Raw genomic sequence first — 71,347 nt, 5'->3', positions numbered from 1 at the left:
TCTATTATACATCTATCAACCCTTTAAAGTAGTATAGGACTTGTGAATACCTTCCGTACTTAGTCTTTTCGCTTTCAAATTGCTGAGATCGAGATGAACCTCAACCTAGTTGAAGTCAAAGAGAAGAAGTCTAAGGTCGTGTTCGCACTTGAGTTGCTTGTGGCATTAGGTTGCATCGTTCGTTTTGCTCTGCTGTGCTGTAGGCTCTTCTGCTTGGCTGGTCTATTGTGAATCCTTGTCTACCAAACCATCTTTTGCGCCGTTTAGGTAATTATTTTATTTTATTTGAAGTATGTCTTTGATTCATTCTGTTAAATTCTGTGCGTATTAGCTACTTGATCCAGGGACTAATACAGGAGGCACAGGGGAACCCGAGGTCAGGTCCTGACAATGCTGCCTCCCTGGAGCACCTGCTTGACTTCCTCGGCGCGCCCTAGCTCACGGCCCTCACCTCCTTTGGGCCTCGGGTGCCTCGGGGTGAATTGTGTTCTCATTGGCCGGTGCGGGCCATCTAACCCCGGTGAGCCGCACGGAGGCGGATTTTCTTTTCTTTCGTGCATGCCGAATCGTTCTTTGTAGGGGGGGGGGCTGGGTTCTTGCGATCGGACGACAACAATAGTGGACTTAACTCGCCTCCGCGATCTTTTAATACATGAATATTATCTTTATAATTTATATATTATTTATTTATTATGTTTCAATTCAATGAGCCATTTTTTTGTTTCGCTTCGCGCCACCAAAATCTCAAGACTAGCCATGCCTCAATTCCTCCGTGAACCTAGTCTCATTCTATCACCGACCACATCCACCCTCTAGATGACACATGCACATGAACAAACAAATAACTTCAAGCACAAGTTTCACAAACTTAACTTGCGACAATCCACACAATATTACTCACACGAGTAATGGAGCTCAGTTTGTGGGATTTTGGCTTGGCAATGGAGCTCCTCTCGACGATGGGTGACAGCTCTCTGTGTGCTGTGCCGCTGTGCTTCTTTGGTGGGGAGGATGAGGGGGAGACTGAGATAGAGGGGAGGGAGAGGGGATAAGGCCTCGGTTGTCCATAGAAGAGAAGAAGCTGCCAAATTGGTGGGCAAGGGAGGTGTGCAGAAGCTCGTTGTCACCAAATTTCGGTGAAAAACAAAAACCAAATTGTGATTGCCGAAACTGAATTGGGCGGTTTTCCATTATTTTTCAGCATTTTCAGTTTGCATATTTAAAAACCGAATTATTCAAACAACAAAAAAACCGAACTGATATAAAAAAACGAATGCTCAAGCCTAGCATTGATCCATTGAAGTCCTATATTCCATAGCACACACGTATGCATGCCCATGGAACAATTCTTCCACTCCATCATATGACATAATCGTTTGCACCACATACCACGTCTCCTGGTGCATTCCATCTCCACCGCACTATAGCCCATACATCTCTCGTATACGTTTCATAGTGTGATCATCTTTACATGCACCGCTCCTTAACCCAAACATTTTGTGTGACCTCTTGACCACCTTGACCTCAATTCAAGGCCGGCTCTTGAGGGGGGCAAGCATGGCGGCTGCCCCTGGCCCCCAAAACCAAGGGTCCCTCTTATATAGGCATATATATATATATATATATACTACTTATGACCCAACAAAACATATCAATCCAAATTTCAATCGACCGGCGGTCACAATTACATGATCGTACATGAGCTTTGGCCTTTGGCTTTCCCAAAAGAAGCAACTTTGCTACTTTGGTTTCTTCACAGCAAATTAGCAGTAGCCCAAATTAGCAATCCTCTCGTGCGTAGAGAAGTCGATGAGATCGCTTCCTCTCGTGCATTTCTGATCTGCCTTCTACGCCGCCTCCCTGGAGTAGCTGCTCGACTTCCTCAGCGCACCCTCGCTCGCGGCCCTCACCTCCTTTGGGCCTCGAGTGCCTCGTGGCGAACCGCGTCCTCGTTAGTTGGTGCCGGCCCTCTGACCTCGTGAGCCGTGAGGAGGCGGATTTTCTTTTCTTCCGTGCGGTGCCAAATCGTTCTTTTGGGGGGCTAGGTTCTTATCGGACGACAGAGGTAGTGGACTCAGCTCGCCTCAGTGACCTTTTAACACATTGAATATTATCTTTATAATTTATATATTGGTTAATTTTTTGATGTTTCAATTCAATGAGCCATTTTTTTTTCGCCTCGGACCACCAAAATCTCAGGACCAGCTCTGCCTCAATTCCTCCGTGAACCTAGTCTCGTTCTATCACCGACCACATCCACCCTCTAGAAGACACATGCATATGAACAAACAAACAACTCCGAACACAAGTGTCACAAACTTGACTTGCGACCATCCGTATAGTATCATTCACACGAGTATGTTGTACATATAAAAATACAAATATCACTATACTATCACGAGCATCACGACCACATGCACATCATCTATAACTATGCTACAACGAATATATCAAGCAACATCATCGCATGCATACAATCACATTAAATGATAAATCACTTTGCACTTTTCCCAATTTCATCATTACGCCAATCCATGGTATTAATAAATTTAATAAATGATGAGTTGATAGGAAAACTGAAAATTGAAAGGGACTCATGATTATGCATCAAATAAGTTTATATATTCTCAATTGTCGATGGCATTACCTCTTATCGGCGTGCGAAAGCCCTCGTGACTTCGAAGCTTTACACCTCATCAAAACCAAACATGACCAAAAAATGCTCATCTTCTTTAATTGCTGCAAGAAAACCACCAAAAAGGTGGAAAAGAGATGGAAAGCTTGGGCAATCAATCTAAAATGGTCACACACACACTCCTGTCCCGGACTATGCATCGAATGGATTGACATGTTATCAGGCGCGACCAACTACAAAATGCCAAGTAAAACAGACAAAGGGATAAAAAGGGAAGAGATTGCCCCAACTTGAGAAGCATTATTGAAAGAGAAAAAAAGAAAACGAAAGGAAAATAAAAAGGCGAAAGGGGAAAAAAGAGAGAAGAAAGCTTAGAGAGCCAAACAGACACTCTTCCCCCCTCCACTCTTCTTCTTCTTCTTCGATCTTCCTCTTCCGCTGCCTATATAAAGCTGCGTTAAATCAAGGGGCCCTCCGAATCCAACCGCGAGCGCGAACGCCGATGCAAATGCTGCTCCACGTCAGCTCCCCCTTCGCCCTCCTCGCGACGCCCCCACGCCTCGCCGCCTCCTCATCAGCTTCGCCGGGGAGATCGGGGAGAGTGCCGTCCCAGGCGCCGGCGGCGCATTCCGCCCGAGCCGCTGGTATTGGGACACGGATGGTTGAAGCTGCGTCGCGTAGGCCGCCTATGGCGACGGGGGAGGAGGGCTCTGCCGCCCGCGCTGCTGACGCCGACGTCGCCTCCGAGGTGCGGCCGCTGCGCCTCTCGCCATCCCGTCCCGGAGTTATTGCAATTGTCATATGGGCCCCTCGATTGCTAGTAAATTACGCGAATGCCCCGCTCCGGCATAGGTGTCAGCCCGTGGGTCCCGCATGGCAGTCATACGGTGCGCGCAGCGGAATGACCGTTGGTGTGCTAGTTGTGGTGATCCTTAGTTCCTGACGTCACTGCATTACTTTTCACATTAACCCCTGATGTCGTTGAGTTGCTAGGAACAGCCCCAGGAAATTTTGGGGCCCACCTGGCAGTGAGCTAACCAATATAGTACTTTCCAAGCTAGTTAAAATTAGTGACACTCTAGGATGTGAACTTTTAAAAAAAATTGTGAAATATTTAGATTGGGCATATGAGAATGGTATGTGTATATTTGTCTCAAGGAGTACTTTCGTTAATTTATAATTTTAATAGGTTCTAGAAGTACTGCAATAGAGATTATGTTGTATTTTGGAGACCATGCCAATGTTCAGTACGCCTGTGTAGAACACAAACTGTACCATGGTGGTTTGCTACTGGATCAGTTCACTCACCACCATCTTGTGAATGTTTCAAAATCTTTATTTTGTTTTGTGCTATGTTTATGAACCATCTTTAGTCATCCAATGCAAATGTCACATCAGCAGGGATTCTTATCAGATGCGAGAGCTTACTGGGTGATGAGGTCCCTGATTGCCTGGGATGTCAGCGATCAAGAAACCTCCCTCTGCTTATACGCAAGCAGTAGTGCTACAATGTGCATGTCTAATGGGGTTATTGAAGGTAGGTGCAAATAAGGGGAAAATTTTGAACTTTTTCTTTGATTGGTTATTATAGTAGCAGGTTAATAGCCTAATGCATAATTCTTGCTGATTTGGCAGGTTATGATTTCAAAATTGAGCTGCAACCAGAACATGCCGGACTTCCATCCAGTGTAAGAATACCATTGAATTCTTGTAATTATCTGGTGTGCTGCAGTGCTTGTTCTGTTTGCTCATCGTTGTAATTTTGAAAAGAAAAATAGCATTCTAATGTTGGAGCACTATTTCACATGCTTCAGGTGACCCAGAAGTTCCCTTTCATCAGCTGTTATAAAGCCTTCAGAGTTCCCAGCTCTGTTGATGTTGCCAGCCTTGTGAAATGCCAACTTGCTGTTGCTTCTTTTGGCGGTAATCTTTACACTAGGCTGCCTTTTCTTGAAGACCTTTTGCTAAAAGGTTACGGGGACAATATCTACTGTTACATGCAGCTCATGGGAAAAGCCGAGATGTTACGGGATTGCAACTGCCTGGTGTATTGGATGACATGTTTACTTACACTGGACCACTTGGTGCAGTTTTCAGTGAGGAAGCTGTGAGCCTGTACCTTTGGGCTCCTACAGCACAGGTCTGGATTCTGAAAACCAACTAGCCTCTTAAGTATTATCACCAGTCCCATATTTTTTCCACTTGTGTCAAAAATGTCTTCAATATTGCTTCAGGATGTGAGTGTATGCTTATATGATGGTCCAGTGGGGCCTTTACTGGAGACAGTCCAACTTAATGAGTCAAATGGTGTTTGGAGTGTTACTGGACCAAGGGATTGGGAGAACCGGTACTATCTGTATGAAGTCACGGTGTATCATCCAGCTACGTCACAAGTTGAGAAAAGTTTGGCTGATGATCCATATGCTAGGGGGTATGTGCATTTTGTTTAGTTCATAATCAATCATAGAGAAAGTGAAAGACAATAATGTTTTGTCATTTTGATCAGGCTTTCTGCAAATGGCACACGGACTTGGTTGGTTGACATTAATAGTGAAACATTGAAGCCACCTTCCTGGGATAAATTGGCGGATGAAAAACCAAAGCTTGATTCCTTCTCTGACATAAGCATATATGAATTGCATATTCGTGATTTCAGGTGAACTGTGCTATGTAAGTGTATCTGATGAGATTTTAGTCATGTTCATTTATAGAAAGTTAAGCACTCCGTTTCCTGTCAATTTTTAATTACAGTGCCCATGATAGCACAGTGGACTGTCACTCTAGAGGAGGCTTCTGTGCATTTACAAGTCAGGTCATTGACAGTTGATTTACTTGAGGATTGATATTTTCGTCAACTTAGTTTATCAACAAGTATCCTGATTGCATTCTGGAACTTGTGATACAGGATTCGGCGGGAGTACATCACTTAAGGAAGTTGTCTGATGCTGGTTTGTCTCATGTGCATTTGTTGCCAAGCTTTCATTTTGGTGGTGTTGATGACATTAAGAACAATTGGAAATGTGTTGGTAAAGACTGATTCTTTTTTTATATTACCAGACAAAAATGTGAAGTATCTAGTTTAAGATGCTAATATCACCACTGTTTTAACTTGTGTGCTTTTATTTCATTCAAGTCTTATCCATACACATAAAATCAGAATCCAAAATTTTCAATCTGGTTTCGAATATATTAAAAAATGTAAACATTAAGTACACAGAATTTTGAATCATACAAATTGTACAAATTGTACACATTTTGCTTTTATTTTAGTTCCAGATATCTTTCATTTTTCATGTTTGGTAGACAGCTTCCAGTGGTTACTACTAGTAAGTGCTTATTGCTTAATGGATTGAACTGAACTTCATCATTTTCGTCTTAAATAATTTTAGTTGATTTATTCTGTTATTCCAGTTGAGTAACCGGGCCACTTCATTTACTCTGGCAGACGAGGCTGAACTGTCAAAACTCCCTCCCGGATCAGATACGCAACAAGCTGCCATAGTAGCTATTCAGGAAGAGGACCCGTATAATTGGGGGTATCCATTTCTCACATCTTCTTTCCTTTTTCCTGTCAAGGATTCATATACTAATGTATCATGGTGGCATTATGAAAGTGAAGTTTATTATGTTACTCCCAGTAAGTTATTCTCACACATGGTCATATGCAACTGAAGGTATAACCCTGTGCTTTGGGGGGTTCCGAAAGGAAGCTATGCAACAAACCCAGATGGTCCAAGCCGTATAGTTGAATATCGACAGATGGTCCAGGTGTGTTTTTCTTTTTAACCCTGGCATCTCTTACATGAACACGGGGTAACTTGCATAGCTCGCCTATTGATGTAATGCAAGGAGTAGCCATGCTAAATGCAGCCAGTTATTTGCAGGGTAACAGTTGCTTTTCTGATAAAATTTTGCACTGCAGGCCCTGAATCGCTTAGGTCTTCGTGTGGTCATGGATGTTGTATATAATCATCTATACTCGAGTGGTCCTTTTGGCATCACTTCAGTGCTTGACAAGGTTACCAAGCTTTAATAGTCGTGTTTCTTCACATTTATTCCAACCAAAAAAATATCCATTCATTTTTATTCAATATATTTACATCATGTCTTTTGTTGTATGTGGAGTCAAAGACTTAATGATACTGTTTCGTTACAATTGGTCCACACAAGGGCATTTTTCACATATTTAAGAACTGTCAATGTCCAACCATAATAGCAAATCTGAAGTTACTTCTTATAACTAGTTATTTATGTACTGATTTCTTCATAATGTAGATTAGAGCAAAAGCTCTTAGATAACAGAAGGAGATTCTAGGTTAATGAACGTGCATAAATAGAGTTACAGTTGCCCCAAAATGATTTTGCTTCCTCACATTTTACTCAGGGTTTAGTTTATTTAGGCATTTAGCCTACCTTTCACCTTTGTTGATTTCATGTTGTTCTCTTTTGTTGACAGAAACATCTTCTCTGCCTAAAGTTTTTGACCTTTCTTGATGTGTCCTTTTCCATATTATTGTTTGTATGCGATTTTTACAGGTTGTTCCTGGGTACTACCTTAGAAGGGACACTAATGGTCAGATCGAGAATAGTGCAGCTGTGAACAATACTGCAAGTGAACATTTCATGGTTGATAGGTTAATCGTGGATGACCTTCTCAATTGGGCAGTTAATTACAAAGTGAGTTATCATGGTAACAACATTACAATTATTGGCTTGTATCATTATGATATTATTCTTTTAAGACTTAATGTTTCTGAAAGATATCATTCTTGGTGTCATTTCAGCCACTTTAAGCAGTGTAAAGTGCATACATTCATAACAGTGTCTTGCTTCTTTTGAATTCTTTCTGATTGAACAATTTCTTGCTGTTGGTTACATGTTCTCAGCATCTTTATGATTGTATAGTTGTTGTCTTAGGTTGACGGGTTCAGATTTGATCTTATGGGACATATCATGAAAAACACCATGGTAAGTAAGCTCACCTTCAAGCTGAATTAAGTGACATGGTGATTAGGTGGTTAGATGGGATCATTCTTTTTGTTTGACCCTCATGTCCTAGTACAAGTATTGCATCAATCATATGCCATATTTCACTGGTTATATTAGTTCATTTAACATTTCTGTTGGTAATAGCCATGTGTCAAAAGTGTTCTTATGGGGCACTGAAGTTATACAACTTAAATGATTTCCTTCCGACCTCTGATCTCAGCATATTCACACCCCTGTGGGGACCAGGTTTAATTGAGTGTCATCAGTATTCTATTCTCTCTTGATCATTAAGTTCACCTCAATTTCTGTCAGCATGGTATAGTTGAAACAAAATAGAGAGCAAGGCTCAATCTACAAGCTCTGGATTTTGATGCTGACTTTAAAACCTCGTCATGGTTTAGGTAGTTGTTACACCATATTAGTCGATTTGGAGAATGCATTCTTTTTAGTATTCTTTTTAGAGCTGGAAAACAGGAACTTTGTGGTGTTCAGTAAACCAAACATTATTCCTTTTTTTGACATGTGGCCATATGGTTGCACAAAATTATTGTGGGGGACTGGTTCCTTTTTTTCTGTAATTAAGTGTGTTGCACTGTGCGCTTGAGAACCCTTTTGGCTAATGAATACAGATGAGAGCAAAATCTTCTCTTCAAAGCCTTACAACGGATGAACATGGAGTCAATGGTTCAAAGATATACTTGTAAGGGCTGAGATTGCTCAATTTAAGAGAAACCAATTTTCAGGTATCAACATGCATTCTCGATGATGAAACTGGTGAGAACATTCACATTGTGACAGGTATGGTGAAGGATGGGACTTTGGGGAAGTTGCACAAAATAAACGTGGAATAAATGCATCCCAGCTTAATATGAGTGGCACAGGGATTGGCAGGTAAGTATGAATTTGAACCAACTCGCTAGGTGCAGTGAGCACCTTTCAGCTACTACCTGTAAGGCTGCAACATTTCTTATATATAGATTTAAATTAACTAGTTGTTCTTGCTGGAAGCAGAGCAAGTATTCAATCTATAATTATTTTTACAATTAAGAGTAATGTTGAAATGGAATTTGAAGCCTTAATGGTCAAACAAACAAAAAACATTCTAGTAAATTAACCACCATTGGAAATTTTCTTTTGGTATTTGTAGGGAATCAACTTTCCACTTTTCTATACAATGTAATAACCACTATGTTCACAGTTTCAATGACAGAATCCGTGATGCTATTAATGGGGGTAATCCGTTTGGTAATCCACTACAGCAAGGCTTTTCTACTGGTCTGTTCTTAGAGGTAATCTTGATACCCTGTCCAGTCCTATCCTTCCTGGAAATCACAGTTAGTGTGTGACATTTTAATTACAAGCTTCTTGCTTCTACATTGTCAAAGGCCATTGCAGTTACTGGTCAGGTTTTCTTAAATACAGTGTTTGGAGCTAAATTTGTTCTAACTTACATTAGTTGACCTGAGGAACAATGAACAACCTGATAACAAGATCCACCTGACACACCTTCTAATTGGCATCCCTAAGTTAGTAGTCAATCTTGAGTCCAGCAGCTGTGCAAGTCTCGTAGTTAAGATCATTTTTTGAAACTCCTAAAGATCTTCATTTTCCACTAATCAACTATTTGACTGTAGCTACCTTAAGGTGCCTATGAATTGATGTTCTGTCATTAGGCCTTTGTACCATGGTTTATGCAGCTTTTTGCCAGTTATAAGCTTTTTGGGACTTGTCTAGGTCTCCCTCCCCGGTTTAGATTAGTTAGAGGTCGCCTCTTCCTGTTTGTGGCACGTTTGTTTCTTTTGGTCCAGTGTGTGTGGGTGTGGTGTGCGTGCGTGGTGTTTTGGGTGTTTTCCTTTTTTTAATGAAATGACACACAACTCTCGTGCGTGTTAGAGAAAAAAAAAATTATAGTGTTTGCCAATTCTGTCACATGGCTTGGTGATGCACCCCTCAGGTACAGAGTACTCTTAGAAATCGACTAAACTAGTTAACTACTATCTTATGTATCCTCGATGGGAACTAAAAGTCTTCTAGACTTTGAGCTCTCAATTGGAGCTGTGATACATTTTCCTAAATTGCATTTAAAGTCTTTCTACATTAGCTCCCAAATTTCAATGTGCTTATTATTTGGTTTTGGTCGTTTTGTGTAGCCAAATGGATGTTATCAGGGTAATGAAACGGATACCAGGCTTACACTTGCTACATATGCTGACCACATACAGGTTGTTTATTAATATTCATTTCCTTTATTAATATTCATTTCCTTGTAAAATTTTTTTGCACTCTGGATGAGTTTCAACTTGTTATTGATGACCTACTACCAATTTATTGGGAAATGTATTCTGTTGACTAGTTTTGGCTTGTTGCAAAGAATATATGAATAGCTATTTTTCGTGGATGCCCATGAGGAAATTAGAGAATCAATGTTTTCCACATTTGCAACATATTTTTTTGTTCTTCACTATTTTTGCATGGTGAGCGAGAACCGAGCAATAGCTCGGTTGGTAGAGCCTTCAGTTGAGAGTCCACCCACCTGGGCTCGAATTCATGTGCTCACAAGTCGTATGAGTACCTTCTTAAAGGGTTTGGTACTCCCCTCTTTTAAGACAAAACCAGAGGGACGTCTTCTCCCCGTCATTCATGTGGGCACGAACATTTCCTTCCATCATAGAATCCATGTTAAATATGTCCTACGTGTCTCTGTCAAAAAATCCTAGCAATTTAGAGCTTAGCAACCACTTGGATAACATTGTCTTGGCCACAAGTGGAGTTCCTTGTTGTGATAGACATTGAAATGTTAACACTATGGATGGAAAAGAAGAGAAAGATGAATAGAATTAATTAGTTACTATTTTAGACGTATGCATGCAACTAGGTCAGCTGTAATTAGGAATAAGCAATCATCTGCTGATGCCAAATTTCAAGGTAAAACAGAAATGAAAAGGCACTGTTTATCTCAAGTTCTCAACACAAAAGTTATGCTACTGAGGGCCTGTTTGTTTCCACTACGGATTGTGGAAAGCATGTTTTATAAGCTGAAGTGGAAACAAACAAGCAGTTTTTGGGGTCTGGATTCCAGAATCCGCTTCCTGGATTGTCACAATCCAACAATCCGGTAGAGAGCAGCTTTTGAGAGATTGTGAAATCTGGGCAAACCAACGTGGGCATGGATTTTTGATATATTTATCCACCAATGCCATTACAATCTCAACATTGAACCGTTTTTTCCGTCTCTCTCTCCACGTGGGGGACGCATCCACGCCAATGTGCCTCCATGCCCGCCGTCCCTCCCCTTCGCCTGAAGAGGAAGGGAGTCGCCTCGCCGCCGTCTCCCCCTCGCCGTCTCACGCCTCGCCGCTGCGGCCGCGCCCCTTCCTTCCTCCACGCCGTGTCCACCGTTGCACCACTGTCCCCCGACCTCTCCATCCAACTCTTGCCCCGCACGTCTCCTCCTGCGTCCGCTAACACCGTGGCCCTTCCTCCATGTACTGAGGTGTGTAGATGCTCGTGCGCACGAGCGTTTGGCTCCAGCCCGTCGCCGACGCGGGTTTCACAGCGAGGTCCGAGCACCACCGTGTGGCCTCACCGCCGCTGGCTATGCTCCGATCGGGCCCCGTTGTCGAGAACCCCCTGGTTGGACTCGCCGTTGAGCACTGGTGCTATGGGTGCCGCCGGTTGGTCGAGCCGCCGCCGACGAGGTCATTTCGCAACGGCCGGGCTCTCCGCCGCTAGAATCGTAGCCAAGCTCTTGGGCATCAGTGGACTTCCCGAAGCTCTGGGTGGCTGGACAGCTCAGAGTGGAGCTGTGGTGGAGCTCACGTTGTTGCTCAGTGGTGTGCGTTTGGAGCAATGGAAGAGAAGAGAGAGGGGGGGAACAGACATGAGAGAGAGATAGAGAATGACTGAGGAAGAAGAAAACTAGTTAATGTTTGGTATTGTGTATACTAGTGTGTTCATTTTTCTTATTTGTATTCTCGAATTTTTCTGGTGGTTCAAGAGTAGTCTAAAAATTCTATAAAACGGGAACTGAAAAAATTTGTATGAGGGCATTTCAGACTTTTGACATGCACAAACAACAATCTAACCCACTCAAAATCCAGGTTGCCAAAACAGCACTCAGCTTTTCACAATCCAATCTAGCTTTCCACAATCCAAAATCCAAAAGCTGCTTTTCAGAATCCACAACTAAAACAAACAGGCCCTGAGTAGCAGCAGGTATTGCTGCAAGTTGTAATGGACATTCTCCATTGCATTTCTTGAAGATGCTCTTGCTGCACAAGAGGCAGTTCAAATTGTGAGTATATAAGTTGTCGTGGTGTACCTATTGTGGAACTTTGTTCCTGTGTCCCTGGGGTGTAAAAAGTTTGAGCCTACCAAGTTTGCCATGCAGGAACTGTACTGGATAAATGGGTATATCCTCTCATTGATTTCTGTTACTTTTTGCAGATCGGACTAGCTGGTAATCTGAGGGACTATGTACTAATATCTCATACTGGAGAAGCTAAGAAGGGATCAGAAATTTGCACTTTTGATGGATCACCAGTTGGCTATACCTCATCCCCAATAGAAACCGTATAGTTTTGAATTTTCCAAAATAAGCTGTCCTTGTTGAAGTACCAATGCTCGCAGGAATAGCTTAATGTGTTTCTGATTTGCATGCTTTCTGTGCATCATAGGATAAGCTCTTTTTCTTTCACTTCTTTAAATTCTTCTACAAACTATTTACTGAAATATGCCAGTGTTTCTGTACATTTCAGATCAACTATGCTTCTGCTCATGACAATGAGACTCTATTTGATATTATCAGTTTAAAGGTATCCTGTCACAAAATAGCTCACCTTTTCTTTCGTCAATTATTATAGACCGGTGATCAAACTATTTCTTCTTTTAGAAAAACAATGTATCTGACAAAACAGATTACTATGAATTTTTATTCTTTTTCTTCTGCTAGCAGTATTCGAAATTATGCTTTATATTCATTAACTAAGTACCTCATTCATGTAACATTATAATTTTCGGAAACAACCTTGCTCACTAGTTCAAGCTATCTGTTTCTCTGAAACCTGTAACAATCTTGAGTTCTCTGAAGTGTTTCATTATTTTGCTTGTGCAGACCCCTATGAGCCTCTCAATTGACGAGAGATGCAGGACAAATAGTTTGACCTCAAGCATGATTGCATTGTCCCAGGTCCTTATCATATCAATTTATTGATATTATGTAGTACTGTCATATTATAGGAGTTGATAACCAAAACAATCAGTTTCAACTAACATTAGTCGCTGAGTGAATCTAAAATTTGTAACATGGACTGCCTGATCTAGTAGGTCAAGTGGTGAAACTGATCGAACCAGTTCAATCTTAAACTCTTCTCATGATATGGAGTCACTAAATGGTCATGTTGGCTAACGATAATCACATATTGTTTCGGAAGTAAACATGAGAAATTGAGAAGTCTTTTGCTAGGATGTTTAGTATCACTAATATTGAAAATTAAAACTATTACGAACAGAATCTTATGTAATAGTCCAACAGAATCACATGGCACTACGGTTGACCTGATGTTTCATTGCCAGGTTTCTCCACCTTTCTTATTCTACTGACCGTGTATTTTTTTCGTGGAGCAAGTAAAACTTTCTTTTTTTATGTGATAAAGTATTATGATAATGTCTATTCCTAAGTGAATAACTGGTATTACTATTGCGAGGTTTCATGCATCAGGTAAAACTTGAGCATTTGGAATAGGGTACTCAGTTCCCTACCTTTATGTCTCCTTTCAGGGTATACCATTTTTCCATGCTGGTGATGAGATACTGAGATCTAAGTCACTTGATCGAGATTCATATAACTCCGGTGATTGGTTTAACAAGTAATATGATGCACTTTTGACCTTGATGAAAACATCAGTTGTTCCAATTAACTAAAATGTTTGGATTATTTTCAAGAAAGGAAAACAAATCCAAAATTCTTTGAACAGTTGTTAGTTATGATAACTAGTTCTTCAGAATTTCAGAATACAAGTTCCCCACTCCCCAGTATCTTTAAATGCAGTGTAAATACCCTTTTTTTCTTCCTTTTGTGAAGGCTTGATTTTACCTATGAAACAAACAATTGGGGGGTGGGTCTTCCTCCAAGAGAAAAGAATGAAGAGAATTGGCCTTTGTAAGTTTTCGAATCCTTCTTGAGTCTCATAGATAATTTAATGTGTCACAAATTCAGATAACCCTGACTCTTTTATTACCATTTTGATATTTTGTTGGGGCCTTTTTTATATAAGAAAGAAGTTCATTTATCATTTTCAATGGTGTTTCCTTCATCTTTGTCATGTGCATTTGATCGCACAAATTGGAAATTCTTTGTGCAGGATGAAACCAAGATTGGAGAACCCATCTTTCCGACCTGCAAAAGGTCACATTCTTGCTGCCTTAGACAATTATGTTGACATCTTGAAGATCAGATATTCTTCGCCGCTCTTTCGTCTAAGAACTGCAAGTGACATTGAGGTACGTGTTATCTTTGCACTAACAATTTAATTTGAATTCTATTTTCTTGATGCAAAAGTGATATCATGTAGATGAGCAGCATTTTGTTGGCAAGGCACAAGCACTAACTGCCTTTCTGGATTTGTTTATTTATGTACCAAGTAAAACTTATCAATGTCATGCACCAGGGGAGCTACATAATTGGCAGCGGGACAAAAACCTATGTTAACTTACAGCTTGTAGCTGGTAATGAATGATTGTCTGAAACTTAGAGTAAAAAAAAAAACGCCTCGTGCAACATTTGAGTGCAGCACCACGCGATGTGTACCGGAAAGGACTAGCAGCAAGCAACTGGGACAAGAAAACTCATACGTTTCGTTTAGTAATATTTGATCTCTTGTGGTTTTTTTCTCGAATGATCTCTTGCGATTTCTTCATAACTGATTGTGTTCTTTTTCAGCAAAGGGTTCGCTTTCACAACACAGGGCCCTCCTTAGTCCCAGGAGTTATTGTCATGAGCATCAAAGATGGACGGAATAATGGACCTGAGATGGCTCAGTTAGATAAAAAGTAAGTGGCATTGATGTAATCGGATTGAAGTATTGTGGAACATACAATTTTGTATCAGCTGAAAATTTGAAAATCAGCTGCAGTCTTTGTTCTCTGCACTTCCATGTCTGGTACGAAATCTTTTGATGTTGTCTACAGTAGCTAACTACTTAATCACTTTCTGCAGCTTCTCTTATGTCGTTACAATCTTCAATGTATGTCCGTATGAAGTATCTATAGAAATCCCTGACCTTGCATCAATGGGGCTTGAATTGCATCCTGTGCAGGTAACTGGTCTCAGTTGTTTTAGGTGCAACAATGTCCTCTCCTCAACAGTATGCAGTTGTTACAGCACTGTAGTGTTAGCATTGTACTTTCAGTCCAATCCTGCACCTAATAGTGCTCTTGGGAAATGAATTTTTAGAAAGTTTGGTACAGACAAATTTTCTTTGTCGTATGGTTTCTACTGTCTGCATGCTTGGATTAAACTTTGCAGATCTGTTATTCTGTTTTTTCTCAATCACACTCCAAACATCTGAACATTGTTCAATCTGCAAATTCTGTGGAAGAAACACTGATTTATGATGAGAGATGTAGTTTCGAAGTTTAGAGTGTCAGTTTCGTAGAAACCATTGAGTCATCAATCCAAAGTTGTAGAACTTGGAGATAGTGTGAATATCTGACAGCTATTGTGAACTGTTTCAGGTGAAGTCGTCGGATGCTTTAGTCAGGCAGTCTGCATACGAGACTGCCACAGGCCGATTCACCGTGCCCAGAAGGACAACAGCAGTGTTCGTTGAACCCAGGTGCTGATGCCTTTTGAGAACAATCGCATTCGGCATCGAAGAAAATTCAGTGAAGAATAAGAGAGAAGACCCTTCTAGTGTATAACTAAGAAATAGATAGAAGAATAAGAGGCTGTCTTGGCTACTTTATATGCATAAAAAAATAAAATGCAAACTCGCCAAGGCTCGCTGATTGTCAAAACCAAAAACGTATTGTATGTTGTATCGTATTGTATGGTTTGCAAAGTAAATAAATGATGTTTAACTGCTGCATCATGGAAGATGCTAAACCACATGATGTCCTTCTTAATTCCAAGAGGGTTCTAAAAAGGCTTACTACTTTTTTTAGGTTTTATTGACGAAGTGACAATCTAGAAAAAAAAATAATGTTTGGCTAAATAGAAAGTCATATGTCAACCTAAAGATTCTTAGAGATTCTGGACCTGGACATTAAAAGAGGGCTTAGGGATTTTGGATCTAGACATCTAAAATATTATTCTTCTTTGTTAATGGTTGTACAAACTTCTCACTGAAGAGGAGGTGTGGCAAGATCTCCTTCGAAATAATATCTGGGATCTAAACCAATATATTCAAGTGGAAAGGAAATCAGGTGATTTACACTTTTGGTCCCGCTTAATGAAAATAAAGCATACTCTATTCTAGTATGGCTCTTTTCATATAAAAGATAGGTCAAAAATCAGATTTTGATAAGATAGTTGGTTGGATAATTCATCATTAAGAGACCGATACCCAGAGCTATATAACATAGTTCGAGACAAACAAGATACGGTGGCTACCATTTTACTAGCTTTCCCACCAAGAATCACCTTCAAAAGGGATCTACTTGACCCAAAACAAATTATGTGGCATGATCTAGCTTCTCATCTTATAAATATTAACTTGACCGAAGAACGAGATGAGTTTTGATAGAACTTAAATCAATTCTATCACTCACTCTACAGAACTCTCGTTTATAGTGATCAACATATCCAGTAAAATAGATGTGGAAACTAAATTCCATTAAAAATTAAGATCTTCTTTTGATACTTACGCAAATGTATGCTACAAACAAAGGATAACCTCACTAAAAGAAAATGGTATAGCAATCAGAAGTGTTGCTTTTGTCACAAACTGGAAACGATTAAGCGTCTCTTCTTTGAATGTTGATTCGCTTGTTGCGCATGGTTTATAGTCTAAGTGGCCACAAATCTTTATCAATCACAAAGTACCAAACATATTTGGAATTTGGCTATACGGTCTTGGTAAAAATTTGAAAGCTAATGTTCTGGTGGCAGCAGTCTGTTTTTACTGATCGCTATGGTTATGTATGAATAACATGGTCTTTAATAAAGAAAATATGCTTCTTATTTGCAGGTTATTTTTACATGTACACATTTGCTCCGTATATGATCGATGATGCAACAACAAGAACATCGTCAGTTTAACATCTAGATGTGCACACTTGGAGCAAGCGGCTAGTGAGCTCTTTACCCGGTTTGGGTGACGCGCTAATCTTCGCCTTGAAGCTCCACCACCACAATTATCGTATTGAAGACATGTTCTCTTTTCTTTTATTTTTGTTCTTTTTTTTTCTTTTGTTTGGTTATGTGCATTCTTATATAGAAGTCAGTGGTGAACTCTTATACGTTGTATCATCTTAATATGTCTGTCAGAGTTAACAAAGCTTCTCTTTTTAAAAAAATAATAATCCAAGATGCTAAAGGTACGAATGAATAAATGAATTTCATGGTATCGTTGAACCACCTTCTGTCCATGAATAATTGATTATTTCTACTGAATAAACTAAACCCATGCATGCGTGTGTGTGTTTCCTTGAGGATGACAACATGTTATTGCTTGTACGTGACCTTATATGGTTGAACCACTGCATGCCATTATTTCTGTAGGAATTTTAGAAGAAACATCCAGTCTGGAGGTCCAAACGGACCCTAATTATGCAGTTCCTCTCACAGCTCTTTATTATGAAAAGCCTATTAAGGAGCCACCACGAATTATAATCCAATCTGTTTGTGATCGAATTCACTTGATTATCACGGCATCAAGTCCCAGGGCAGAAGGTGACGTCATAGCTGGAGGGGCCGGAGCATGTGAAGGTGCTGCTGGCGTCGTCATAGGCGTAGCTGTACGCCGCCGGGCAGGCACTCTTGAACACCTGCGAGTAGTTGGTCGGCCCGCACGTCGCCGGCGAGCCGTACTGGCCGGTGCAGCAGTAGCGCGCGCTGCCGTACGCGTTGCACGCGCTCCGGCACGCAACCACACTGCTGCCGGACGCGGCCACGACGCGGAGGTCCGAGGGGCACATCGCGTTCACGTCGCCCGCGCACGCCGCGGGGCGGCAGTCCCCGCCGCCTCCCGAGGGTGCCACGCGAACCGGCACGTTGAACCCGTCGACGAGGCTGACGTCGTAGAAGTCCTGCCCGCCGCTGCCGGGCGCGGCGAGCGTGACCTCGACGAGCGAGACCGGCGGCGAGGGTCCGTGGCCATCGCAGGCTACGTCGCCCGTGCCGCAGTCGCCCGTGGCGCAGGAGAAGTGGCCAGTGGCAGAGTCGACCGCGCAGCCCGTGCGCGCCCAGAACGTGCCGGACCAGCTCCCCGACGATGGCGCCTCGAGGTGGAACGTGGCGGACGGCGGGAGGAAGAAGCCGGAGCGCGCGAGCGGCGGCGAGCTGGCACCGTGGAGCGCGCCCACCCACACCGGGTGCTGGCAGGCGTTGGCGAAGCTGAACGACGACGTGCCCTCCGCGCTCAGAGCTGCAGATCCATCAGAACACATTTACGAGTCGTACGTATAAAAAACAAGTTGAAAAAAAACTCAAAGATCAGACACCAAAACCAAATCAAGTTTCATGCACGGACCCGAACTAATTATGAAATCATGTTCTTTGCGATAATGTCGAAAGAAAGTGAAATTAAAACATGGAAGAACACATTAACAAAGTGAAATTAAAACATGGAAGAACACATTAACAAAGAGCCAAAACTTGCGCGGAAGAAGAACTCCACACCTCTAAAGAGAAGCTGGAGAATCACGAGAATGGCAGCTCCATTGCCGGCGGCGACAGGGCATCGGCGAAGAAGGTGAGCGACCGCCATGGCAGAGAGAAAGCACAAGTACTCTAGGTCTCACAAGTTTGAAGCTCCAAGCACAAGCTACACCTCCTATATATGGGTTGATATTTATTTATATATATATATATTTATATATAGCAAGTAAAATCGATAAGCAAGAATGTACATGAGCCCTAGGTAGTTGTAGGTAGGCGGATAGAAGATGCGTGGAGGAGAGAAAATGCAACAGATCGAGAAAAAAAGGGGTTGCGTTTTCGGCGAATTTATTTTGGTCCCTCACGCTTGGCATGGGCTATCAAGCTGTTGCAACAGAAAAAAGGCGATCGAGAAGTAATTGGCGTCATGTACGTACATATCGTCAGTTCCACCGATAAAGTATTGATTGGTAGGTCTGCCGCTTTTCGATTTGGTGCAGGTTTGGTACTAGATCTCCCCAACTGAAGAAACCATACTCTAGATGCCTCAATTTTGTCTCTGCAGGAGTCAAACGACAGGTGAACTGATAAAGGGGATAAAGGAGGTTAGTGATTCTGTGCATTCATGCAATCTCAAAAGAAAGGGAGTTACTAATTTTTAATTGAGTAAAAATAAAAGTATGTTTTACCCAACATAGTAACCGTTGGATGAAGGACTAAGTGTAAAAAAACTGATTAACAAGTGAACAATATTTTTCTTTAGTAGGAACATATATGATTGTCTAGTGTATGTTAAATAAATATCTCTGACTGAATATAGATAAAGGACATACACATGATCAGATGAACAATACGTCGAGTGAAACTTTGACTCCTTGTGCGGACCTGAAAAAAAAAACTTGATTCTTGTCCGGTATCTTTGTCGGTCACGTCAGCCCGGATTTCGACACCAAGAGGTCGTCTGTGCCCAGCTCCAATAGCAACAGAACCGGACCACGATCTACTCCATGGCCATCGTTTGAGCGCAATCACAAAGTGATGCTGTTGCTGCCACCGCGAGAGTGTGACATGCTGGGTGAGCAGGCTGATTGTGGCCATCTTGAGATGATAAGGTGCTGGAAGGAAGTCGATGAGAATATCAGGAGCGGCATGTGCATCACTGATGTTCCATCTGGGCCAAGGCAAGGAGTTCTAGCTCTCAAGGCCCTGAAACTCACTGCTCCATCTTTGGAAGGAACCCTGCAACTTCTGATTGGGTGCATGGATGATTCTTCATCAGAACAGAACACTTGCTTCACGGAAGACGTGATTCTGAAGACCATGAAGCAGAATGTGATTCTGAAGGCCATGAAGCAGGATGGTAGCACAGAGTCAGTACTTGCGTTTTCTCTCACCTTCAAGGCAAAATGTGATGATCCTATAGTGGGAAACGGCTTTGCTTCGGGTGGTGTTCTCCGGACTGTTCAGCCCAACCAATCAAATGACCTATGGCAGATCCAAGGAAAACTGTCAGGAAATTGTGCAATTTCTTAGGTTCAACATTCAAACTCCATGACAAACTGTCAGGATATTGATGCTTCCGCTGGTGCTTTCATTGAGTGAATGGACGTTATTTGGTTTGAAGCTGGCTGCCACAGATCATGGGTTGGCAGTATGGAGGTGCATGCAAGCTTTTTTTTTTTTAATAGAGATCAACTCGGTTTTTATTGAAAGCCAAAAAACAGGTTCTCAGCAGAGAAAGAATAGCACGAGGAGTGCCAGAGCACAGACAAAGGGGCTGGGGAAACCAGCAGCCCAGAGCAAACAAACGCTAAAGTCTCCCCGAAATACATCAGAACAGCCAACCATCAGACCCAGGTGGCAGCAACACTACCCTATTACATCAGAAACACGCAGCGCCGGGTCATAAATTGGCAATGTCAGACATTGAAACAGGGCTAGGGGAAAAGTTCCGAAGCCAATCCTAGACTTGAGCCGCGGCACCATCCACTATCATCTTATTGTCATTGCGAAGGAGGGGGCTCCATTTCTGCAGGATTGATACAGCAAGGATCAGAACTTTGACAGGCCTCTTGGGGTAGCGTTTCTCAATCACCATGATGTTCCTTGTCCTCCAGATAGCCCAAGCCATACCTGCAAAAAGAAAGATCCCTAGGTTTTGAGAGATGCTAAAGGATTTCGGTAACCAGCTTGCCCATAAGTCGGCAACCGAGGTAGGGAACCCGTTCCAGCCGAAGACATCTCTCAAAACACTCCATGAGAATTGGGCGAGCACACACTCAAAGAAAACATGGTTGACATCCTCAGGCCTGCCACACAAACAGCAGTTCCTTTCCCCCTTCCAGCCCCTCTTCGTCAGTGAGACAGCCACCGGGAGCTTATTGTGTAGCATCTGCCATAGGAACACCTTGATCCTGAGAGGCAATTTGGATGTCCAGATCTTTTTAGCTCCCTTGCTAACAACCCCTTCAAAGGTCAGGAACCTATAGAGTGATTTGGTTGTGAATCTCTTAGATTTATCAAGAGACCAATCTACTTCATCTTCACTGTCATGCAGCTGGATATCTTGTAATTTGTTCATCAGTTTCTCCCACTGGGGAAGGTCCTCTGCTGTTAGGTTCCGATTAAATTGAACCTCCCACTCATCTTCAACCCAGTAGTCAGAGACCAGTGAATCTGGATTCTCACACAAGTCAAAGAGGCCCAAAAACTGGGTTTTAAGTGGTGTTTGTCCCAACCACACATCCTTCCAAAAGAAAACTTTGTTGCCTTTATTCACTTTATAAATAGCACCTCATTGAAATAGATGCTTAGCCTTATGCAACCCTTACCAGAACTGGGAAGCACCTTTCTGCCTAGAGGTGAAGAAATTGCCATTTGGCATATATTTGGCTTTAAGGATTTTGAACCAGGTTTTCTCAGAGCCAGAGTAAATCTTGTCAATCCATTTGACAAGTAAGCACTCGTTCATCACTACTGTGTTAATATTGCCCAGACCCCCATAGTCTTTAGGTCTGCAAATAGCCTCCCACTTTGCTAAGTGATACTTGTTCAAATCTTCAGCCCCCCTCCAAAAGAATCTGGATCTGATGATATTCATTTGCTTGTGAACCCCTTTTGGCAGAGAGTAAAAACCCATAGTATATATGGGCAGGCTAGTCAAGCAAGAATTTGTCAAGGTCAATTTCCCTCCATATGATAGGTTTTTGCCCTTCCATGGGTCTAATTTTTTGGTCATTTTATTTAGGATTTCAGAGGAAGCAGCAATGCCAAGTTGATGATCTGAAATGGGAATGCCCAAATATTTCATTGGGAGATACCCCAGTTTGCAATTGAGCATGTTGGCCACCCTTTGCTGCTCACCCTGCTCCATGCCAAAGCCAAATACCTCACTTTTATGGAAATTGATCTTAAGGCCGGATAGCCATTCAAAGCAATACATGATGATCTTAAGGTTTAGAATGGAGTTCTCAGAGCCATCTACCATGAAAATGGTGTCATCAACATATTGTACATGGGTAATTCCCCCCTGGATGAGATGGTCCACAACTCCCTTCAATAGACCTTTGGAGGATGCTTTGTCCATCAAAGCATTCAGTACATCGGCTGCCATGTTAAACAGCAAGGGGGAAAGAGGATCACCCTGCCTTAACCCCTGGTAAGTTCTGAAGAATGGTCCCCTCTGCCCGTTGATATTAATACACACTCTGCCACCCTTGACAAATTGCATGATCCAATCTATCCATAGGGAGGGGGGACCCTTTCCCTTTCATAATCCCTTCAAGGAAATTTCATTTCACCTTGTCATAAGCTTTTTCAAAATCAATTTTAACTAGAAAACCTTGTTTCCTTATTGTCTTAAGCTCATGAATAACTTCATGAAGAGTAACCGCCCCTTCTAGGATGTTCCTGCCCTTAATGAACGCAGCCTGGCTTGGGCCAATAACCTCCTTGGCTACTGGAGTGAGCCTGCTATTTAGAACTTTGGTGAAGCCCTTGAAGTCAACATTTAGGAGGCAGATGGGTCTGAACTGCTTAATGGTGTTGTCATCTTTAGTTTTAGGTAGCAAGGTTATTACCCCATAATTAAGCCTTTTGAGATCAAGCCTCCCAGCATGCTAGTCATTAAACATGTCAAGAATGTCCTCCTTGACCAGGTCCCAGAAAACCTTGAAGAAAGTAGCTGTGAAACCATTGGGCCCAGGAGCTGAATCCTCCTTCATGTCCTTGAAGGCACTCTCAATTTCTTGTATAGAGAACGGATGGATCAAGGGGACACAAGCCTCGGCTGGTAGCTTGTTATGGTTATCCCAGAAAGAATCAGCTAACATCAAGCCCTCTCTTGAGTTAGCTCCAAAGAGGGTTTTTGTAAAAATCATATATATGTTCCCTGAGATGGTTTTGGGAAGTAATCTAGCCCTGATCAATCTCCATAGACAGGATTAGGTTTTTCCTTCTTCTTCCATTGGCTAAGAGGTGGAAGAATCTGGTGTTATTGTCACCCTCTTTAACCATGGTCCTCCCACATTTCTGTTTCCAGAGGATCTCCTCCTTGGAGATTATTTTTTCAAGGTCACTTTCTAACTTGTATCTAATTTCCCAGTCCACCATGGAGAGGTCTTCAGAGTCTGCTTTATTATCAAAGTTAGCTAACTAGGCCAACAGGACATGTTTGTGTTTATTCTGCTCTCCAATCATCTGCCTGTGCCATCCCCTTAAAAACTGTCTCATGTCACAAAGGCTACCATGCCAATTATCCATAGAGTAGGCATTGCTTGGCCTTCTCCCTTTCTTCTCCGACCACCTTTGGCACACCAGATTTTTGAAGTTGTCAGCTAGAAGCCACTGTCTTTCAAAGGTGAAATAATTGCCTCTTTGGATCCCAGCTTCCCCTGAGTCCAGGCAAATAGGGTTGTGGTCAGATCCAATTCTGGTCAGGCTCCATGCATGACATAAAGGGAAGTTTTGTTCCCAGGCACTAGACATCAGGAATCTATCTAGGTTCACCATCACTGGCACTAGCTGCTAGTTGGTCCAGGTGTATTTGGGACCTGCTCGTTTCACTTCCCTTAGCTGAAATTTCCCAATGAAACCATTAAAGAGGTCCATCAGATGCTTGTCTAAATTATCATTGTTCTTGTCTTTGGCCTCTCTGATGAGGTTGAAGTCACCTCCGATGAGCAAAGGTAGTGACACCTTGTCACAAATAATTTCCAGTTCATCTATAAAATCCTTAGATGACCTGTGGTCTGCTGGTCCATATACTATGATGAACTCCCATCTGAGGTTGGTTCTCCTCATTATCACAGTGATATGAACACAGAACTGGTGGAGCTCCCATTGCTCCAATACCAGCATGTCATTCTTGACTCCCACCAGTAACCCTCCAGAGTGCCCCTGGGCTGGCAGCACACACCAGGAGAAGTTCTCAGCACCAGAAATTTCTTTGAGTTCCTTGGTTGTGAAGTCTTTCTTCACAGTTTCCTGGATACCAATAATATCCAACTTTTATTGCATGATATAATCTTTAATCTGCTTCCTCCTAACTGCCTTCCCTAAGCCTCTGCCATTCCAAATTAGGATCCTCATTTATGCTTTTTCCTAGGCCTGTCTTTGCCTCTTTTTATTTTAGGTTCATTCCTTGTGGCCTCTCCTTTTTCTGGGATTGGTATGCCATAGCCTCTAACTGAGTTGTCAATGACCTCCATGGTCCTATCCTGCTCTAGGCCCTCTGCCCCAGCAACTTCCTTCTCATTTTGTCTCTGAAGGGAAGCTTTAAAAGCTGCTTCAGTAATTTTAGCTCTAGATAATTCTTCAGCCTTAATATGAGTAACCATATTATCAGCTATCAAATCTAAGTCAGATATAACATGAGCAATACAATCATTGGAGGTATTATTAAGAATGGTGAATTGGTTCAGAGAGCAGGAAGTACCTGATGTAGCATTCTTCTGTTGAGCTCTCTTCATAGCTTTAGCCTGGATTGAGATCCCATCCCTGGGAATCCTAGAGCTTGCTCTAGTTGCAATGATAGGCCTCCTTCTCTTGTAAGTCCTGAACTTAGGACTTTTAGAAACAGCAACCCACCCTTGTGAGCTATCTCCTCCCTTAGTAATGTGGGAGGACTGGGATAAAGTATCAAAGTTCTCCTCTTCTGCCTCCTTATCTTCAATTTCCTGTATTTCTTCAGGTAACCAGGTGTTGTGACCGTTGTTATTAGTGTTCTCAGCCTGGCCACTAGAAGGAAAGCCAGCAGCACAGTTAGTTGGAGGTGGTAGGGGTGACCAGGGGCTAGAGCATAGCAACAAGGGTTCCTGTATGTGGTCATTGATCCCCTCGGAACCAACCCCCCCTTGTGAAGCTTGGGCCTCAAGGACAAGGCCACCCATCTTGCTTTCATGCCCTTCATGAATGGTAAGTGCAGGTAAAGATTGTCCCTCCTTGGGACAACCTAAATTTGCCTCCTGATTGGTAGTATGTGGTTGAATGGTTGATTTTCCATCTCTATCTGGATGTAATGTCAGGTCTTTTTGCCCCTCCTCCATGAGGTTATTTTCCTGAGTAGGGGCCCATATGTCCCCTATCTGCACCTCCACTTCTTTATATAGAGTAAGCTCCCCCTGACTGGATTAAAGGCAACAATGGGCATAATTTCCTTGCACCTAACTGGTGAGACAGGTGTTTGTACAGTGCACTTTTTTCCTTTCTCAATCGGTTTATGTGGTCTGGGGGTTTGATTCTTACTTTTATCTCCACTGTCCTTCTTTGGCAGATCACCCTGGCTTGTGTCTGCTTCAAAGTCACTCAGGTAATCATCATCGGACCCCGTGTTATCATCATCATCTGGCTTGGAGGGGCCATCAGTAGATGTTTTGTCGTTGAAGCCTTCCATGACATATCTAATAAGGTGGCCCTCCCCATTGAAAAAGATCTCGATGAAATTCCTGATCTTATGAGGATCTCTGCATAACACTTTCACTCTAACAGGATCCTTCCTCAAGAGACTGAGCTCATCCACCATAAGGGGCTCAGCCACCAGGCCTGTAATCTCTTTCACTGACTCTACATCTTTAGCATATGCAAGGATTCCAAAGATTTTAATCCAAGTTGATCTCAGAACATCAGTCACATATGGGTCCTTCCCATATGTACTGATCTTCACCTTCAAATTATAGAGCCAATTCAAAAGAACTGAACCTTGTAAAGGTTGTCAGAGCTTCTTTAGATGGGAATACCACCATGTATTCTTTGTCCTCTAATTTCCTAACTTTCCAGTCCCATTTTGGGTCGATCAAGTGTTTGAGTTCCACTTCTAATTTGTTAGCTGTTGCCTCACTCGTGAGGATTGATATGAGGCCAGCGGTTTGAAAAACTTTTGCTTTCTCAACTAGGATATGAATAGAATAGAAACCGAGATCCTGTGTTGCAAATCCGAACATTTGCATCTTCCTACTTTTCCCAAACCCTGTTGCACAGTCAACAGCCATATGCCCAGTTTGCTTACACTTGTAGTAGACCGGGTCATTCGTGCAATCAGCCTGATGATGGCCGTCTTGCTGGCATCTAAAGCACCTAATCTTATCAACCGGCTTAGCGGGGAAAGGTTGTTTACCTTTGAAGGATTGGTAGTTCTGACCCCATTGGTGTTGCCCTCCTTGCTGCTAGTTCCCAGATCTACCATCTTGCCTCGCATCTTGCTTCCCCTTAGGGGCACCATGACCCCCGCCCGCTCTAAACTCCCCAGCCCCAGATCCGTGGCCACCATGGCCAGAAGGGGGTCTAGGCTCACCGTGACCACTCCCTCGGCCACCATGGCCTCGGGCGTGTGGGTCCAGCGAGAGCTTCCTTGCTCGGGGTGGGCTCCGAAGTTTCGTTGGAGTTTGTGACGGAGGTCTCGCTCTCTGTACAGATCATCGCTGAGTAGGTCATCGTCTTCCATCCGAGTGTCTTCGGACCTTCTCTTCCCCCAAGACCTCCCGTGGTCTTGATCCTGCCGACACACCATAGGAACTCCCTTGATCGCCTGAGCAAAGGAGGCCCACTGCAGCGACGGTAGATCGATGGGCTTCACCTTCCTTGCTATTGCTCCAAGGTGCCGGATCTCCGCTCCAGTTACCGGGTACCCTAACCCTAGGAGCGAAGTCTCTCTTGGAACCCAGATCCACCGGAATGGCGACGATCTGGAGGAGTGAGAAAAAATATTGTGGTGAGAATAGCCGTATCGCCTTGGTATCGCTCCCTCCGTGGACTGGGCTAGGCTTTTTTGAATTGGGTCGGGCTTCCCTTGCCCCGGTCCCACAGCGATCTCCCTCAAATTCAAGTCCTTCGCCCGCGGCGACGTCGTCTCCTGCGCCGGTGAGATCTCTGGCCAGGTCTCCGAGCCAGGCACACCGTGTCTCTGCTCCAAAGCCTCGGCCAAGCCTGCAGGTGAGTTGCACACCCTTTCGGGGTCCTCGGAGCTCGATTGTGCTTTGAAAAGGTGACATTTGATGGATTGGGCGAGGTGAGCGCGCTCTTCCGCAACCACCCACCGTGGCTTGGCCGGGATCCCCAAGGATCCATTCCTCAGCTTTCGAAGGATCTCGGCCTAGATTGGACCCTTAGAATATGGCTGTAGGTCGTCCTCGATTGCTTCATTTGTTACTGTTGAGTTCGCCGGAGGCGTACCTGAGGACGCGGCCATACCGGCCGGCAGGAAAGGCCCCTCCCATGGGCGCGAGGTTGTGGTTGAGTCGATGAACGCCAATCCGAAGCCCATTCCGTAGGGGATAGATGTGTCCGCTCCATGCGCGCACCATCTAGGGCCGAACCCTACCGAATGGGTAACTCCGGGCGCTATGAGGTGTTGCCGCTTAGAGGATGATGAGGGGAGGTGGGGGGAAAGGACTACCACCCCCCCAGAACGCACTTATTGGGTGTCGGTGATAGGCCCATCCCCTACCGGCGCCGAGGAAGACGGGGGAACCGCAGTCGCCACCATGTCGCCCAAGCCCAGTTCCAATATGTCCTCGTGCAGGCAAGCTTCATTTGCTTGTTGGGGCTCATTTGTGTATTATAGAGGAAGCCTCAACCGAGGTCTGGCTACAGCTTGTGATTGGCAACAGGAAGCATGGTGGAGCAGGAAGTTCGGAAGCAGTGGACGTGTGGTGGTCAGGAGCATCGTGTTCCAGATGTTGAGCAGGAGCATGGTGGCCGGACTTGGATTTCCGAGGACGCTGGCTTTGCAAGTTCTCCGTGCTATCAGCTCGAGGGCAAGCCGAATCTCATAGAGGGAGGAATGTCACGGCCTCGGCCCTCTGCCTATCAAGTGGGCCTGGCGCTCAGTGTGTGTACTGCAAAAGGGAAACAAGGCAAACAACAGAGAAGATATTGAAAAAACATATCAGAACACTATCTTCTTCTTCCCCAAGCTGAACTCCTACTCAGCGCCTTCTTCTCTGATCCACATCCCCACTGCTATTTTTTTGATCCCAGTCCCCCTTCTCCTTCCCAGTCTACTGTTACACTCTCCAGAATTCCATTTCTTTCCTAGTTGTATCTTGGCTCACTAAACTCATTTGGAGCACCAATATAGCTGTATGTTGGCTTGAATTGAGTATTATGTGAGTCGATTGATGTGTGAATCGAGTGCTTGTCTACTGGGATCATGACACCTCGGCGCAACTTCCCTGCTCATTGATAGTGAAATGAATCATACGATCTTTGTTAATTGAATATTCATGGTTACAACTTACAAATATATAGCACTCATGCTATCTCAAGATAAACACAAAAAAGTGTGAACACGTCGTGCATGCATTCATGCATGCATGGGAAGATGTAAAAGAGGTAAGTCAAAGAGATGTTTGTGTAAATGGGTAGGAAGAGTGTGAATACATCGTGCATGCATTCATGCATGCATGAGAAGATGTAAAAGAGGGAAGTCAAAGAGATGCTCGTGTGAACAGGCAAGAAGCCTAACACTCCCTCGCAGTTGAGACGGGAGCTTGCCGAACGTTGAGACTGGAGCGAAACTCTCAGAAGATCAAAGTGGGCAGCCCTTTGGTGAAGATATCGGCATACTGAGAGGACGTTGGGACATGCATAACACAGATGTCACCGAGGCCGACATGTTCGCGAACAAAGTGCAGGTCAATCTCCACATGCTTGGTACGCTGATGCTAGACCAGGTTGTTAGAGAGATAGACCGCGCTGACGTTGTCACAATAAACAACAGTGGCACGCTAAAGTGGACTGTGGAGCTCCAAGAGTAACTGGCGCAGCCAACAAGCCTCTGTAACACCATTGGCAACAGCACAGTACTCAGCCTCAGCGCTGGACTGGGATACTATATTCTGCCGTTTGGATGACCAAGAGATAAGATTTTCTTCGAGGAAGACTGCATAGCCAGAGATGGATTTCCGAGTGTCAAGGCAACCAACCGAATCAGCATTGATGTAGACAGTCAAAACAATGGTGGAGGTGTGGTGAAGAGCAAGACCATAATCAAGAGTCCCCTGAATGTATATCAGAATGTGTTTCACCAAATTAAGATGAGGCTCACGAGGTTCGTGCATGAATAAGTAGACCTGCTGTATGGCATAAGCGATATCTGAACGAGTAAAGGTCAAATATTGCAGAGCACCTGCCAGATTGCGGTAGTGAGTCGGGTCATCCATGGGAGCACCATCACTGGAGAGCTTGGCATGTGTGTCGACTGGGTGCTACAGGGATTACATGCTGACATCCCTGCCCGCTCCAAGATATCTAGGATATATTGTCGCTGTGAGAGAAAAAGAGCACCATCACAATGATTAACCGTAATCCCCAAAAAATAATGAAGAGGTCCGAGGTCCTTCATCGCAAATTCCTGCTGAAGAGCCTCAATAGTGTGACGAAGAAGACTCAGAGATGAAGCTATCAAGACAATATCTTTGACATATATGAGCAGGTAGATAGTATCCGAACCACGCCAAAACATGAATAAGGATGTGTCGGACTTGGCCTCCACAAAACCAAGAGATAGGAGGTGGTAGGCAAATCGACTATACCATGCTTGAGGTGCCTGCTTGAGCCCATACAGTGACTTGTTCAATCGACACACATCATCAGGCCGAGCAGGGTCAACAAAACCAGAGGGCTGTGCACAATAGACTATCTCAGAAAGCGTTCCATATAGGAAGGCATTCTTCATGTCGAGCTGATGAATTGGCCAAGCATGGGAGAGAGCCAATGTGAGAATTGTGCGAATAGTAGGGGTTGATGACAGGACTGAAAGTTTCATCAAAGTCAATGCCGGGACGTTGGGTGAATCCACGAAGAACCCAACGAGCCTTGTAGCGATCAATAGAACCATCCGACCAAAAGTTGTGATGAAGGACCCATTTGCCGGTGATAATATTTGCGCCCGGAGGTTGAGGAATGAGATCCCAAGTGTTGTTTGCCTAGAGAGCCTCAAATTCTTCAGTCATAGCAGCGTGCCAATTAGGATCGGACATAGCGCCACGGTACGTCTTAGGAATCGATGAGAAGGTGGAGGCATGAAGGTTCATGTGATTAACCGAGAAACGAAACCCGGCCTTGCCGTGAGTGACCATCTGGTGCTAGTTGGCCACTGGTTGAATGGAGATAGCAACATCCTTGCCGGTTTGACTGGCAGCAACCCGAGTCACAGGGGCAGCCGAACCAAAAAGAAGGGCTGCGGGACCTGACACCTGATGGGAAATAGGAACGACCGCTTGAACAGGCGTGGCCACCTATAGCTCGTTCGACACAGGCACTAGGGGTGGATCAGCACCACTAGCTGGGCTGACATCCTAGGGTGTGGCAGCGATCGGCCCAACCTGAGCTGGGCTAGCGTAAGCATCCATTGGATGGGCTGGAGGAATATGAGTTTGGCCACCAAAGGGGAAAACCAGGTGGAAGGCCAGGCCGTGACCTACTGGCAACAACCTGTGGCCAGAGGCCGGTAGGGGCAGCAGGAGAAAGGCCCACCTCGCCTGATACAGTAGTAGAAGCACCCCCTGGTGTAGCGCTGGTGCTACTGGCAGCAGCCTGTAGTGGGAAACCAGCAGGGGCAGCAGCACCGTGGGAGGGACCTTCGAGTGTACCTGTACGGTTAGTATAGAAGGGAGGCAAAATAGTGTTGAGCTCGGTCAAGAAATCAAAGTCGGATGAAGGTGGGGAAGACATCTCGTAGAAGGGAAAAGAGGACTCATCAAACACGACGTGACGTGAGATGATGATGCGATTGGAAGAAAGGTCGAGACATCTGTATCCTTTGTGATTCGAGGGATAGCCGAGAAAAATGCAGAGGGTGGATCGAGGTGACAGTTTATGGAGTAGTTGTGGAGAGGTTTGGGTAACAGTTGCACCCGAAGACACGTAAATGAGAGTATGTGGGTTGGACACCATGTAAAGAGAAATAGGGTGTAGAAAAATAGAGTGTCTTTGTGGGGTGGAGATTGATGAGATAGGTTGCGGTATTTAGTGCTTCTACCCAATAGGAGAGAGGCATGCTAGCTTGAAAGAGAAGGGAGCAAACAATATTGTTAATAGAACGAATGATGCGCTTAGCCTTACCATTTTGTGGGGAGGTGTAGGGGCATGAGAGACGCAGTTGGACACCAGTAGCGAGGAAGAACGAACGAACGGAGGAGTTATCGAATTCCCGGTTGTTGTTACATTGGACACTCTTAATGGTGCAACCAAATTGCATAGAGGCATAGGAGAAAAAATGCGATAAAGTAGAGGAAGTGTCAGATTTTAGTCGCAAAGGAAACGTCCAAAGAAAATGAGAGCAATCATCAAGAATGACTAAGTAATACTTATAACCGGAGATACTAGCAACAGGAGAAGTTCAAATATCACAATGTATTAAATCAAAATTCCAGATGGCTCTAGAGTTGGAGCTAGGAAACGAAAGATGCACATGGCGACCAAGTTAACATGCATGACAAAGGGATTCTGATTTAGTACATGAGATGCCTACAATGGGGGCGAGCTTGGAGAGGGCCTCATGACCAAGATGACTCAAATGCCGATGCCAGATAGTAGAGGAAGGAGTGCTGGTGAGGAGTGCGTGCAAAGGAGGCGACAATGCAAACAGGGGGTAGAGCTGGCTCGAGCTATTGCACTTGATGATCACGTTCTTGGTTTGTAGATCATTTACAGAGAGGTCATAGGGGTCAAATTCAACAGAACAATTGTTGTCAGTAGTGAATTGACGGATAGAAACAAGATTTTTAATAATATACAGAGAGACAAGAACGTGTCGTAAATGAAGATGACATTGAGAGGTAGAAAATGTAGTAGAACTAATAGACATGATGGGAAGGAGAGACCCGTTGCCAACGATGATGTTGGTTGGAGTAGAGGGGATGGGTAGGGAGGAAACTTGAAGATTACCGTTGGTGGAAGACATGTGCGCGGATGTTCCCGAATCCATGTACCATGCACCGCTCAGAGGTCGGGTGATGGTCATGGTATTGAATGAGTTGGTGAGCTCATGCTAGTCCCAGAAGCCATAAGCGCTAGTGTTGGGGGCAGGCACCATGGGCCCGATCGATTGTTGCTGAAGAGGGCCCGGGAACGGCACCGACTATTTGGGAAAGCCAGTGAAGAAAGCCTGCTGCTGTCCGGTGGGCCGATACGGCCTAGCTTGGCCTCGCGAGCGGGGCCCAAGCAGACCAGCGAAGGGTGGCACCGGACCTGGCCACATCTGGATGCTTCCGGTCTATGGATTATACAGAGAAGGCTAGGACTGGGCTGGGCCTCCTGGAGGAGAGCCTCCCAAATGGGAGCTGCCAGGGGCGGAATTGGAGCCGATGACCCCATTGTCGCGACGTCGATCATGTCGGCGGTTACGACAAGAATTTGAGCCGCCACCGCCAGAGATGTACTGGCCGCTGAGTGGAGTTGGACTGGGTGCCGGGGTTGCCAGGCGGACCGCCACCAGTGCTGTGGCCAAATGAGGAGCCTTGGCGGTTGGCTCCAGGTTGGCCAAGCTTGGAGCCCGAACCAGTGCTAGCAACGAAAGCTGTAGAAGGCGTGCTAGGCTTGCTCTGCATGGTGATTTCTTCGATAAGAAGATCCGAGCGCACATTGATGAAGGTGGGAAAGGGCCGCTGGCACTTGAGGATCGAGGCTAGATGAGAGAACCTCTCATTTAAGCTACAAAGAATGGAGAGCACGAGTGTTCAGTCGGCGACTGATTCACCCAAATCAACGAGAGCGTCAGCCATTGCTTTGAGCCGACGGCAATAGTATGTCATAGAGAGATCCCCTTCGATAAAGTTTCAAAACTCAGCATCGAGGATGAGAGCGCGTGTCTCGTTGTTGTTGAGAAACTGCTACTCAAGACAAAGCCACACCTCCCTAGCAGTAGTGTTGAGGACAATTATGATCTCAAGAAGTTCGGGAGAAACCGTGGCGTAGATCCACGAGTTCACGGTACAGTCCATGCGGTGCCACTCCACGTTGTCCAGAAGGTCGTCGGAGAGAATGTGGTCAGCAAGAGCGTACTTGCCGAGGGTGTTGAGGAAGAGGCTGAGCCAGTGGCTATAGTTGGTGGAGCTGGTGTCGAGGACGATGGGGACCATTGCATGGAAGTTTTGCACGGAAACGGCCTGTGCATGCAGGGCCGCCATGGAGTTGGTGAGCGCGAGGGCACGAGTGGCCATGGCCTCAGTGTCGAGGCGACATTGCTCCTCCAGGTGCACGGCCTCAATGCGCGTGGCCTTAGCACGACGCTCAGCCTTGGCACGGCGTGCGGCCTCGTGTAGGAGTGGAAAGTGGACGTCTCGTGCAAGAGAGCAACAAGACAGGGAAGAGGACCAGCAAACGAATGTCGCCAGCGAATAGAGGAGCGGAAGCAAGGTCGCAGAAGTGAACCTATCTGATACCATGATAGTGGAATGAATCACACGATCTTTGTTGATTGAATATTTAGGGTTACAACTTACAAATATATAGCACTCAAGTTAACACAAGATAAACGCAAAAGAGTGTGAACATGCCATGCATGTGCTCGTGTGAATAGGCAGGAAGAGTGTGAACATGTCATGCATGCATGAGAAAATGTAAAAGAGGGAAGTCAAATAGATGCTCGTGTGAACGGGCAGGAAGTCTAACACTCATGAACTTGCCGGTGTTGGCGTGGTGGTCCCTTGCATTAACGATGCCAGAGTAAGTTATGGAGTAGATCGCGTCCTCGACACCATCGCGAGATAGGACTAGCCTTCACACGGGTTCCTCGACCGTGGCGAAGGCCGAAGGCTAGGGCCTCGAACTGCCGGTCCAGGATGAGAATGGCGATTTAGTTGCACGGGAGCGGGGAGGTAGAGGGGATGACCTTACAGCAGAAGTAGAACCACTGTCTCATCTGCCACGTGTCATGCACGAAGTTCCCCTAAATCGGTCGTACGTACGTCTGGCCACCGAACTGGACATGTGAGATGGAGATGTTGCCAGGTGATGTCCAACAGTTTGGTCTGCTTGCCGGTGACTGGGTTGGCCCTGCACAAGCACCCTTGAGCTTCAGTGATGACGAGCCACCCGCCCAAGGAGCCCACCATGACCGTGGCCATGCATTGCAGAGTTTGGAGCGTGTGCGGTGGCGGTTTGGCTGTCGGCGAGGGAGAAGTGTTGTCATCTCCATGGTCGCTCTGGGGATGATGAGTCATGACACCTCCATTCTGAGCAGGCGCCGCGAGTTAGCACCGCAGGCAGCTGCGAAGGCAAGGCGGTCGACGAAGCCATGGTAGCAGTGGATCTTGGTCACTAGCTCTGGCGGGAGGAGATCAATGAGGCTGACACTGCGACATGCGGTGTCATTGGATATTGGCTTCAGCGGGAGGTTGCACCGGGCGATGGCATCTACCCACTGTCTCTGTCTCCGCAAACAGCGATGGTTGCGCGAGCCTGCCATGGTTGTCTCAGGGATTGTGACTAGGACACGGTATGTATATATTGTTGAAATTTGAGGGGGTTTTTCTTTTAAAATTCGAGTTTGAGTTAAAGTCAAATTTGAATTTGAAGAAATTCCATAAATTGAAAAGGAAAAATAAAAAAAGGGGCATGGGATTTGTGGCCTTTGGCCAATGGGCTGCTTCAAGGTCCATGAGGCTGAACAGCTCACCAGCCCAGCCTCCACCACCCTTATCTCCTCTAACATGGTTCTAGAGAGAGAGATGTGGTGGAGGCGCCGCTCGCCCATTCTCCGCCCTATCCGGGCTCACCAGCGTCGTGGGCGAGGTAGTTGCAGGGTGATGGCAGTGTCTCCCTCAGTTTTTTTGGCTCGTTAAATCAGTGGGGCCGGCCTCTCTCTCCTCTCCATCCGCAACAACCATCTCCATCTCTTTCCTACACCTATCACTCCACTGGTTTACCGGCGATTCGGTTCACCGGAGCTTCGGTTGCTCTACTGTGGCTCGAATCTATCGATGTGGTGGGGTCGGCCTCTCTCTCTCCTCTCCATCCTCAACAACCATCTCCATCTGTTTCCTACACCTATCTCGCCACTGGTTTACCGGCGATTCGGTTCACCGAAGCTTCGACTGCTATATTGTGGCTCGAATCTATCGATGTGGTGGTGCCCATGACGTTGTTGGCTAGCCTCTTCGGTGTGTTCCCTGTTGCATTGAGCGCCGCCTGTCTATGTGATTCTCTAGCATGTTGTAGTCCGGCGGCTTTGCTCTGCTTATCTGCGGTGGTGCTCAGCCTTCTGGAGTGCACCTTTGTGCGTGCTGTGCCCGGTGGTGTTTATGTTTGCACCTTTGTTCTTGCTTTGTAGATGGTGGCCATGTGTGCATTCTGTCCGTGGTGATCACGTTGTGAGCATGCTCTGACCGTCGTGATCGTGCTCTCACCGCACTCCCTGATATGGTGATCGACATCTCCTCCCTGGCCTAGAGTTGGGCCTCTCTTTGTTGTTGTCTTCCTCTGCTCCTTAGGTGCTGACTGCAATGTGCCTTGCAGAAGGCATTGTATCTCCAAGAATGAACACCCTTTTGAAACCTCAGTATAGAGGGGGTGTCTCTGTTTTTTAGGACAACAGTTCGATGTGCCTTGCCTTAGGCATCTACGTCAGAAAGTAAGACTGTTCCCATTGTCTTTGTAGATTAGCTTGCAATTTAGCCATAACATGTGCATGTGATCATCTGTGTGTTGTTATTGGGAATAAATTGCATGCTTGGGTTAGTGGGTTTAATGCTTGATAATGAAAACAGGTTAAGTTAGATTAGTATGATAGCATAGGAAATATTCTTGGTTGTGGTTGTTGTGAATTCCTGTTCATAGCATGTAGTCTTGTTTATCTGTTCTACATTATGAGCAATTACTCTTGATTAGGATTGTTCTATTAATCTAATTAGCTTTCTTCTTACTGGTAGAGTAATTGATATATAATCAAAACATTAATTCCACTAGACCAAAACCTAGAATATTTGTTTGATATTGTCACACTAATTGGTGATCTTAGAAAAGCCTTTTGGTATTGGATGACTGTTAGTTTGGTAGCCTGCATTGAGAGCCATATAATTAACTTAACACTTGTTGATATGTTTCTAGTGTTGTCCCACCTCCTTTTGTTAATTGCCATACTTGATATCATGTTGAATATGAGTAGCATTGTACTTGCTTTACATATATTTAAAATGCTCATGCTCATGATCATGTGTGTGATATTCATATGTGGCTTTCATGCCTTGATTTACATGTTTAAATTATGAATTATGCTAATTAGAATGTTGCTAAAAACATACTTTGAAACAACATATACTTCCTCTAGTCATAAATAAGTGACATTTTGGACATTAACACTGTCCTCAAAACAAATGTTTTACTATTTTTTGGTGTAGTTTATAGAATATGGTAAAGTTATACTATTATAAAACTACTTTTTGAGACAAATCTACCAGTATAATTTTAAAATATCCAAACTCAATAATTTATAGCCAAAGTTACAAAATGAAATTGCACATGTCGAGGATTTGTACACGATTACCTATTATTTGTAATATGAAAATAGTGATACATGCTTAGTTGTCGAAGAGTATCGCAAAGAAGGACACAAATTTATATGCATTCAGGCCTTCGAGCAAGATAATAGCCATATGTCATATCTTGTCTTGATTATTCTTAGTATCACATAGTACAAAGAGGTTTAATGGATCTAATCCTAAGAACTAGGTGGATTGCTCCATGTTTCTAGTGCTAAGATCTAGTTAGATAGTTGATTATGTCGTGCATCTTCGATGGGTGTTGGTATTCTACCTGACTCGACCTGATTTGGAGGTTCGTGATTTCGGAAATCTGAAGACACGAGTTTCTATCGGGCTTTAATTGGTGTGAATTGGCTTTGCACTGCCTTGGATGTGCCCCTTTCCCCTCCTTTTATAGTAAGGAGAACTCGAACATAACCTACCTAGACTCCTCCGGACGTAATCTTTTTGGATTGGTAGACTTCTAAATATCTAGGATTCCAACTAAAAGGATTAGTGACGTCCTAAGAAGGGGGTAAATTATGACACTTAAAACTATTCAGCTCTAAAAACTTCACAAGATAAACCAATATTGATTTCTATCTAAATATGCTCTAGATTCATCTAGTGTGTCTATTCTACCATTCAAAAGGTTTGCAACATATAGCCAACCCTAGCAAACTACTCTATGAAGGTAAACAAGCAAGGGTAGATTACAAGTATGTAAATACGGAAATGTAAATAAGATATAGAGAGCAAACTCATCACAAAAGATTTTTATACATCGTATCGATGGCATAAACATCACCCCTAGTCCACGTTGGAGCAGCCACATATGTTATATCTCTCGGACGACACACGATTACAACCCTTGAGCCACCTAGACCTCAAGTAGGTTGAGCCACCTAGCTACCAAGGCAAGGCCTTACCCCAAGTCTCTCTTTCGATCACTTACAGCTGTCTTCACTTCAAAGCTTGAGCCACCAAGGCAAGGATCTTCGCGTCTGTAGGGAAATGGCCCTATTAGGCTATGTTTGTGATTTTGGTAATTAATGACAACATAGTCAATGGGACTAACATGTTTATCAAGAATATATGCTAGTAGGTCTCATGGATGCAATACATGAAGAAGCCACCGAAGTGGGGACAAAGTTTGGATGAATTGGAGAACTCCCAGAAGTTTTGTTCTCACTGGATGGTCTAGTGTTGAATGTGTTGCACACACTGGACAATGAACAGTGCATACAAACAAAGGCAGTTTTGCCTCACCGGATGATTCGGTGTCAAATGGGCAGAAGCATCAAAGCAATTACAGTAGATGCAGTTTCAAGAATTGAAGTTGAAGATCAACTGACCGGATGATCCGATGTTTGACAAGCAATACACACCGGAGCATTTGGTTCTGAGCAGAAGATTTTGAAGGCATCAGACAGTCCAGTGATGAACCAAGAGTACAGCGGACAAATACATCGAACAATGAACAGTACAAGGAGGCAGGTGAAGCTCAAGCCATCGGATGGTCTAGTGATGAAGTCATGTGTACAACGGAGTATATGTTCCAGAGAGGGTTGCATTTGGCTCGGATGGCTAAGGATTGCTCATCGGATAGTTCAGTGATGAATTGATAAGCACCGAAGAAGGCACCAGAGCAATTTACACAAAGAAGATGTTGGCTCGAATGGCTAAGGTATACTTACAGAAATGTTCAATGATGATGTTGCAGTATACACCGGAGTGTCCGGTGTTCAGTGGGGTTGCAACGGTTAGTTTGTGAGAGTGTACTCATCGGATGATCCGGTGTTAGTATTACTATTCTCACCGGATTATCCGGTGTTAACAGCTTTTTAGAGCTGTTGGGTTAACAGCTAATGCGTGAGTTTGAGACTATAAATACCCCTCCACACGGTCATTTGAAGTAGTGGCATGTTGCTGGAGTTTAGAGAAGTCCATATACATATCCAAGCCACCAAAGTGCTTAAAGTAATCATCTAAGGTAATTAAGCATAAGATTATATAGTGATTAGTGCTTATAGGCCTAGAGAGCATGTTGCTAGGTGATTGCTGCCTAGAGAGTGGATCAAGTAGTGATCCAAGATTGTACCAAGTGGTACGCCGGCGTCTTGGAGTCTTGGTGACTCGTCGGCAACTTGAGTCGGAGTTCCTCTCTCTTGTTGACTTTCCGACTTGGTGTGGAGCGGCAACAAGAAGCGTGTACAGGGACGCAGAGACCCTTGCCTTAGTGGCTCAAGCTCTAAAGTGATTACAGTGGCAAGGAACTAGAAGAGAGGCTAGTGGTGAGACCTTGCCTTGGTGGCTTGGTGGCTCATCTGGGTGGAGGCCTTGTCTTTGTGACTTGGTGACTTAAGAGCCGTGATTGGGTGCCGACCGGGTGCATATCCTTTGTGGAGCTCTAACGTGAACTAGGAGTGGCATTCATACCATCGATACCACAAAAAAAAATCCTTATGCCGAGTTTACTCTCTCTACTTTATTTACGTTTTCGCATTTACATTCTTACATTTACCATCTTAAGATACAAACTCGACAATCAATGTAGATTTTTATGATTGAAAAAGATTACTTTTGGAGAGTGCAACGAGTCGAACCTGCCCTTAGATTCTAGACGGAGGAAGTACATTAAAGCACACTAGATAAACCAAAAGCACATTCAGATAGTATTGATATTGGTATATCTTGTGTTGTTTTTGGAGCCCAAATAGTTCTAAGTGTCCTAATTCACCCCCTCTTAGGACGTCACCGACCCCTACAGCATCCCATATAGGAGTATTATCGTCACTCCACACTAAGTTGGAGGGTCAACAAACTAAAGAAACCAAGGCTCAAGGTACCGGTAAGTCACCAAGACTCTAAGGTGCTAGCGTACCACTTGGTACAATATAGGATCACTCCTTGATCCTATCTCTAGGCAGCAACACCTAGCAACAACTCTCTCTAGCCCTATTAGCACTAATCACTCTCTATTCATATGCTTAATTATCTTGGATGATCACTTTTAGCACTTTGGTGACTTATATGTCTTATCAAGTGTCTATGAGCTTCTCTGACCTCCAGTACACTCAAATGACCGAGTGAGAGGGGGTATAAATAGCCTCAACCTCATGCACTAGTTGTTGCTCCGGCAACCACAAAAGACTGTGAACATCAGATGATCCAGCGTTGACAGCAGTACAAACACCTAACCATCCAGTGTGTACAGCAGTAGAAAATTAGTCATTGGAACCCCACTTAAACTCATTGTGAAAACTAGATATTCCGATGTAATCTTGAACTCCATCACCAGACTATTCGGTGTATAGACTTGAGCCAGCCGAGCCACTTATTCTATATTGTTCATTATCCGCCATGTAGATCTTTGATCACTGGACCATCTGTGTGCAACCACACCAGACTAGAATTTATAACATCTCCTAGAAAATACTCCAATGAAACCTTCGGTGTTTACTTCTCTTTATCGTCGGACCATCTGGTGTTCACACTATTTCTGTCATTGAAAATACCTCCTTGACAATGCTTTGATGTATACTTCTTTTGAGCACCGAACCATCCGATGAGTTCAAATCCATTCTTCTACAAATTGCACTACTCCTGTAAAATACTCTGGTGTGCACACCACCTTAAAATCGGACCATCCGGTGTGTTTTGCTGAAATACATCTTCCGAGTAAAAACACTCCGATGTGTACAAATACCTGAACACTGGACCATCTGGTGAGTGCAATTTTTTCTGAGACTTCTCCAATTCAATCAATTTTTTATCCCAGCTGTGGCAGTTCCATCATGTATTGCATCTATGAGATCTACTAAAGCATATACTTGATAAATATGTTAGTCTAATTAACTATATTTCATTAATCACTAAAATTGCATGCATGCCCTAAAAGGGCCATATTTGCAATACCAACCAAATAAGAGATAACTTCCTTTATTTTATCTCTATACCCTTACTCTATGACGGCTACGACTAGCCCCAGATCAAATAGGATATGTATGATCATCATGTAACCCTTATAGATGTATAACATTTATAAAATATATAATAATGATTATATATCCTTGTTAGCATACATTATAAAATAATATTTATTTGTGATAGGAGAGAGTATGAGAAACGAAGGGGCAGAGTGATGGGCCCGAGTTGTATATGAATTTCTTTTGTAACCATGTCTACCTCGGGGTGGTGACCGCACTACAATGTCATCTACGATGGAGGCCTCGGGCTGTGGGAGCTCGACATGTACAACCTTAAGTAGTGGTGGAGCTTTCTGCTGGCCAAAGGGGGTCATGGCCCCTCCAACATTTGGCTAAAGTGCTCAGCATCCCAGTGAAATTAGAGTTGTATGGCTTAAGAGCGGCGCCTCCTATTATTTGGTTAAAGCTCCACCACTGGCCTCAAGGATGGAGGATCAACTTGTTCCTTTATGAACAAGTAGCTCTCATATGTTCCCTTCTCAACATTGTCGCTTGCGGGCAGAGGGCATAGAACTGGTTGGGAGGGGCGGGGCTGGGGTGGAGAGAAATGACAGAGCAAGAGAAGCGATGGGTCTATCCTGGGGTTGAGGCTAGAAGAAGGATAAATTCATGATATGACACCGAATAACTATCTAATCTTTAGTAGGTTATCTATTGTGAGGATGACATATGGGACTTAGATCCACATGTCATTGATACAACAATACATATAAAGAACATAGCAAGTTATTCAGTGACAAATAAAAAAAGTATCCCAAAGAAGAAAGGACCGTATCCATCTGATGGAGATCCGATGGCTGGAAAGCATTGAGTGTAACAAACAGTTGCTTGTTTGTTAGCAACTAGCTTGCATTATCGAGATTGTAAGTTTTTGTTTGTTTCCTATTGTTTGTTATGTTAGACCAAATGCCTTTAAAGGAAAAAAAATTGGAGCAGAGTCAATATGTACCATGTGAAAAAAGATCATAAGTGATGGGTGATAATCATTATAGATGATGGGTTTGGTACTCGTCATCTTGAACGCACCACTGATGACTAGTCATAAGTAACGAGTAAGAACCTGTCACTAATAAATTCATAAGATTATGATGCGATGGGTCATAATCTTAACACGTCACTTATGATTTGTCATTGATAAACGATTTCACATTTTTTGGATAAAAAAATCAAAAAAATATTTTTCACCCGAGCCATCCCACACGGGAGCTATCGCCACATGTCAGTTGCTATTTTTCACACTGTTTTTATACTCTGCTTTTTGTTGGGATCGAACCAGTGACCTACTCTCATGCGTGTAGCTGCCTTACTACCTCACCCTTATGTACGTTCTGAAGGAAGCCAAATATTTTATCCTTCTAACCTTTTTTGCTGAGGGTCATAAGTGATGGGCTACGATTATGACCCGTCACTAATGATTGTTTTTGCCGAATTATTGATTATTGAATTATTTGATATTGAATTCAGTGAATTGTTGATTTACATATAAAAAAATTCATTCAAACTTGTACAGATATTTTATGAATTTTAGAATATCTCATGCCAACTATCGTAATTTAATAGGTGACTCAGAGTACCTTCAATAAAACGAGTCATGAATTTTACATACAGACTCCGACTTCGACATTTTTTAACTCTACGGATATCTAAAAAAAATTATATCCGTTTCTCCCATACTTTGTTGGGTTTGGAAATTTTTGAGACCAAATTTGGCTTGAAAGATTGAGTTCTTGCCCCCTGATATTTATGTATCATATTTGGAATGCGCAATTGCGTCCATAGCTGCCACCCTTTACATCAAAAACATGAGCAGAAATGCATAGTGGTTCCTATTCTAGTGCTGCTGAGGTGAGAAAAATAAAAAATAAAAATATATTTGTGATGAAAGACTATGTAAATCCAACTAGTGCGACTTTCTTTCTTCAGATGTAGGTAGTCCTGATTAATCTAGAGTTGGAGATGTCGTGTTATTGGATCAAAAGCAGGAAAGAATATTAAAAAATCCTTAGAATAGAAGGAGAAAAATCTTGTTAATAACAGAGTCGAGTCATAAGGGACGGATCATAACCGTATCTGTTACTTATGATTTATCATAAATGACATGTCGTAACATCACTCGTCACTTATGACTGGACCAAAGAGACCTATCACTTATGACTGATAGGGAGATCCGTCACTAATATGTTATACATTAGTAACGAGTGTATTTACGACCCGTCACTTTTGTTATCAGTGATGGATAACTTTATAACCTGTCACTGATGACATGTCGTAAATGATGGGTCATAGTCCGATCCTGACCTAAGGCTATATAAATGATGGATCGTCAGGACCCGTAATATGACCTATCACTAAGAATACCTAGCGACCCATCATTTATATAGTATCTCCTTTATTTGTTTTTCATGCATCACCACGGCACCGCGTACTGCCTTATTCCCCCCTCTAAGCTCGTAGAACATCCGGAACCTCAAAACCTCTAACCCTAACCTCGTTCATCGGCGTGTAGCAGCGCCAAGTGTAAGGGGCATCATAGGAAATGTGAAATTAAACTCACTACGGTTGGTATGAGTCTGTCCAAGATGCGGTTATTGGGATTTGGGAGTAACCAAATGTCCAGCATTCTTACTGGCAAGTTTTCAAGCGTGATAGTGTTTGATTTTGTAATCTCTTGGTTTCTGAAACCTTAATAAGATGATCAGGAGAACAGGTTAATTCATGCAAGATCCAAGCATCTAGCAAGCTAGTATTCATACAACGAGAGATTCAGCTAGAACATGCGCGCACCAGGTGAAAATGGCCAGATTGTAAGTCACAAATTTGATCGTCTCATGATGTCTCCGTCGTCGGCACCGCCGTTGCCGTCACCGGGACAGGCGAATGGCCTGCCGCAAAGAGCGCCATGTGGCCCATGAGCTTGTCTTTGCGGGAGAAGAACGTGACGCAGGAGCAGCGCCACCAGAGCTCGCCGCAGTGCTTCTCGTGTGTGCGGAGATCGGAGAGCACGGCGAACTGCTTGTCGCCGCAGCGCCGGCACGCGTACATCTTGGGGCAGTGGCTGCGCCGGTAGTGGTACTTGGCGCACACCACCGATTTGAGCGGCTGGAACCGCGAGTGCCGCCGGTTCTACCGGCACCTCTCCGCCGGGCACGCGTAGCTTCGCCTCTCGCCGCCGCCGGTGCTGTTGACGGCGCCCAACGGGTTGATGACCGCGGCTTACGTCTTGTTTGAACCCCTTGCCGCACACATGGCAGTAGTGCATGTACCTAGCCAGCAGGTAGGACGCGTCCAGCTCCACCACGTTCGTGTCGCCAGTGCCACAGCCTGTCCGGCCGCTTGTTGACACCGCTGTGAAGCTGAAGCTCCCTGCATGGTCTATCGCCGCATGCGCGCTGCTCGCTGAGGGGCCGGTGCCGAACAGTGTCCGTTAGCTCATGGCCGAACGGGGAGATGTCAGCACCGTGCGCAGCCACTACTATAAAAAACATTATCAGTGCTGGTTGAAAAACAATTTTACTATCAGTTTTTTTAACCGGTACTCTTTTATCGGTATTGATACTCAGCAGTATCAGTGATGTGCGGATTGACGTCCATCCAGCATTGTTGCCATTTCCAGGATATAAAAAAAAAGAAAATTAGCGGCGCGAGAGCAGCATCCGAGTTGGCTTGGAATCGAGCCGACTCAGATGCTGCTCCTGCCGCCACTCCCCCACCACCGTCGTGCTCATGCCTGCCGGTGTTGCAACGACAAGTAAATGTCAATCCAATCTCTAATTATGCCAATCCAATGTTCAAAGAAATCAGGCAAACAAATCACTATACCTCAAACAACAGCCACTGCAAATCACAACACCTCAATTATACAAACAAAATCATACGAACAAATCACAACACCTCAATCATACAAACAAATCACTACGCTTTTCCGCTTCCGTGATCCAGTTGCCACCGGTGTCGTGCTCCTCAAAGTAGGCCTTGAGCTTGGCGTCCTTCTCCGGTTACCATGGCCCTTTCTTCACACTCTCCTTGTCGTAGCACGATGCTCTCCCCATGGCTTGATCTTTCACGAGCTAGCTAGCTACCTGGATCTCGAGCCGGTGGGGGAGGAGGTCGGTGGGGAGGAGAGGAGTGAGGCTGGTGGAGGAGGTCGGTAGGGAGGATCTGAGGAGGCTGGTGGGGAGTTGAGGAGTAAGGCTGGTGGAGGAGTTAAGGCAGAGAGAGAGCCGGATGTGGGGAGATTTGGAAGATGGAGAGTCGGACATGGTAGATAAGGGAGGGAGAGAGAGAGGGTCGGACATGAGGTTGTGAGTCAAAAGCTGATGAAATAAAATTTCAGGTCTGAATACTCTTTCAATGCCAATTGGGTGATGGAACCGGCACTGAAAAGGACTATCAGTGCCGGTTCGTGGTTAGAACCAACACTGATGTATCAGTGCTGGTTCTTAGCTCCTTAGTCGTTGTTCACGTGTGAGAGTTTAAGAACCAACACTAATACTGTTGTTGAACCGGCATTGATAGAGCGATATATATGTAGTGTTCTGTAATAGTGCACCGCGACAGCTGCTCGTTGTCATCAATGGCTGCTCTTCTGTTGAAGGACAGCTAGTGCGCCACTGCGGATGCCACAACGGTTATCTCTTGCAGGATGCAGAAGGCGTTGTGCGTTGCCATCGTTGTGGCCTCATGCTGGCCGAGGTGATGCGCGGCGGGTGAGACGACCATGCCAACCAAAGGTTCAAGCTGCTGGACCTTGTCTCGCAAAACACCGACGTGGTAGGCGAGCAGGTCCACGACGCCGCGTGAGAGTGGGAGCATGCCATGGTCAAACCCCTACTGGAAGAATCGGAAGCTCTATGGGTTGTGAGGGAAGCATGGATTCATGGCTAGATCGTCCTAGCTAGCTAGGGTTTGCAATTAGCACTAACTATATCTAGTGATCAAGGAGATCTAGTTGGAGAATGTTTTTGCATACACACATACATACAAGTATATATATCTAGCTAGGTAGATAGGAAACTCCTTTCTCTCGATAGTTTCCTCATTTTCATGGATCAAAATGTAGCAATCATGATTAAACTAAGAGAAGACACGTACGAAAGGAAGGGAAGTCAATGGATGAGGAGAGAGGGTTGATGAAAAGTAGTGCATGCCTCCCTCCCTGCTTGAGCCTCCCTCAAGTGCTACTGCCCATATGGAGCACAGGAGCAGTTCCATATAGAATTGCAATTTTTAACCTTTTTCTAATGGTTTGTTGGCAGGTAGTATTGTTTCTAATGGATCCTCTACACTGCTAAGATAGAGTTGAGCGAGTTTGACACGACCTTTCCACGTGTGTAGATGTGTGCATGTTAACCTCAAGAATAACTTACATTTTTACAGAAGACGGCGAGCCGACTAGGCCGGCGAAGGAGGAGGGTTTAAGATCTGTTTAGTTCTTGTTTAAATTTGTTATATCTAAGATTAGTTATATTATAGATTTTTAGTTAGCTATTTGGTTAATTGTTATAACTATAGTAAGTCATATTTTCTTAGTCCTCTAGCTCACACGTCATACTCTCAATTTTTTAATTAACTTTATCACACTTATAGCTAAAAATTTCTTAACTATACTTTTTATAATCTTAAACATGATAAACTTAAACGTAAACCAAACATATCCTTAAAGAGATAGCTCTCCTATACATGTGTGCAATATACGGGAGTGCAAATGGGTGTGTTTTTCTAACACCTGCCATTTGACTATTTGGTTAATTGTTATAACTATAATAAATCATATTTTTTTAGTCCTCTAGCTCACACGTCATATTCTCAATTTTTAACTAACTTTATTACACTTATAGTTAAAAATTTCTTAACTATACTTTTTATAATCTTAAACCTGACAAACTTAAACGTAAACCGAACATATCCTTAAAGAGATAGCTCTCGTATACATGTGTGCAATATACGGGAGTGCAAATGGGTTTGTTTTTCTAACACCTGCCATTTGACGGCCTGAAGATAAAGGGTAATAATATCTCTTTTTTCGCAGCATTTTTTTGGAAGCTCGTGCGGAGGCACATAAGATCTGGCTGTCCATATTTCAGGTCGTATCCAGTGCGAGTGTATACGTACGTATATATATTATGCTAGCTGCTAAGCACTGACAGAGAGAGAGAGAGAGAGAGAGAGAGAGAGAGAGAGAGAGAGAGAGAGAGAGAGATGGCCTTTCACAAAGAAAAAAACAACAGCCAATGGCGTTGCCATTTTATTTCGGACAAGATTGATAGCGCCAGCTCAGGCTGGAGCTAGGTCTATGCAAAACTATATATGTTGACTTCCAAATGATTGCGCTAGCTGTGCCTGTAGATGGATGGATTCAGCTAATTAAGCTTATAGCTAACTACTGATTTATTAGTTCTCAGGTCCCTTTCTCAGCTTGAAATCGTCTCATTTTTACCTTTTTCTGTTGTTCTAATCTGCGTATCACTTCTACGTAGATGATGACTAAACTAGAAATGTTACAACTCAGTTCTTCTATATTTAACGAATAGGCAGAGCTCCTGCCATATGTTTCAAAAAAAAAAAAAGGAAATGGGACACAAAAGTTTGTGGTAGTAATAGGTTTTGTTTGTATTTTTCTCTTGTAACTTTTAGTTATATATACAAATTAAGCTATTCATAATTCAACTTTGTTGACCAGAAAACATATGCACTAATTAGGCCAGGTAAATGTATGTCCCTATATATTTCTATGCCGGTGGGTATGTTTGGTAGCATAAATTCGACCCTCATCATTATCTACTTCTCTAATTTACCCACCAGGTAGGTAGACACATGGGTAGCCTGATATAGTATACAGTGGTGGATCAACAATAAAAATGATGGGTGTCCTGAGCTAACTTGTTAGAATCCGAGTGTCCTATTTGTTAGGTTAAAGAGTGTCATAAACTGTTATATATGATGAATCACTGAAAAATAAAAATTTAACTAAGTGTCATATACATCCTATTAATACAAGTGGATTTACCCCTTATAGTATAGACACACTATAAGTGTATCAAAATATTACAATGATCATGAGATAAAAAATTATATATAATGAGTTCGCATAAGAGTATCTCTACAACCACCACCACGCTACACAACTCCGTAGCTATCTAAGACAAAAACCTATAGAGAACGAGCCGTAGCTCGGTTAGTCAATCGTCTGGTGTGAGCGCTGCCACCCGGGTTCGATTCTAGGGTCTTATCAGGGGATTTATCATCCGTTTGCTCTTGAGATGAGTCCTAGACGCAACATAGGATACGCACACAAGTACACGTTAAGTAGCATGTGTGTGTTCGCACACTAGAGTCTAGGATCTTTCAATGTATCTTTAACATGTGGTTAAAATGCGCACGTGTGCATGTGAGTGGTGTGTGGGTCGGGTGCGTCCTCGGTTATACCCTAGATAAGAAAACGTGTATTAAAAAAGGACAAAAACCTATATACAATACAATTCAAAGTACAAAATACATCATCCTTTGTATCATTTTAACCTAGGACAACATCACTCACCTCACTTTTTTAAGGTATAACATGACACATACCACACTCACACACGTGCACGTCCGTATACACTTTACAATCGGGAGACTGGACGCCTGCGATACACGGTAACCAGATTCTACTGGAGACGCATTAGCCCAGCCCATGGGCTTACCATTCCAGCTTCTAGCACCAAGCCCAGTCAAGCTAACCGCGCGCCGCCGCCACCACAACCCTAGCACCGCCGCGGATTCTCGTGCCCATCTCCCCGCTGTCTGCCGATCCTGTTCGGGCGCCGCTCCTCCTCGCGCCCATCTCCTCGCTGCTCGCTCCCCCCAGCCCCCTGCCGGCGTCGCCGCCCACCGCCACATCGTCGACACCGGTAAGTGGTCGCGGTCCCTTCCTCTCCTCCGACGTCAGAACCCCGTGATTAGGCGTGGTGGCTCAGGGTTATGGGAGCAATTCGGTTGGTTTTTGGTTCCGGTGATCTACATAGTAGGATTTCCGTCGGTGAATTTGTGCGGATCCGTGGGGGGGTTCAAATTCAATGAGGTATATAATTTTCTTTTTCATTTGCTTGCAAGTGCCTATGTTGTGATCTATCTATAGTTCCAATCACACCGTCACCTTGTCGATTCAGAGATAAAGTATTAGCGTCATGAAAAAAGCAATAATCAAGTAGTTGTTCAGATAAGAACGTTGAAGAATTGGTTTCTATAGAGAGAAGCTCGGAGAAACTCAATGAAGCTTCTTAACTGATAATTTAAGGTTCACCCTGTAAATTAAATGCGAAATCTGATGATTCCTGGGAGATACAGATTCACGATGACATGGTGCACCTCAAATGAGCTTCTCCTCCCAAATGCTTCATCAAACCTTCTTTTGACCCAAATAGAGAAACACTATGTTTAGCGCATCTTCTCTAACTGTCATCAGCAACCACATGTCGAATCATTGGTTGACAGTTGTAGATAATATCTTGCATGGTGGCATTCCTTTCAATACTGTACCATCATCTATATGGTTGGTTTATGGATGCAGTATTTTTTGTACTTATCCAGTAGGGATAAAACGTGGAAGCATTTTGCTATTGTAATGGGAAATGAAACTTTGATGAAGCACTTGAGCAAGAACATTCACACAAGCTTCGTTTTATCACCCTGAATCCAAATGCTGTTGAATTCTGTACCTTGAAATGGAATTAGAATTTAGAAGTAGCTTTGTTGATTTTTTCCAAGTTTCCCAACTACTATCTCCACTCACAAATAAGTGGCATCTTGGACATCGACATTGGAAAAAAAAAAATCTTTGGCAACTTATTTATACTTGTAAAATCTTGTGAGACACATGATAGCTTTTACCTTCCACTTATCTAATATGCAACTGCCTTGTTAAGTTTGATAACAAATGAGCTTTTGGTCGTATTTTCTATGCTGAAGTATTTTTCTCCATTTCTTTTTACAGTTACAAGTCAAGCACATGTCCAAAGCACGCAATGCTTTAGTTGCCACTGGCTTATTGGCCTTCGCTGGTGCTGGCTTAGCATTTCCATTTCTTTTTGTGTAAGGGCAAGCTATGCACTTTTTAGCACCATCAAGAAACTTGGGAAGAGTTGTGCATTGACCTTTCTTTTTTAATATGCACATCGTTTTCAGGAAATCAAAGAGCAGGCCTATCATTGATTCATCAAAACCTCTGCCACCACAGGCTACTTTCCGAGGACCATATGTGAATACTGGATCACGTGATATTGGACCTGATCCTACCGACTACCCTAAGAAGTGATCTATTCTTTCCTGACATTCGAGGTACCATTTGTCTTCTCTTGGAGAGATCACTCAAGGCCACAACTCTGAAATAGTGCTACGATATCTTGTATTCTGTGCGTCCTGATCATTGTTGGTTTCGGGACATCTGACTGTGCTTTGCAAAATTTCAGTGTCTCCAATAAAAATAAATATTGTAGACCTTTGCTGGTATATTACTGTTATATTTTATTACGGGTGCATATAGGATTAGTTGCATTTTTTATATGTATTAAGCAGAATATTCGAGATATCCATGTAAATTGGCTGTATGGAAGTACCAGGTGCAGATCCTTTATAGTGTACAGTCTGTTCTGCAGTCACTGTCCTTTACTATTTTCTAATAATCATTTCAATGCGTAAAAATAATACCCTCATATATTCAACCTCTGTTGGGCATATTTATTCTTTTTCGTGGTACTGTCCTATATGATCTATGTTAAGGTGCCATTTGGAACATCAGAAATTTCCTTTGACCTGCGAAAGTTGGATTGTACTCCTTCTATTTCAAAATTAGGATTCGATAAAGTCAAACCTCGTAAATTTGGACCAACAATTAATCAAATTGTGTGCATATTTAGTATATAAAAGATGTATCAGTAGATTTGTATTTTACATATGTTTTAATAAGATATTGATTTCGTAGCAATAGATAATATATTGCAAGAATTAAATGGTCAAAGTACACTTTGAAAGATTTTCTCAATTCTGAATATGACCTATAAAAAGAAGGAGGAAGTATTCTACGAAATATTCGTACATTGCAAATGGGACCTTGTAGAAATGTGTTTTGAACTATAATTGTTTAACAAGCTAATGGGGCACTCTGAAGCAGTAGTCCACAGACCACGTGGCATGCCTCGCCGGTGCAATATTTTGTCATGTCATGGCGAACTGGCAGACAACCGTCACACAGATGAAAACTTGTCCGTCGTATCTAGCTATGCAACGGTGGCATTTTAGAGACACTTCTACTCTTCTATTTACACACTTGTAAGCACTTTTTTTTTTTACAAGAGCCTTGATAAAATTTTACTGGAACTATCGAATATTCCAATAAGTGTAGATGAACTAAACCAAAATGCAGAAATGAACGTGATGCTTCTCATGAAGTTCATCTCTGGTCGAACCGCGATGAGTGGTGATGGCAAAGTGACAACAGCCATCCAATTTACATGAAAATAAATTGTTGGAAGACAGGTAGGACTGATGAGACTGCAATGAGCTACAGCCTACAGTCGATCCTCTCGTGGTTCCAGTCCATGGCCAAAGAAGGCTACGATGTACCTTATAGTTGGTGCCCTCTGTGACACTGTAGAGAGTATGGTGGCTTCTTCATTAGTAGAACACCGTCTTCCACAGTAGTAGAACACCGTTTTATTATGGTTGCAGGGACAGTAATCTTAATCATGGTGTGTGGTTTGTACCCTTCGTGAAGTATGGCATTGTAGCTTGATCTCTTTTTAGTTTATTTAGTTAGCAGTAATATCACTGGAAGTTCACCAAATTAACAGAATAGCACATGCAGAATTGACTTGATCTTAAACCACACTGTTTAGGAATCCCACTATTCAATCATTGAAGTTTTTCTTACTAAACAGTATGAAACTGAAGCATTTTTGTACTAGGCTGCTAGCTCAAAGTAACCAAATTTTAACTCTCCATTCGTTGATATTTATCCAATACCATGCAATGTTCTTAGTAAGTTTTGATTTTATACTGCAGAAAAAAAGGCAAATTATTGAAGTTTTGTGCTTCCAAGTGAAAATAGTTTATGAAAGTAATGCTTACCGGCTATGGATACGAGACCTATTTTACTATTAAAAATAAATGAATAAATTAGGCGGAAACTTAACGGATAATCTCTTCCTTCTTTTCGGATACTATTTGAAATCAAATTACGGCATCGCTTCAGCTCGCGCCCTAATTTATTCATATTACCACGTGGGATCCTATTTGGATGTATGAGATGGTATGTAAATGTGTTTGATTGGATCTATGGAATGGTATGAGAATGTGTTTAGTTATTTAAAAGATGTGTATTATATTCATGTATAAATTAGTTATTTTATAGAAATAATAATTTTTATATGTATTATTATCATATGAAATGATAAAAATGCATATAAATTAAGCATTACAAAGAAACTTACTTTTTCACCGTATAATCTAGGGCTTGAAATAATTTTAGAAATTAATTTATCATATAAGAAGAATATTAATGATTTTTTTCAGATTTTTGAGAATTTATTTGAGATCCTAACAATTGTTAGAAGTTATAAAAGTAGTATTATTTGGAGAATTTTAGTTTCAATTATACACAATATTTTTGAGTGAATCTAATTAAAATGGGTTGCACATAGATTATAGAACACATATAATAAATTTTTATAGTAATACAAGATCACTATTTTAAATAGAGGGGAATTTTATATACTGTTTATACGGGACTAGACTGGATGGGTCCTGGACTGCTTGTGGTGGGCGATTTGGCATACCGGCCAGTATCTGGAAATAATATGTAAGAATCTGAACGAGGTTTTATCTTAGACGTTGGACGATCTAACCAACTAAACACGTGTACATGTCTCGTCCTAGATGATCTAAGATCAGGCTTATATATATCGAATCAAACACATGCTAAGAGTAGCTCATAAGGGCAGGACGGTATCATATACTTCACGTTTTCGACCAATTTTTTCTTCTCTAAATACAGTACCTAGCAGCACACCGATCGCAATGCACTTTTCTAGATTTACGGTCACTGCACGCATACCAAGAACGAACAAGAGAAGCAATTAGCACAGGTTGGATGGGCAAAAAGCGTTGCCCGTACCGAAGACATATGAGCTCGGTAGAGTTGTTATTTGTCCAACAGGTGATAATAAAAATGTCATTTATTAGTTCAACGACACATTAATATGTATGTTATGTCGATCAAAGTATTTAATATCTGACTCGATACGTCGTGGGCCTTACAAGATGTCACCTGTTAGATGAATGATACCTTGTTGTCACTCATTCAACGGGCGAGATATACTAAATATATAATTTTTTATATAATTGCGTATTTTTGTAAATATTGAAAAATAAAAATAAAAAATCCTACTCTTCCCTCTCGTGCTGATCCCCCGCTCCGAAATCCCAATCTAGGCCACCACGATGCGCCTCGGCCGTGCGATCTTCCCTCTCGTCCGCACCAAGATGACGATGTCTTCACCGGCGGTGATGTGGGTCAGCGACGTGGTGCGCGAGCGGTGGCGCTTCACGGAGGCGGGCGTGGCGGTGTACGCGGCGGTGAGCGGCGACCGCAACCCGATGCACCTTAACAACGGTTTTGCGCGGGAGGTGGGTGGGTTCGAGCGCGGCCGCGTGGTGCACGGCATGCTGGTGGCGTCCCTCTTCCCTTCCCTCATCGCCGCCTGCTTCGTACACTCTAGTCTCTCTCTCCCTCTCTCTGGCATTTTGTCGAACAGCACATGTGTGAGGAACCGTCCAAATAATATTCTAATTGATTATCAGAAAGATCATTATTCACAATCACAACCTCGATGATTAACGAGAATATCATCCCGGTAGTCCTGGCACGTGTTTTGTGCCCAAGATCGGAACACATGTCTTTCAACAGTTTCATCACAACATAGCTTAATAAAGACCGAGTAATAAATATTTATATTACAAGTATTAAGCATGCAACTGATTTCAACAATTTACAACAAAAGCGAGCTAGGAGGAGACAAAAACCCCTCAACTCCTAACCAACAAAAGATCTACGTAGTGGAAGAAAATAAATTATACAACAAAAGGATATGGAGCCACATGCCCTTAGGCTCCATACCAAGAGCACCGAGTTCGGAGTATAATGTGCTACTCCTGCCTGCCACCCTGAACGGCAGGCACAAAGTAGCCAAACACCGCCTCCTCCTCGTCGACTTGTGAACCTGCATCAACTTAAAGGCAGCACCCTGAGTACGAAGGTACTCGCAAGTCTTACACAATATAGGTATATAATATCCCAACTCCAAGGATTATGCATTGAGCTGTTAGCAAGAGTAGGCTACAAGGTTAAGTAAAACATATGTGGTAAGCAACCTAGACATATGTGTGAGCAACTAACTTAACCAACATATATGAAATTACCCTACAACTACCAACTGATCATATGAAACTGAAACCACATTAATATCAATGTATAACAAGTATCATCTCGACCACTTCCCACATATTCGAACCACAAACCACATATCCGAACCATACAACCGAACCAACCACGAGAACTCTACGACTGGGTGCAAATGAAACAATAACATGCTCATGACCGAGAGCGCGGCAGTTCGAACTGTTTATACATCCTGCAGGGGGATACTCTTGGACCCACGTGACTCGGGGACCATATGGCTTGTGCCACCCGCTAAAGTAGCCTAAACATAATTTAGAACGTTGTTTAGTAAGTGGTCAACTTCATCTAAACAACTCACTAAATTTTGTTTATGCCTCTTCATGATCAATATGTATGAAAATGCAATATTATGCCCCTAAGTATAACTTCTTGTGAGTTTCAATGTTTGTTACGGAGGGAAGTGCACGAGAAAGAAACGGTAGCTAGGATCGAGCATATCGTCGTTTCATGTTGCATTCATGCATGCATGATCTATATACATGTATTACGGGATTCTAACAATATATCCGGCGAATGCGTTGTGCTAAGTTGGAATTTGACGTTTCCCTTTTCTTATGTCATTACAGAATGGTTAGGACTCGTCGTGATATGAATGATCCGGAGGGGTCAAATGAGAACAACCCTCCTCCACCGCCGACTATGACGGAAGTGCTCATGATGATTGAATAGAACCGCCAGACGAATCAAGCGCTTCTTGAGGCTCTCGTCCGCAACACGGCTCCTCATGGAGGGGGTGGAGCCAGGCGCCGAGATGAATTCTCAGATTTCCTGAGGACTCAGCCGTCGGTTTTCTTGCGGGCTGAGGATCCTCTGGATGCCGATCACTGGCTCCGGACGATCGAGCAGAAGCTTGCTCTCCTCAGATGTGAGGATCACGAGAAGGCGCTCTACGCCGCCCACCAACTTCAAGGCCCGGCGGGCGCGTGGTGGTCCAACTTCTTGGCCATGCACCCCGCTAACCACTGAGTGTCTTGGGCGGAGTTTCGCGAGGCCTTCCACTCTTTCCACATCCCGAGCGGCCTCATGGAGATCAAGAGGCGGGAATTCGAGGACCTCAAGCAAGGAGGCCGAACCGTGATGGAGTACGTGCAGGTGTTCAATCACCTTGCACAATATTCTCAAGATGAAGTGAGCACCGATGAGCGGAAGCAATACCGCTTCGTTAACAGTCTCAATTCGAAGATGCAAGACCGGTTGTCGACGCATGAGTTCGCCGACTTTAACAAGTTGGTGAGCACATCCCTCACGGTGGAGTTCAAGCTCAAGAACCACCAAGAGGAGAAGAAGCACAAGAGGGGTCTGTCGCCTTCCGTGGGCGGCGGCTCTCAACGCGCCCGTACGGAGAATCCATCTCCACCATCTCACATGTCGGCCTCGACAGCCCCACGACCGATGTGGCTGGTGCAGCGTCCGTCCTTCTCCGCTCCACAAGGACAGCGTACGAGACCCGTCGGCTCCTAAGTGGGCGTGACAGGTGGTCTCGGTGGCCCATGTTACAACTGCGGCCGTGTCAGCCACTATGCGCGGGATTGCGTGTATCCGAAGCCGGGAGCCACGGTGGCCGCTTCCAGGCCACCACCGGCTCAGTCTGCGCCACAGTCCTCTCAGGCGACCCACGTCCCCAAGTGTGGCCGAGCACGCCACACCAACGCCGTTGAGGTTCAGGAGGGTGATACCGTCCTGATGGGTACGTTGAGTACGAGTTTCAATTCTGTCGTCATTCCTGCATTGGTTTTGTTTGATTCCGGGGCCTCTCACTCCTTCATAGCTACGAGATATACCTGGTGGCACAGGTTGAAAGTCAGTGCCACCACTTCACCGTATGCCATCGATGCACCCGGGGCCAAGATTCTAGTGAGTCAGTGTGTGCCCAGAGCGTTGGTCATTATCAATGAGACGCATTTTTGATGCAAACTTGCTGGTGATGGACTCAAAGGGGATATATGTCATTTTGGGAATGAACTGGCTCACCAAAAATGAAGCTATTATGGATTGTGCTCAGAGGACAGTTACTCTAAGTGGTCCGTCCAGCACCCGAATTCAATTGAAGCCTGAGGGTGTCAAATCTTGTCTCTTCACCTTGAAGGCTGTCCCCACCGTAGACATGATGAGTATTCCTGTGGTGTGGGAATTCTCAGATGTCTTTCCGGATGAATTGCCAGGAATGCCTCCCAACCGAGCAGTTGAGTTGTCAATTGATCTCATGCCTGGAGCGGCTCCAGTTTCTAAGATATCTTACAAGATGTCGTCAGTTGAGCTAGTTGAGCTGAAGAAGCAGCTTCAGGAATTGCTATCCAAGGGATTCATTCGTCCGAGCTCCTCACCCTGGGGATGTTCGGCACTCTTTGTGAAGAAGAAGGATGGTACCCTGCGGATGTGTGTTGATTACCGTCCGTTGAATGAGGTCACTATCAAGAACAAATATCCTCTCCCTAGGATTGATATTCTATTTGATCAACTAACCGGAGCCCGAGTCTTCTCGAAGATCGACTTGAGACTGGGCTATCATCAAATCAAGGTCCGACCGAAGGATATCCCAAAGACGGCTTTCTCGACTCGCTACGGGCTATATGAATTTACCGTCATGTCCTTCGGATTGACGAATGCACCGGCATTCTTCATGTATTTGATGAACACGGTGTTCATGGAGGAATTGGATAAGTTTGTCGTGGTTTTCATCGACGACATTCTCATATACTCCAAGACTGATGCAGAGCATGTAGAGCACCTCCGTATTGTTCTTGGCTGGCTCAGAGATCATCAACTCTATGCCAAGTTCAGCAAGTGTGAGTTCTGGCTCAAGAAGGTGGCATTTCTGGGGCATGTTCTGTCAGAGAATGGTGTTGCAATTGACCCAAGCAAGGTGCAGGATGTGCTCAATTGGGTTCAGCCCAAGAATGTCACTGATATCCGGAGTTTTCTCAGACTCGCGGGCTACTACCGCCGGTTCATCGAGAATTTCTTCAAGATTGCCAAGCCGATGACCGAGTTGTTGAAGCAAGGCAATGCTTTCGAGTGGTCGAGTGACTGTGAGACAGCTTTCCAGACTTTGAAGAAATTGCTCATGATCGCTCCAGTCCTTGCTCAGCCTGATGTGAACAAGGACTTCGATGTCTATTGCGATGCTTCTCGCATGGGCCTCGGATGTGTCCTTATGCAAGAAGGCAGGGTTGTCACTTACGCCTCACGGCAGTTGAAGCGCCACAAGGAGAATTATCCGACACATGATTTAGAGCTGGCTGCAGTCGTGCATGCTCTGAAGATCTGGCGTCATTATCTGATGGAGAACTTGTGCCGTATCTATCGGATCACAAGAGTTTGAAGTACATTTCCACTTAAGCCGATCTGAACATGAGGCAGCGAAGATGGCTCGAGTTGATCAAAGATTATGAACTGGAGGTTCATTATCATCCTGACAAGGCGAATGTGGTCGCCGATGCCTTGAGCCGAAAAGCTCATTGCCATTGTCTTAGGGTCGAGCCTGAGAATTCCACACTTTGTGATGAGTTCCGCCGACTTGGGCTCGAGATGGTCATGGATGGATTCATTGCCAACCTGGAGATCAAATCCACTCTTCTGGATGAGATCAAGGTAGGTCAGAAGGATGACAAAGGCATGGCCCGAATCCGAGAGAAGATGAAGATCGGTCAGGCCGTATGCTTTTCTGAAGACGATCAGGGCGTTCTGTGGTTTGGGAACTGACTAGTGGTTCCAAGGGTCGAAGCGCTGAGGAAGAAGATCCTTGATGAGGCTCATGATTCATTGTTGTCTATTCATCTGGGAAGCACAAAAATGTATCAAGACCTCAAGCCAAGATTTTGGTGGACTCGCATGAAGCGAGAGATCGCTCGATATGTAGCTGAGTGTGATGTCTGCCGAAGAGTGAAGGCCGAGCATCTCAAGCCAGCCGGTACACTTCAGCCCTTGCCCATTCCTTCTTGGAAGTGGGAGGAAATTGGAATGGATTTCATTACCGGCTTTACGAAGACCTCGAATGGGTACGACTCTATATGGGTGATTGTGGACCGATTGACGAAGTCCGCTCATTTCTTGCCCATCAAGACCACATTTTCGGCCAAGCAATATGCGGAATTGTACCTCACCAGGATAGTTTGCCTTCATGGTATTCCGAAGAAGATTGTCTCCGATCGAGGCACACAATTCACTTCTCATTTCTGGAGGAGTTTCCAAGAGGCCATGGAAACCGAGCTTTTTCACAGCACGGCATGTCATCCTCAGACAGACAGTCAAACTGAGCGGGTGAACCAGATTTTAAAAGATATGCTCCGAGCTTGTGTTCTCACTTATGGGAAGAAGTGGGATATATGCCTGCCATTCGCGGAATTCTCTTACAACAATAGCTTCCAGGCTAGTATTGAGATGGCACCGTTTGAAGCTCTTTATGGCTGGAGATGCCGAACGCCGCTAAATTGGTCCGAATCCGGCGAACGGGCTTTCCTTGGTCCGGATTTGGTCAAGGAGGCAGAAGATCATGTTCTGAATATCCGCAAGAGTCTTCTCACGGCTCAATCCCGTCAAAAGAGCTATGCGGATCGCCACTGTCGAGAGCTCACTTTTGAGGTTGGAGATCATGTATACCTCAAGGTGTCGCCCCTCAGAGGAGTTCGCCGATTCCAACTTCGAGGCAAGCTAGCGCCTCGATATGTGGGACCATTCCAGATTCTTGCTCGGCGTGGAGAAGTAGCATATCAATTGAACTTGCCGCCGTCTCTCTCCGCCGTGCACAATGTGTTCCATGTGTCACAATTGAAGAAATGCCTCTGAGTTCCAGCCGAGGTCGTTGATGTTGCACCTCAGGAGTTGCAACCGGACTTGACATATTGTGAGCAGCCAATCCGAATCTTGGATGAAGCCAAGCGCAAGACACGACAAAATTCCATCAAATTCATCAAAGTCCAATGGAGCAACCACTCGGAAGATGAGGCAACTTGGGAGCATGAGGATAAAATCCGCTCCGAGTGTCCCGAGCTCTTTGCGAGCTTGTAAGCTTTGTGTGAGTTTGTACAATTGGGACATCTTGCATGTCTATGCTCATCACACATGTGGATTAAAGGTATTGCTTTGGGTTCCATCACTCACCGCGTGAAAGTGTCCAGAGCGTGGTACCTCTCACAACGTGGTACCTCTCATAGCGTGGTTTCTAGACTCATCGCGCTCTTCCCCGACTCGTACCGAATCTCGGGGCGAGATTCCTTTTAAGGAGGGGAGGTTTGTCATGTCCCAAATTCCATAATCGCGTGATTAAGCTTAATCATGCATCATTAGCATCATAATTAATTTCGAGGTAAATTATTTTGGCGTACTATAGCATTTCGTTTGAAAACAATTAGATGAGAGAAAGAAATTTGGGAGAGAAAAGAATTGAATTCGCAGTTAAAATGGACTCTTTCTCTAACACGTGGGCCCACCAGAGTGGGCCAACCACCCCATTCTCTCCCCCTCTTGAGTGGCAGCTCACTCTCTCTCCTCCTCACTCTCCCCCACGTCCCCCACCCGTGCTCCCCTCCCCTCTCACTCTCCCTCTCACTCCCTCTCTCTTTTCTTCCAAAATCCGAGCTCAAGAGAGGGATTTGAGGTGAGTATGTGGTATCAGTGCGATCACAAGCTCATGAGCTATCTATCCCCCCAATTCATTTTCATTTTCCCGGAGGATTTGAGCCGGATTTGGTGTCTTTTGGTGTTTAGGGTTGAAATGTGAAGAACACCGGATTTCTTCGCCTCCCGAGCTTTTCCCTCCGTTTCCTCCTTCAATCGGTGGTCCACAACCTCGGTAAAGGCCTTTGGGTGAGTTCCCTAAACTCCCATGGCAAGAATCCACCTTTTAGATGGTTGGATTTCGAATTTTGAGCTAAGGGTTTGAAGTTCATGAGTTCTTGATGAATTAGAAGCAATTGCTGAGTTTTGGTTAATTTCGGCGTATACATGTTGTCCTACGTGGTAGAGGAAGTCAATGTGATGCTCTAGGTCCAAGTCACCACTCCAAATGTCGCCAAAATCGTCGCCGGTGAGCTCCAAAAGTGCCTCCAGCGACTCCCATCGGTCTGACCGCCACCCCAAGGTCGGTCAGACTGCCAGGGGCCAAAACTCTCCGGATGGGGGCGGTCTGACCGTGTTTATGACGGTCTGACCGTGACTCTTGGTGGTCTGACAGCCAGTATACCTATGGTCTGACCGCTGTATACCCAGACAGCATAGTTACTGCTTGCTGAAACTTGTAAAATTCATAATAAATTCTCTGTAGATCCAAAAATTATGAAACAAATTTTGTTGGTTTTATAATAACCTACTCTAACTATTAAAAATATCCTCAGCCATGAAATAATGAATTAAATTTCTGAGATTAATTAATTAGGTTAAAGCTTCATTAATTCACTGTTAATTCATCATAAGTCCAAAATTGATGAATCCAAATTTTCTAGTTTTATTATGACTTGTTCTATCTAGGAAAAATGTTTTCATCCATTATATGCATGTTGTGGCATATATTTGTACTTCATTCATACTCATTGCATTGCACGCGTTGTTCTTTTTAGAGATCGTCAAACCAACGATTCCGGTGAGCGAGGTCGATCCTGAGGTGCCACACCTTTGTGAACTAGTGCATCAAGGCAAGCAACTAACATATTTCACCCATATCAAATTTGGAAGTCTCAATTGATGAATATGCTTATGTATGTATGCATGTGTCGGGTACCCTTGGGTAGAACCAATGCCGATTGCATCTTTCTACCTTGGTCAATTGTTTAAGTAATTTCCTTGTAGCCTAGAGATGGTGTTATGTCTAGGTACGAGTACGATATACATGCTTAGCAATGCTTAGGTCTTTCGGTAGAAATCGAACGACGGTGTTTTCCGTTGTTCGCGAGTATAGGGATTACTATTGATTACAAATACATGCTGATGGTGAGATGGTTGGTGAGTGGTGAGTACGAGACGATATGTGGGCGGTATTAGGGGTGTCGTCTGCCTCAGTGGAAAGTCCAGGGGGCAAGTCGGGAGAGGAAACTCGAGCACCATAGACCGCTTGCATCGTTTAAGGCCGTCCGTCGGTACCGTTGGCTTTAGCACTTACCTTACTCACCACATGCCGATCTAATGGTAAGGCGAGCCGAATACCTTCGCAGCTGTGGCTTTGTGAGCGTGAACATCGACGATGTGAGCGGGCGAGCTTGTAAGCGGTACTAGTTTGCTCCGGGAGTAGTTCTAGTATCGCCGTGCCGAGCGATGCATGACCCACACGGTTGGGGCTGGTTGGGAAAGGTTGTCACGGGTACCCCCTTGTGTGCACTTTAGTGGGTAGCACAAGCCGTATGGTCCTCGTGTCATGTGGGTCCAGGAGTATCCCCCTACAGGGTGTATAAACAGTTCGAACTGCCGCGCTCTCGGTCATGAGCATGCTATTGTTTCATCCGTATTGGTCATAGAGGTTCGTTGTGGATTTGTGGTTCGGGTTTGTGGTGGTGGTATGGACATGGTGGTTATGTGGGAGTGGTCAGAGTTGATACTTGTTATACTTTTGATACACATGTTGATTACAATTACTTATGTTCAGTTGGTGATGCAGGGTAGTTTCATATATGTTGGTCAAGTTAGTTGCACACACATATGTCTAGGTTGCTTACCGCTTAATTCACTTAACCGCATGTTTAATCCTTGCTACCAGCTAATGCATGATCCTTGGAGTCGAGCTATGTATGTGTGCTCTATATTGTGTAAGACTAGCGAGTACCTTCGTACTCAGGGTGCTGCCCTTAAGTTGATGCAGGTTCACAGGTCGGCGAGGAAGAGGCGGTGTTTGACTACTTTGTACATGCCGATCAGGGTGGCGGGCAGGAGTAGCACACTCTACTCCGAATTCAGTGTTTTGGTGTGGAGCCTAAGGGCATGTGGCTCCATATTCTTTTGTTGTATAGTTTTCTTCCGCTGCGTAGATCTTTGGGTAGTTAGGAGTTGAGGGGTTTTTGTTTCCTCCTAGCTCGCTTTTGTTATAAATTATTCGAATCAGTTGCATGCTTAATATTTATAATATAAATATTTATTACTTGCTCTTTATTAAGCTATGTTGTGATGCACTATGTTGAAGGCATGTGTTCTGATCCTTGGGCACAAAACACGTGTCGGGACTGCCGGAATGGTATTCGGGTTAATCGTCGAGGTTGGATTATGAATAATGATCCGCCTGATGATTAATTTGAATACTGTTTGGACGGGTCCTCACAACATGAGTGTGGAGCGCTCACACTCACAGTATGGCGTGATGGTTGGTTGGTGCAGCCTAGCGCGGTGTACGCGGGCCAGACCCTCGAGTTTGCGGCACCGGTGTACGTCGGAGACGAGGTGGTTGCTCAGGTCCAGGCACTCCACATCAGGCCGACGACGATGGCGATGAACAGCAACACGATAAGCCGCTGATACGTGTATTTACACCGCCGTCCTCTATCATTGAGGCCCTGTTTGTTTGCCCCTGGATTGTGGATTCTACAAATAAATGGCTAGATTCTAGAAGTGGATTCTGCAAATATATGCCTGGATTATGGCACAATCCACAATCTACTCAAGGTGAGCTTCTACAATCCACAATCCATAATCCAGAATCCAGAATTCAGAGGGGAAACAAACAGGGCCTGAGTTAGCTTCTCATGTTAAGAAGTATTTCGAATGGAATGGTGATAAGAGAATGACAACATGATATTCTACCACAGAGGATGAGTTGATCCCTTTAATTGCCGTGTGAGATACCCGTATTATTTAAATGTAACATGGACAAAAAAATGTGAAATTCTTTGTGACTACTGAGAACAAGCTTTCTAAAACATTACCTGATGGGCCCTTAAGCTTGTAGCTGTTAGTTGTTGTCCCTGCAAGCTCACAGACATTAGTTGTTATCCCATCCTGATGTTGGCGAAAGTGATCCTACAGAGAATGTTCTCAACTCAGGGGATAAAGAATAGTTGTGAGCCTTCAATAAGAAGACAACATCAATGCAAAAGATGTTATCAGTTTGAACACCATGAAAAGGCATGCAAGGACGAAGAAGGTTGTGGAGGTTTGTATCATTTCTATGAAAACCAATCGTGTCATTCCTTCAACATCACCTAAGTAATCCAATCAGCAAGATGGCAATATGGCTGCAATATCAAGTCCAATGACAAGGCAAAGGGCAGTACTTGCATGTTCTCCTACTAGCCCAATTAGAGAAAGCACAAGTCCAGGGCCCCTGATAAGGAGCCGAACGGCTGCTATGAATTCTCCCTTGAAATCAAACTGTAATGCAGCTATGGTTTGTTGAAGTATTATCATGTTAGCTATGTATTTTTGAAGTAGTGTATGAACTTATTAACTATGGACCTATGTCTAGTTAAACTGGATGTGACTTGTTACGGTTTGAACGATGTATGAGACCTAATTTATGCATGCTCGGTTTCATATGGTTGATGCATTTTTCCCTTGTGATTCATACTTCTCACATACTCTTTTATATGAACAAGGGTATATATGTATTTTCCTTCTCTGGTTAGTTTCAGTTAACTCATAATGGTATTTTGGAGTGACCATGTTGAACAATAGTGTTATTTTGGCAATGGCACAATTTAGATGGTAATTTGGCAAACTGTCTCGAACATAATGATATGTGGCATTTTCCCCTTTTTTGTAATTGCTTCATCAGAATTCTTCGCTGAAATAAACATGCAAATTGTGCAATATAGCTTTTAATAATTTAGCCCCCAGATTGCAGCAATCTGCCCTCCACCAGTTTTATGCAAATTGTGTAATCTAGCTTTTACAATCCATAATTTATATGCTGCTTTTCACAATCTCCAACTCAAACAAACATGCCCTTATACCCATAATGCTTTTGTTTGCAGCCACTACTTCCTTGGAGAGGTCGTCCATCAAGTTGAGCTAACTCTTGCCTTCGGGGTAGTCAGATCTGTAGTGCGGGGCTATCGGATGGCATCCTATAGGAATAGGAGCCTCTGAGCTGCTACATATCTAAAATGCTGGGCTCCTTACTAATAGTTAGGAGACGTGTGGAGGGATCGGTGGCGTCATAAGGGGGAGAGGGGTAAATTAGGATATTTAGAACTATTTCGGCTCCAAAACCCACTCAAGATAAACTTATATCAATTTCTATCTAAATATGATATATGTTTATCTAGTGTGTCTACTCTACCGATCAAAGCGCTTGCAACCTATCTAAGAAGGTAAATTGCAAGAATGTAAATGTGGAAACGTAAATAAGGTAGAGAGAGAAAACTCGGCATAAGAATTTTTTTCCCGTGGTATCGATAGCATTAATGCCACCCCTAGTCCACGTTGGAGCTCCACAAAGGATATACTCTGGATCGGCACCCGGTCATAGCTCTTGAGCCATCAAGTCACAAAGACAATGCCTCCACCCGGATGCACCACCAAGCCACCAAGGCAAGGTCTCAACACTAGCCTCTCTTCCGGTTCCTTACCATCGTGACACTTCGGAGCTTGAGCCACTAAGGTAAGGATCTTTGCATCCTCGTACACGCTTCTTGTCGCCTCTCCACACCAAGTCGAAGGGTCAACAAGCTTGCCAACGAGTCACCAAGATTCCAAGGTGCCAGTGTACCACTTGGTAAGGTTGGATCACTCCTTGATCCACTCTATAGGCAGTAATCACCTAGCAACACTCTCTCTAGGACTATAAGCACTAAACGCTCTCTAATCTTATGCTTCATCGCCTTGGATAATCACATTAAGTACTTTGATCGCTTGGATGTCTTCTCAGGTGTACATGAACTTCTCTGGACTCCAGCATCTTCAAATGGTCGAGTGGGTGGGTATTTATAGCCTCAAACTCGCATAGTAGCCGTTAACCTAACGACTTAGAAAAGTTGTTAACACCGGATGATCCGGTGAGAACAATAAAACTAACACCGAATCATCAGGTGAGTACACTATCACCAACTAACCGTTGGAACCCCACTTAAGCCTTTGTGAACATCGGACACTCCGATGTATACTTTATCTCCATCACCGGACTATCCGGTGAGATATCCTGAGCCATCCGAGACTTTCCTTCTTCTCTGTTTAAATTGCTCTGGTGTTAGCATCCAGTGCACATCACTTCATCACCGGACTATCCGGTGAGTTGGCTTCAGTCAACCGAGCCAATGCAACCCTCTCTGGAAAATAATACTCCGGTGTGCACAACCTTCATCATCGGACCATCAGATGTGTTGAAGTTCGTTATGCCTCTTTGCACTGTTCATTGTCTAGTGTGTGAAACACATTTATCACAGTACCATCAGGTGCTTTGATCTTCAACTTCAATGGCTACAACCTTGTTTGGACAAAATGCTTCAGTGTGTATCTTCTCTGATCACCGGACCTTCCGATGAGGTCTTCAGGCCTCTCTACCCTTTGTCAAATATGCTCTGGTGAGTTCAACACCCAGAGCACCGGACTATCTGGTGAGTTCATTTCTCCTGGGACTTCTCTACTATGGTGGTTTCTTCATGTATTGCATCCATAAGACCTACTAACATATATTCTTGACAAACATGTTAGTCCCATTGACTATGTTGTCATTAATCACCAAAATCACAATCATGGTCTAATAGGGATATTTTCGCTACAATCTCTCCCTTTTTAGTGATTGATGACAACACAACCAAAACAAGTGACAAATAACAAATGATACAAAACGTAAAGATCATAAGCGAGCACAAAGTCTTACGACATTGCTTGGATGCATATTCTTACCACTAAGCCCCCCTTTGTTGTGGCTTTCTCTTTCTCTACTGTCACTATCTCCCTTGAACGACCTATGCAAGAGCTTCTCTTTTGTTAATCTAGGCGGCTCTCTTTTGTCAATCTAGGCAGCTAGCATATTTTCTTCTCCCCTCTTTGTCAACTTCGGTATTTCTAGATATCTTGCTTGTTGTTACAATCTTCTCGCATTGTTCATATTGCTTTCATTTTTCTTTGGTCATCAAACTTCTCCCCCTTTGTCAACAATCTTACAAAAAGAGCTATAAACATATGTTGAACTCAAGGGAAAAATATTAGAGCACATGAGAGAGAGCTTCACAAATTATGATCCAATAAAAGGATACCAATTGTATGGATATCACTACAAATAAATGATATCAATTGTTGGCTATGAAAGCACATTGATCATAATTTATGAAACTCACATAATATAGTCTAAACTCCCCCTATATGTGTACTTCCATATGATGAGAAAGAAATATATGCACAACTAGAAAATATATCAAGATAGGAAGTTTAAGCTATATTATGCATGGATGTAGCTTAAATAATAAAAGATTTGACAATGATACCAATTGAAGCATTTAAGCATTGCATACCTCCTGAAACATGCTGATTGCTCAATAAGACTACAAAAGATGTCACTAGAAACACATGTTAGTCTCGAAATCATAACCTATAGGATGTACTCCCTCTAAATGTGTGCATACAAGTGTTGAATAATTGTGAGATATATGCACTTGTTATTGATAACAATGGAGATTTATCTTATAGACCATAGATTGGATCACGACATATGAAAGATACCAATTGTAGAAACTAGTGCCAAGAAATAAACCTGCAACTAATAAACCATGTAGGTTGCTTATGGTTAGAGATAGACACAAGAAACCTACCATATGAAAACCTACACTATGCATTGCAATAATTTGAAATAAGCATATACAATCCTAAATGAGGCAAATAAGCTAGAAGCAAGAAACAAAATGCATGAACATAAGTCTAGCTGCACTTACCTCTTTTACCTTTGGATGAGGATTTAGGTATGTGATGATCATAATCTTCATCAATGCGTCTATCTTGTATACTTGGTTTCTTTGCTTGAACCTTCACTTTATCTTGTGAGCCAAATCTCTAAACCCCCATAGCTGTTTTGGGCTTCAAGTCTTCTTTGGAACCCAAACCGATTGGGGCCTATTTATATTGGTAATGACTTCTTTGGGCACCCAAATGGTTTGGTTTCACCTCTAATCCTTTCTCCTAACCATGTGTGCAACCACCTTGACATTGTCTTTCTTCTTGATACATATATGTATGCCAGGATTTTAAGATCAAAACCAAGTGTAAACTATATGTATGCTAGGATCAGTTTATTCATACATATAGCGATGTCATCAATGCATAACAGACACAATGCTTCTTATTACAACGTTATTTATTACAAAATGACGACACACGGGTCTAAAAGAAAATTACATCACAACGGAACAAAACACAGCGCAACTCCACACCAACAGGCAGTCGACCGGAAGCTCCACAAGCCTAGAACTCGACATCATCTTCACGGAAATCTTCAAAAGCTTCACCTTCTGAAACAACAAGCGTGATTATTTCCAATACTCAACAAGTGGGGGAAAAATATGACATGGTGGCTTGAACAAAGATTTCCTATTCTCTAGGGTTTTATTTGCATAAAAGCTGATTTTACCCCTGATCTATGGAAAATAACTTTAGTTTAAAAAGGAAAAGATGTACAAAAGATTTTCTTTAACCTTCGAGAATTCAACCAATTCTCAACCATGTAAGACATCCACCTGACTAATCATGTGAGGGTCCATGTCGCTCATAATCGTGAGCACAGCTGAATATTCAGTTTGACACTCTGCAGAGTTTGTACACTTTACCCACGAGTAGTGATCTTCTCTTTTGCCGGTACCCGTCGGTACCTTACACACTTCCGGGGTGTGCGCCAAGAGATCACTACGAGGCTTTTCCAAAGAGTCTCCCAGTATGCACTTGCCCACTGAGGTTTCACCGCCGTACATAAGTGGAGTAACCCTCTAGCCCAGAAGCCCCCTTTTGTGCCGGGTAGAATCGGGAAGTAACCCTTCCTTATCTACATATCCAATTGGATCATACAAAACTGGGAGAACATCTAATTACTAGGCCAAGTCGTACCATATTGGTCTCGTGGTTGTACTGTTACCATGGATGGTCGCTCCACGAACCGATCCTTAAAATGGTCTGAGCAAGACCGCTAATAACCCCATAAGGGTAGATTACCAAACATCTCCATTCAACCAACCATGCCGAGAATAACCCTTTCTTGCCCAAAACCCCAAATATGCTTGTTGTTAACTCCCTTAACAACATCAGTTTTCATGTCATACTTCTTATATCAACTTTTAGTTCATAACTCATGATTCATCACCTACATGCTACATGTTCATCTAAAAGCATGGCTAAGCATGAACATGATGTTACTTTAAGGATGAAACATCTACAACTAACACTAGTGTTTGCTATACTACCCATTTTGTAAAACAGCATGCATATTTGATAAAGACTATCTTTATGTAAAAACTGGGTTCACAACATGGTCAAGACACTTGCCTTCGTCAAAGTGATGCACATGTCCTTCAAAATCTTCTTCCTGGAAATTCCCGAACTCTTCGACTGAATCGTCTACACGAGCACACATTCATACATAAGAACATTACACCAAACAGTCCTAAAACTAGATTAAAAACCCTATAAACAGATTCTACATGATGCTACGATCGTTTGAGCGCAAAAATCACCTAAAACGGAGCTACGAGCAAAAAGTTATGAGCATTTGAAGTTTGAGGGGCTTAACTGCAAATTTTAGTTTAATTCCGAGAATAGAACGAATTATTTTTATACTAAAAATGTGATTTATGACGCAATTAAACATTTATTAATTTATTCTTCTATTAGAAAAGGTTGTGAAATGGGTTCATGAGCCTGTGGACCATGGCCTGAAGGCCGGTCCACGAGTCCACGGTGGACCGAAGTTCATAAAACAAAGGGGGTTATAATCCTGGCTGTAGAAAGGAGATCGGATGGACGAGATTGATCCGGGCTCAGTCCGGCAACGCGAACGGCGGCCGACGGCGGCGGGGTGGTCGGAGCGCGGCCGGAGTTGGCAGAAACGGGCTCCGGCGGCCGGGCTGCTCCGACGAGCGGCGGAAGGGAGAGAGAGGAGGCCGACAAACTTACCCCGGGCTTCGGTGAGATTGGGGCGGCAGCGAGGTAGCCGGCCGACGAGCACAAGAGGTGGAGGCGGCCGGGGCGCGACGGGGAAGGGGCTCCGGCACCTAATCGGCGACGAGGAGGCGCAAGAACTCCTCCGGGGTCACCTGCGAAGCCGGGAAGGTGGTTAGAGAGGCCGGAGACGGCACAACACGCAAGAATGGCGGCGGCGGCGTTGGACTCACCGGAGACAATGGCGACGGCAAACCGAGAGAGAAGAAAGGGTGGAGATGGTTGGACGGGGTGCGCAAAAGAACGGTGAACTCAATGGCATCGGATTTTATAGAGGGGAAGGAAGGGAGAGGGACGCACGGCTAACCGGACTTCAATGCCGGTGCTAGCTCCATGCGACCGGAAACAGCAACGGGCGGCCGTTTCACCAAATTGAAGAAGGGAAAAGGAGGGGAAGGGGCACGCACACGCGGCGGTTCGGCGCTCAGGTGGGAAGATGAACGGGGGAGGCTCCAATCGAAATTGGCGGCGGCGACGTTTAAACGGGGAGGCGGGCAGACGGAGGTGGGAGAAGGGGAGCCGTCGGCTCGGCTCGGTGCAGCCAGCTCGGCTAAACGGGCCCACCTGGCGGTCAGACAAGGCGAGGGAGGGGGATTGGCTCGGCGGGGAGCCAGCTCGGGCTAAGCGGGACCCACGGGGCGATGAGAGAGAGAGAGGGAGGGCCGGCTTAGCTGGCTTGGGCCGCGCGGGAAGATGATAGCCGGCCCATGAGGGTGGGGAAAGAAGGGAGGGGGAGGAGGTGAGCTGGGCTGGGAAAAAGAATTCGGCCCAAAAGCATTTTCTTGATTTTCTAAGCCTTTTCCAATTGAATTTCAACACATTTTCAAAAGATGTTTTAAAGCGGCGAATCCTAGCGAAATGTTGCAAACTTTTTCCACACAATAAAACCTTATTGCATCTACAACGGTATGAATGCATTCAAACATTTATGCTAGGCCAAGTTAAATTTAGAAATTAATTTCCTATTGAACTAAGTTGCAACACCTGATTAAATTTCTAGCAAAATTTTAAATTATTGCAAAAATTGAATTTTAGGGTGTTACACCTAACCTATTGATCTTATTGACAAGAATATTCAAACGTCAGTACATGTTATTAGCATTTTCATGGGGTAATTGTTTGATGCCATTGAGCTTAGTGACAAGCACATGATATTTCTCATTGCGCACATCCTTTGTGTCTTCATGTATTTCAATGAGACTAATCCAAATATCATGTGAATTGGTGAGATAATAAACACGATTAAATGCATCAACACATATAGATGATAAAAGGATACTCTTGCCAATGCATCTAATTGTCTCTCCTTGTTGGTGATGCGAGGTCTCATCCCTTCCTCAGTGCCTCTCCAAACATCCAACTCTCAGGCTTGCAAATAACAAGTCATTAGAATTTTTCACTAGGGGAAACTTGTGTCATCAAAAAGTGGAGCAATATGGGAATCCATCCCAACCCCGAACGTCACAACTCACTAGGCGGTGAAGCTTAACCGATCACAATGAGATTAAGACTCAAATGCCACTTGAATTTGCAAAACCTTGTGAAATGTGAAGCTTTAACACAAATTATAGAGCTAGATGTGAGCTCTAGCTTCGATACCAATTGAAGGGATTGGTGACATCCTAAAAGAGGGGTGAATTAGGATATTTAGAGCTATTTTGACCTAAAAAATAACACAAGATAAACCTATATCAATTTCAATCTAAATGTGCTTTAGGTTTATCTAGTGTGTCTACTCTACTAATCAAAGCGCTTGCAACCTATCTAAGAAGGTACATTGCAATAATGCAAATGCAAAAACGTAAATAAGGTAGAGAGAGAAAACTTGGCACAAGGATTTTTTTCCCATAGTATCGATGGCATGAATGTCACCCCATTCCTTATTGGAGCTCCACAAAGGATATGCTCCCAGTCGGCACCCGGTCACGGCTCTTGAGCCACCAAATCAAAAAGACAAGTCCTCCACCCGGATGAGCCACCAAGCCACCAAAGTAAGGTCTCACCACTAGCCTCTCTTCCAGTTCCTTGCCGCCATGATCACATCGGAGCTTGAGCCACAAAGGCAAGGGTCTTCGCATCCCTGTACACGCTTCTTGTGGCTGCTCCACACCAAGTTAAAGAGTCAACAAGCTTGCTGGTGAGTCACCAAGACTCCAAGGTGCCAGTGTACCACTTGGTAAGGTTGGATCACTCCTTGATCCACTCAGGCAGTAATCACTTAGCAACACTCTCTCTAGGACTATAAGCACTAAACACTCTCTAATCTTGTGCTTAATGGCCTTGGATAATCACATTAAGCACTTTGGTGGCTTGGATGTCTTCTTAGGTGTACATGAACTTCTCTGGACCCCAGCATCTTCAAATGGTTGAGTGGGTGGGTATTTATAGCCTCAAACTCGCGTACTAGCC

The 71,347-nt window shown here is 43.9% G+C and overlaps 4 protein-coding genes and 1 pseudogene across 6 annotated transcripts; 3 read left to right on the top strand and 2 right to left on the bottom strand.

Annotated features, from left to right (window-relative positions):
- Positions 1 to 2,933: 2,933 nt before the first annotated feature.
- Positions 2,934 to 15,731, top strand: LOC133888203 (pullulanase 1, chloroplastic). The gene is made up of 27 exons (XM_062328356.1): positions 2,934 to 3,383; positions 4,037 to 4,172; positions 4,271 to 4,323; positions 4,450 to 4,558; positions 4,639 to 4,775; positions 4,870 to 5,066; positions 5,142 to 5,291; positions 5,387 to 5,447; positions 5,541 to 5,661; positions 6,081 to 6,171; positions 6,310 to 6,403; positions 6,558 to 6,653; positions 7,172 to 7,312; positions 7,553 to 7,603; positions 8,254 to 8,324; positions 8,423 to 8,515; positions 8,823 to 8,913; positions 9,775 to 9,846; positions 12,071 to 12,196; positions 12,382 to 12,438; positions 12,738 to 12,812; positions 13,403 to 13,491; positions 13,707 to 13,784; positions 13,987 to 14,125; positions 14,565 to 14,674; positions 14,841 to 14,940; positions 15,359 to 15,731. Exons 1-27 carry the CDS (start codon positions 3,138 to 3,140, stop codon positions 15,464 to 15,466), a joined length of 2,892 nt encoding a protein of 963 aa, XP_062184340.1. The 5' UTR covers positions 2,934 to 3,137; the 3' UTR covers positions 15,467 to 15,731.
- Positions 15,732 to 17,369: 1,638 nt separating this feature from the next.
- On the bottom strand, positions 17,370 to 18,641 carry LOC133889736 (thaumatin-like protein 1b). The gene is made up of 2 exons (XM_062330199.1): positions 18,465 to 18,641; positions 17,370 to 18,210 (listed from the first exon to the last, which is right to left on the bottom strand). The coding sequence occupies exons 1-2, from the start codon at positions 18,550 to 18,552 to the stop codon at positions 17,498 to 17,500; spliced, it is 801 nt and encodes a 266-aa protein (XP_062186183.1). The 5' UTR covers positions 18,553 to 18,641; the 3' UTR covers positions 17,370 to 17,497.
- Positions 18,642 to 43,218: 24,577 nt separating this feature from the next.
- LOC133888396 (protein SENSITIVE TO PROTON RHIZOTOXICITY 2-like) lies at positions 43,219 to 45,204 on the bottom strand (annotated as a pseudogene).
- A 2,827-nt stretch (positions 45,205 to 48,031) lies between these two features.
- LOC133887612 (uncharacterized) lies at positions 48,032 to 50,009 on the top strand. Of its 3 annotated transcripts, none has more exons than XM_062327554.1 (3): positions 48,032 to 48,281; positions 49,364 to 49,461; positions 49,555 to 50,009. In XM_062327554.1, the coding sequence occupies exons 2-3, from the start codon at positions 49,379 to 49,381 to the stop codon at positions 49,682 to 49,684; spliced, it is 213 nt and encodes a 70-aa protein (XP_062183538.1). In that variant the 5' UTR covers positions 48,032 to 48,281; positions 49,364 to 49,378; the 3' UTR covers positions 49,685 to 50,009. The 3 variants fall into 3 exon arrangements, with proteins under 3 accessions (XP_062183538.1, XP_062183537.1, XP_062183539.1); XM_062327555.1 differs by lacking the exon at positions 48,032 to 48,281 and adding an exon at positions 48,295 to 48,451; XM_062327553.1 differs by lacking the exon at positions 49,364 to 49,461 and having other exon boundaries at positions 49,555 to 49,696.
- A 2,857-nt stretch (positions 50,010 to 52,866) lies between these two features.
- LOC133888395 (3-hydroxyacyl-[acyl-carrier-protein] dehydratase, mitochondrial-like) lies at positions 52,867 to 62,317 on the top strand. Its single transcript, XM_062328617.1, has 2 exons — positions 52,867 to 53,133; positions 62,180 to 62,317. Exons 1-2 carry the CDS (start codon positions 52,867 to 52,869, stop codon positions 62,315 to 62,317), a joined length of 405 nt encoding a protein of 134 aa, XP_062184601.1.
- The last annotated feature ends 9,030 nt before the right edge of the window (positions 62,318 to 71,347 follow it).

The sequence above is a fragment of the Phragmites australis genome, chromosome 13 (genome assembly GCF_958298935.1).
Source record: "Phragmites australis chromosome 13, lpPhrAust1.1, whole genome shotgun sequence".
Lineage (NCBI taxonomy): Eukaryota > Viridiplantae > Streptophyta > Magnoliopsida > Poales > Poaceae > Phragmites > Phragmites australis.
Note: the sequence above shows the minus strand (reverse complement) of the source record. Positions and strands in the feature narration are given on the sequence as shown.

Bases quoted from the DNA above. Each gene is read 5' to 3' on its own strand.
- LOC133888203 (XM_062328356.1), top strand. From the start codon at position 3,138: ATGCAAATGCTGCTCCACGTCAGCTCCCCCTTCGCCCTCCTCGCGACG. The intron at 5,067-5,141 runs GTATGTGCATTT...CATTTTGATCAG, and splicing joins GATGATCCATATGCTAGGGG to GCTTTCTGCAAATGGCACAC. The intron at 6,654-7,171 runs GTTACCAAGCTT...CGATTTTTACAG, and splicing joins TCACTTCAGTGCTTGACAAG to GTTGTTCCTGGGTACTACCT.
- LOC133889736 (XM_062330199.1), bottom strand. From the start codon at position 18,552: ATGGCGGTCGCTCACCTTCTTCGCCGATGCCCTGTCGCCGCCGGCAAT. The intron at 18,211-18,464 runs GTGTGGAGTTCT...ATGGATCTGCAG, and splicing joins TCTCCAGCTTCTCTTTAGAG to CTCTGAGCGCGGAGGGCACG.
- LOC133887612 (XM_062327553.1), top strand. From the start codon at position 48,065: ATGGGCTTACCATTCCAGCTTCTAGCACCAAGCCCAGTCAAGCTAACC. The intron at 48,282-49,554 runs GTAAGTGGTCGC...CATCGTTTTCAG, and splicing joins CCGCCACATCGTCGACACCG to GAAATCAAAGAGCAGGCCTA.
- LOC133888395 (XM_062328617.1), top strand. From the start codon at position 52,867: ATGCGCCTCGGCCGTGCGATCTTCCCTCTCGTCCGCACCAAGATGACG. The intron at 53,134-62,179 runs GTACACTCTAGT...TGGTTGGTGCAG, and splicing joins CCCTCATCGCCGCCTGCTTC to CCTAGCGCGGTGTACGCGGG.